Raw genomic sequence first — 72,089 nt, forward strand, 5'->3', positions numbered from 1 at the left:
TTAGCAGAGCCTCAGTGACACAGTTAGGCACTACACAGGCATGCACATTTAGGCCACAAACTCTGAGCACTGGGGTACTGGCTAGCAGGATCCCAGTGAGACACGCAAAAACATTCTGACATACATGTAAAATTGGTGGTAACATGCCAAGAAAATTGTACTTTCCTACAGCTAGCTTGAATCCAGTGGCATAGTGAGCCCGGGACCCACGTCTGGTCATACCCGGCACACTTATGGTGACTAAAGCAAACAAACACAAGTGATAGACGGAGTGAAGAAGCAATCAAACATTCATCCCCAGTCACAGATCTGGGTTTAATCCATCAATTCTTTTGCTCACCATGCCACCCCAGTTTGGACCCAGCCATATGCAAATCAGTTTTGACCTTGCTCACCTTAAGAACAGTTCAGCCCGAAATGCCAGGCCAGGTCCTCCCTGGGCTGGAAACAAGCATCCTGAGATTGGTTTCAGAGTATCACCTTTCATCAGCCAGGTTAGCTTGAATCCAGTGGCACAGTGAGCCCGAGACCCATGTCTGGGCATACCCAGCGCACTTATGACGACAAAAGCAAACAAACACAAATGATAGACAGCTGTATAACCAATCAAACATTTACCCCCAGTCACAGATCTGGGTTTAATCCATCAATTGTTTGCTCATCATGGCACCCCAGTTTGTACCCAACCATATGCAGGTCAGTCTTGAGCATGCTCCCCATGGGAACAGTCCAGCCCGAACTGCCAGACCAGGTCCTCCCTAGACCAGCAACAAGCATCCTGGGACTGGCTTCAGGGTATCACCCTTCATCAGCCAGGCTAGCTTGATTCCAGTGGCACAGTGAGCCCGTGACCCACGTCTGGGCATATCCGGTGCACTTATGGCAACAAAAGCAAACAAACACAAATAATGGATGGAATGCAGAACCAATCAAACATTCACCCCCAGTCACAGATCTGGGTTTAATCCATCAATTCTTTTGCTCAACGTGCCACCCCAGTTGGACCCAGCCATATGCAAATCAGTCTTGACCCTGCACCCCATGGGAACAGTCCAGCCCAAACTGCCAGACCAGGTCCTCCCTTGACCGGAATCAAGCAACCTGGGGCCGGTTTCAGGTATCACCCTTCATCAACCAGGCTCTTGTTTTTGCACAAGGACTGCACCAGCTGCACACACTGAGCTTCACCACATAAAGGACTTTGCCTTGCTTCTAAATAGCTGGGAGGTGGACTCCCTGTAAGCAACAGGTACAAAGGAGCTACCAAGAGTCCCTTGCATCTTGCCTGCATTTGAGGATTCTGACCAGGTGCATTCTGGGAATTATAGTACCAACTCCCAAGAAGCAACTTAGGGGCATATTTATACTCTGTTTGCGCCGGAATTGCGTAGTTTTTTTTTACGCAAAACTAACTCCATATTTATACTTTGGCGTTAGAACCGTCTAGTGCCAATGATCTTGGAGTCTGGGTCATTTTTTAGCGTGGACACCTACCTTGCGTTAATGATATGCAAGGTAGGCGTTCCCGTCTAAAAAATGATTCCGAGGCATGTGCGCCGTATTTACACTCCCGGGCAAAAATGACACCCGGGAGTGGGCGGGTCAAAAAAAATGACGTCCAGCCGTTTTTGCGTCATTTTTTAACGCCTGGTCAGGGCAGGCGTTAAGGGACCTGTGGGCTCAGAAGGAGCCCAGAGGTGCCCTCCCATGCCCCCAGGGACACCCCCTGCCAACCTTGCCCACCCCAGGAGGACACCCAAGGATGGAGGGACCCATCCCAGGGAACTTAAGGTAAGTTCAGGTAAGTATTTTTTTTATTTTTTTTTTGTGGCATAGGGGGGCCTGATTTGTGCCCCCCTACATGCCACTATGCCCAATGACCATGCCCATGGGACATAAGTCCCCTGGGCATGGCCATTGGGCAAGGGGGCATGACTCCTGTCTTTGCTAAGACAGGAGTCATTTCAATGGGGGTTGGAAGTAAAAAACAATGGCGCAGATCGGGTTGAGGCGAAAATTTTGCCTCAGCCTGACTTGCCCCATTTTTGGGTGCCCAAGCTCCATTTTCCCCTACGCCGGCGCTGCCTGGTGTAAGTCATTTTTTTTTACGCACACCAGGCAGCTCCGCCGGCTAACGTCATTCCATAAATAAGGCGCCCGCATGGCGCTTTGGAATGGCGTTAGCCGGCGTTAAATTTTTTGACGCACAACTGCGTTGGCGCAGTTGTGCGCCAAAAAGTATAAATACGGCCCTTAGAGTGCTGGAACCTTTGAGCAAGTTTGTGGTCACTGCAAGACCCCTATACATACTTCTGGAAGACCCCGAAGTTTGGAGATGTTTCGAGCAACTTTGTGAAAACGCTCCATAAAGTGAACGACCTGTCGACGAAAGTCAAGCCGGCGATGTTGAACTGTGACCCAGCCTGAATTTCAGGTTAATCCAGCTGAAGCTCTGGAGCTTTTCCCCATTGACAAGACTTCCAGGGGTTGACTGAGACCTCGTGCTGATCCAAGCCGATGATGTTGCATCACAAGCTGGCCTGGAGAGGAGCCTCTGAAAAGACTAAGGCCCTTATTATAAACTTGACGGTAATCAGCACCGACCGAGGTGCTGACGGTCAACAGAAGACTGCCAATGGTGGTGCACTGCACACCGTTGAATAATGATGCCAAAATGAAAAATATCCAAAAATCCTGCAACCTCTAACCACCGCCAGGGCCAACGATGGCAGAAAGGGAGTACACCCCACTCCGCCACCACCATGCAGACAATTCCTCTGCCCACCAAATAATGATGCACAAATCAGCATGGCAAACAGTAGATGCCGAATGACCATTGGTGCCACGGCCAGCAATGGGATCCACAAACAACAAATGCACACATTGGCAAGTTTGAAACCCACACATCTGACACACATCCACAATACCATAAAACACTCACATACACACCCCACAACCCTTTGCAATGCCAACAGCATGACAGATATTGACAACACAACACCCATACACTAAACTCAATATCACACAAGTCACACACACAACCACACAACAGCACCCTCACCAATACACCTATAACACACCACCCACAACACACACCATGGCACCACCTACAGACCCCCCGGACCACGAGCACCATTCAGCGAATCCCTCGCCAATCTCACCAGCACCCACACACTCACCTCAACGGATTACATCCTCCTCAGGGACCTAAATTTCCACCTGGAGAACAACAACGACACCAACTCCACTCCTCTGATCGACAACCTCACCAACCACGGCCTCAGACAACTCGTCAACACACCAACCCACATCGCCGGCAACACGCTTGATCCCATCTTCTCCTCAAGCCCACCTTACCAAAACCCTCGCCCAGAACCCACCCCCGACTCCACCGACCCAGACACCGCCGCCCACAACCTCACCCTGTGGATCAACGACTGCGCCAACACCCTCGTGCCACTCAAGAAATCCACCGACAACCAAGCCAGAAGAAGAGCCACCTGGTTCACCAATGAGCTCCTAAACTCTAAACGCGACTGCCGGAAGCTAAAAAAAGGAATGCCTCCTCAAACGCACACCTGGCAGCCTCACAGCCCACTAGGACGCCACCCGCAAGCACCACCAACTCATCAGACAAGCCAAACGATCCCAATTCAAAGCCCGCCTGGACAACAACGCACATGACAGCAAAGAGCTCTTCAGCATCGTGAAGGAACTCTCCAACCCCAGCGCCAACGTCAACGACATCCCTCCATCCCAAGAACTCTGCAACGCACTGTCCACCTTCTTCCACCGGAAGATCACCGACATCCATGACAGCTTCGACGCCACTCCCACGCCAGACCCCACCCCCGAACACTCCATCTGTGCAAACCGCCTGACCTCCTGGACCAAAGTAAACGACACAGAGACACGCAAGATCATGAACTCTATCCACTCAGGATCTCCGTCAGACCCCTGCCCCCACCACGTATACAACAAAGCCGAATCCACCATCGCCCCCCAACTACAGAAGGTTATCAACATCTCCTTCGAAACAGCAACATTCCCTGAAAAATGGAAACAAGCCAAAATCCGCGCCCTCCTCAAGAAGCCCAAAGCAGACCCCAACGACCTCAAGAACTTCCGACCCATCTCCCTACTCCCTTTTCCAGCAAAGGTGATTAAAAAAATCATCAATACACAACTAACCAGCCACCTCGAAGACAACAACATCCTAGACCCCTCCCAGTCCGGCTTCAGACGAAACCACAGCACCAAAACCGCCCTTCTCGCCGCCACAGACGACATCAGACGCCAAATGGACAACGGCGAAACATCAGCCCTCATCCTCCTAGACCTATCTGCCGCCTTCGACACAGTCTGCCACTGAACCCTGAAATCACGCCTCCATAAAACCGGAATTCAAGGAAAAGCCCTCGACTGGATCATCTCATTCCTCTCCGGCAAAACCCAGAGAGTCCGCCTCCCCCCCTCCCACTCCGAAGCCACCGACATCATCTGCGGAATCCCCCAAGGCTCATCCCTCAGCCCGACGCTGTTCAACATCTACATGGCCACCCTCGCACAAGTGGCCCAACAACACAACCTCAACATTCTCACCTATGCCGACGACACCCAGCTCATCCTCTCACTCACCAAAGACCCGCACACCGCCAAAACCAACCTCCATGAGGGAATGAAATCCATTGCCGAATGGATGAGAAACAGCCGTCTGAAACTGAACTCGGACAAGACGGAGATCCTCATCCTTGGACCCACCCCCTCTGTCTGGGACGACTCCTGGTGGCCCACCACACTAGGAACCCCACCGACACCGTCCAACCATGCTCGCAACCTGGGCTTCATCCTCGACTCCTCCCTCACCTTGTCTAAACAGGTCAACGCAGTTTCCTCCTCCTGCTACAACACACTCTGCATGCTGCGCAGAATCTGCAAGTTGATCCCGACAGAAACAAGAAGAACGGTGATACAGGCCCTCGTCAGCAGCAGGCTAGACTATGGCAACGCACTCTACACAGGCATCCCAGCAAAAGACCTACTACGCCTCCAACGCATCCAAAACGCCTCCGCCCGGCTGATCTTCGACGTACCCCACCACAGCCACATCTCCCACACCTGAGAAACCTTCACTGGCTCCCCGTGGACAAAAGGATCACTTTCAAGCTTCTTACCCACGCTCACAAAGTGCTCCACGACACCGGACCTGTCTACCTAAACAACAGACTCAGCTTCTACACCACCACCCGTCAGCTCCGCTCCACTAACCTCGCCCTCGCCGTTGTCCCCCTCATCCGAAGAAAGACCTCCCGCGGCAGATCCTTCTCATACCTCGCCGCCAAAACCTGGAACACCCTCCCCACCAACCTGCGACAGACCCAAGACCTACTCACCTTCAGAAGACTCCTCAGACCTGGATCTTCGGCCAGTAACAACAGCACCCCCCCCCCCAGCACCTTGAAACCCCCACGGGTACGTAGTGTGCTTTATAAATCCAATGATTGATTGATTGATTGACCACCTAAGCACCCCTGCTTCACAGACAGGGAGTTAAAGACCATGGTGGATAAAATACTTAGGGTCGAGCCACAACTATTCAGGGCACAGGTGCACTATAAACCCGTGGCCAGGAAGATGGAGCTATGGCAGCAGATAGTCAACAAGGTCAACATAATGGATAACCATCCATGCACAAGGGACGACATCCGGAAGAGATGGAACGACCTGCGCGGGAAGGTACGGTCAATGGCATTCAGGCACAACATGGCCATACAGAAGACTTGTGGTGGTCCCCCGCCTACTCACCCTGAATACACTGACTGGGAGGAGAAGGTCCTGGCTATCCTGCACCCTGAGGGGCTCACCGGACTCACCAGAGGACTGGACTACAATTTCTTCAAATCCACCACACCTGAAATGCATGTACCATCCGTCCCCTCACTAGCACCAGAACCCCATCCGCCACCCAGTGCACAACATCCACATCCACATCCACACCCACAATCCCACAAACAGATCTCTATCCAGCCCCCTGTGCACAGTCACCTACCCCTGCATGGAATCCCAGTGGCACTACAGCCTCCACAATGCACCTCGACCCCCCACATAGAATGCAACAAAATGAACACGAAGGGACCTTGCATGCAACAACAGGGGAATATAAGCATCAAATAGTGCAGAGCAGTGCAGCTATTGCCAAAAAGATACCTGACACCCGCCTGTCTATTCCCCCACACACAGGCACCACCACCCATGCCACCCAGATGGAGATGTCAAGGAGTGCCAGCCCCCCACCTGAAGACCAGAGGCCCCACTCAGGAGAGTACAGAGGAATGTCTGGAAATAGAGGAACTCCCTGGCCCATCACACAGTCCTGGACTGTCACCCTCAAGAAGCCCCACCCAGGATACCACTGACCCACCTACCACTCAGCCACCATCATCAGCTCTGCCCAAACAACACCTCACCAGTGTCTCCGGGCCACGGACTGGTGGCCCACATGTACAGAGGCCAGAGTCTCTGCCCCCAACAGACAGGATGATGAAGGGCCAACTGCAAGTGGGACTGCCAGACCTGTGCAGGGGACACAGGGACAGGGGGCTAGGGCCAGTGGGAGGGCATCAGTTGAACAAGGGGGTGGCCAAAGGATGGATGCAGCAGCCCAGGAGATTATATCTGAGGTCCTAGGAACATAACACCATACCCAGGACAGGATGGGCCAGATCCTGGCCACCCTGGAGCAGAATCAGAGGCTGCAGATAACACACCACCAGGAGGCCACGTAGCAATGGAAACAACTCAATGCCACACTGACCTCCATTGCAGGGGTGCTGCAGCCCCAGCACCACAGCCAGTCTGAGTCCTCCACTCACCTGCAAGCCCCTAAGACAAGCCAAGACACTGCCCTGCCATCTACATCTGCAGTATCCTCTGGACTGCTGGCACTGCCAGAGGACACACAGGAAACCAGCACCCCTACCCCTGCAGCCCAGAGGCACCTTTGTCAATGACCCAGGTATGCCACTGAAACATCAGCCAAGACCAAGCCCAGCACCAAAAAGTGACTCTGCCCTGAACTGTCTCCCTTGTGTGCCACTGAGTTACCATGTTGACATGTCACTGCCATCACACCATCTTCCAATTGCCACATGGACCAAAACCCAGTGCTACCAACAGCTAAGCATATATACCTGAGCACGTTTTTTCACCATGTGCCCACTCCCTTTCACTGTCCCAACACTCATGTATATATTTCCATGTAATAAATACACCTATGCATTCAAATCGTATGTCCCTCATCAATATGAGATATGATTTGTGATTGTGTATCCACTAGCCAGTTACTAACATAATCACACTTTTATTGCAGGAGGGGATCCAACCCACTATAGTGTCTGAAGTATGTCACACTGCACCTTACATAGGGTTCCCTGGCACATGCCACTTCAGTCATCAGTGAGCATTACATGAGTCAGACTGTAGCTATGCAGTGAAGACATCAGCATAATTCAAAAGTACCTTAGAGTCACTGGAAGTATAGCTAGATTAGCTGGGTCCTGGAGTTGAGATCTTCCCCCTCTTCTTCCTCATCATCCCTCTCATCCCCTCTCTGAGGTTGCAGGGCTGGTTGAACAGCACCCTCCTCTTCCAGAAGTGGGATAGCTTTCCTCGCAGCCATGTTGTGCAGCATGCAGCAGGTCACCACTATCTTACACATCTTGACATGGACATATCACAGGGATCCCCCAAAGAGATGGAGGCAACAAAATCTAGTCTTCCTGAGACCTATAGTGCACTCAATCACCCTCTGAGTATGTCCATGGGCATCCTTATAATTCTTCTCTGCATCTGTCCTGGTATTCCTCACAGGTTTCAGGAGCCATTGCAAGTTGGGGTAGCCAGAATCATCTGCCAAAGTGGGCAAAAGAGTACTTGAACAAACTGCCTTTACTTGCAGACAGCCTGCCTGTCAGCAATGTACTGGTCCAGTGCAATACACACTCACCTATGAGCCAATCTCGGTCCCTTGTAGTTGTTCCATCATGTGTGGCACACTGCTGTTTCTCAGGACAAAATAATCATGGACTGATCCAGGGAACCTGGCATTGACATGTGATATGTACTGATCAGCATTACACACCAATTGTACATTCATGGAGTGATAGTTCTTCCGATTCCTATACACCTGTTCATTCACCCTTGGAGTTATGAGAGCTATGTGGGTTCCATCAATGGCACCTATCACATGGGGGATATTAGCAAAGGCATAGAATCCAGATTTGATGGCGGGGAGGTCAGCCCTTTCGGGAAACTAGACATCAGTTTGCAAGTGTTGAACGTAGGCATCCAGGAATTTGGACAGCATGTGGCTGAACATTGGTTGTGAGACCCCTGCAGCCATGCCCACTGTCACCTGAAATGATCCCGCAGCCAAGAAATGGAGCACAGATAGCACTTCCACAGTTGTAGGGATGGCATGGCGATTTCGATTTGCCGGTTTCAGAACAGGATCCATCAATGCACAGAGGTCATGGATTGTAGCTCTATTGAGTCAGTATGTGATAATGATGTGACATTCCTACATTGTGTCCAGATCTACCAAGGGTCTGTATACAGATAGGGCCCTCCCTCGCCACATGTGTCTGTACCTATAGGGGAGGAAAGAATACATTGTGAGTGTCAACATACACTTGCATCCCATGTAGTCACTGTACATTTCAAAATGCGTCACGTAGGTAACACACACAAACGGAAAGAATGAGGTACACAGTCAGGCAAATGTGTGCTGGGGTTACTCTGTCATAATGGCATCACAGTGTGGACACACTTACAAAGATGGATACATGTGAGGATTGTATAAACATATCAGCAAGCGATGAAGGGGAGAGAGATTGGGGCCCTGGATGATGCCCCTGGCCAGGCTTTGGAGACGTGGTGGTAGCAAAATGGCAACTTCCTGCCATCCAGGTAAGATAGAGTGGAAGTAACTTTATTCCGCTGGCGTTAGTCATCACAGCGGAAGGTAGGGTTTACCGCCGTGCACCTGATCATTGGATTACATGGTTGTCAATAGGGAGCCTTGGCCAATCATGATCGCCACCGGCAGTGAGGGAGCACACCACCGCGGTACCTATGCCATTTTCACAAACCATTGACACTTGACTCATGATTCACATGAAGGGTAGCACTCCATTTCTTGTGCGGCTGTGCCCTGACTCTGGCCCCCGAGATGACGCATGTCACAGGGGAACGGGCCCTGGCCTTCACCACAGAGGAGCTGGAGAAGCTGGTGGACGGGGTCCTACCTCTGCATGCAAAGTTATATGGGCGACCAGAGGAGCAGGTGAGTTGCCATCTGTCATTCCAAGATGTGTGTGATTGTGCCCGATGCCTGTATGCATGTGTGACCGACGTGTGACTGCCCAGCCATTGTTTGTCTGGCATGTTCTGCCTATAAGTTGAACAAATGCATGTCAACAATGGCCATTCCATATGGAGTGACATGGCATTTATAGACGGTGCACCCTTACTTACATCTGTTTCTTTGCTCTGTGTGTCCCATGCAGGTCAACGCCCATCAAAAGAAAGGCCTGTGCCAAGCCATCACCAAGGAAGTGGTCTACAACCAGCGGAGCATCCACTGCAGGAAGCGGTGGGAGGACCTGAGGCGCTGGGCCAGGAAGACTGGAGAGGCCCAGATGGGGAAGACCTCCCAATGAGGAAGGGGTGCCTGTTGGAGCCTGACCACCTAATGGCCCCCATACTGGTGGTGGCCTATCCAGATCTGGATGGGCGCTTGAAGGCAGCACAGCAGCCACAAGGGGGTGAGTAGCAACACTGCTGTGATACCACTGTGATGGATGAATTTGGGTGCTGTGGGATGTATGCATTGTAGTGCCAGGCACTTAGACAGGTGTGTCCCTGCAGTTTTGCCCCCTCCAAGTCATTGGGATGGTGTACCGTAGACCCCAAGGGTCCCCCAAGGGTCCGCACGTCCTTGGCGAGGGCACGCCATATACCCTTTTTCTGATGGGCGCTGACCTGCAGAAAAATGAAAATAGATAAATGGATCAGTCATACCGTCAGGCCTGTTATACCCATGGCTCACCATATCCCTCCCGTCCTCATATGCACATACATTGCCCACCATACATGCAGCATGCTGCCCAGGACCCCTCAACCACCCCCCCTTACATGACGCCTTCACACACAGCACTCCATGCATTCATTCCCCAAGCATCGTGCACACAGTGTACTCACCTGTTGGTCTGGAGGCCCATAAAGCAATCAGTACTGGGGTAGGACCCCATCCACCAGTCTCTCCAACTCCGCAACGATGAAGGCAGGCGCCCTTTCCCCAGTGACACGAGCCATGGTAGGTACCAGACACAGGTCACAGCAGCACTTGCAGTGTAGGTCCTCTCCTGTTGAAGGTCAGGTAGCAAGTGAGAGAACAGCTAGAAAATGGCAGTCACGTCCGCGGTGGTGCGTACTGTCACCACCTTCGTACATCACCATTGGCTACTGTAACCCATAGGGCCCAATAATGACCAATGAGGAGTTGCACAGCGGTCCTCGACCGCCTCCCGCAACGGCGCACAACGTCAGCGGCATTACCTCATTTCCACCTGTCCCTCCACACAGGACATGCATCCACCATTTCAGGGGGGGCAGGCCATGGTACCTAACTGCATCACAGCAGACATAAGCACATTTGGGATTAAACATCAACATTCTGTTTCTGTCACAACATGCAATGTATTGTACTATGAGGAAATGTTGAAAACTGACCAGATGATCATAATTTTGCCCCCTAGATTACAACCACATATCCCCGCGTACAGGCCCCTGGAGGACTTGGCAACAATGAAGGACAGGCACATTATCCTCACCTACAGACTTGATAGGGCCACAATCCAAGAGCTGTGTGTCCAATTGGAGCCGGACCTGATCTCAGTTATCCATCAGCCCACTGGGATCCCCCCTCTTGTGCAAATCCTATCTATGCTCCATTTCCTGGCAAGTGGCTCCTTCCATGTGACAGTAGCCATGGCAGCAGGAATGTCCCAGTCTATGTTCTCAATAGTGCTGACAAGAGTGTTGTCTGCCCTGATGAAACACATGCGCAGCTACATCGTATTCCCCCAGGTGGAGGATTTGGCCACAGTGAAAGCTGACTTCTATGCAATGGGACAGATCCCCAACATTGTTGGGGCAATTGGTGGTAGACATATTGCCTTTGTCCCCCCAGGAGAAATGAACAGGTGTTCAGAAATCGAAAGAGCTTTCACTCGATGAATGTTCAGATAGTGTGCCTGGCAGACCAGTACATCTCCTATGTGAATGCAAAGTATCCTGGGTCTGTGCATGATGCCTATATCCTCAGGAATAGCAGCATCCCATGTGTGATGGCTCAACTCCAGAGGCACAGGCTGTGGCTAATAGGTGAGCCTATGGTCCCCACTCAGTGTATGTTGGAATATGGGTGTGAAGTTGACCCTAAGGGTGAGTGTCTGGCTAACAGGTATCCCTCGATATTTACAGGTGACTCTGGTTACCCCAACCTCTCATGGCTACTGAGCCCAGTGAGGAATGCCAGGACAAGGGCAGAGGAATGTTACAATGAGGCACATGGGCGAACAAGACGAATTATAGAGTGAACCTTTGGCCTCCTGAAGGGCAGGTTTCGGTGCCTCCATCTAAAAGGTGGTTCCCTGTGCTACTCACCCAAGAAGGTGTGCCAGATCATCGTGGCATGTTGCATGTTGCACAACCTTCCCCTACGTCGCCAGGTGCCTTTTCTGAAGGAGGATGAGGCTGGAGATGGGCGTGTTACAGGTTTGGAGCCTGTGGACAGTGACGAAGAGGAGGCAGAGGATGAGGATGTGGACAACAGAACATCTATCATTCAACAGTACTTCCAGTGACACAATGGTAAGACACTGTAACCTCAACTTCCATTGCATTTTTGTGTAGTAAATTTTCACTGGCAGGCTGGTGTTCCCACTACTATGGCCACTTACTGTACCCTTTGACAAGTCTATTCACAGATATTTGTGGCCTACTCTGGCTCCTGGTGTACTGACTGCAGCCAACTACAGGTCATTCCTATGTATACATTACTATACAGTTATATTGCACTGTTTAAAGCTTGTTAAACGAATACATGGTTAAATGATTTGACAGACTCTATATTTGTATTTATTCAAATGGTGTTTATTTAACTGCAAATGATTAGAGGGGGATGGGCTGGGGTGATGATGGAGGAATGTCCAGGATAGAGTCCAGTCTATTTGTGTCACAGGTGCATTGTCCAATGGGGCATAGGAAGTGGAGCAATGGCAGTTCAAGGTGGACAGGGTGTCAGAGTGGGACACAAGGGTGACATTCAGGAGAGTCTTATTTCCTGGCAGGGGTCTTGCCAATAGTCTCTGGCTTCTGCCTGGATCGCAGGGACCGTTTATGGGGTGGTTCGCCTTCTGCAGGGGGTGGGGTGCTGGTGGCCTGTTGTTCCTGTGGCAGGGCCTCCTGTCCACTAGCGTCAGCAGAGGTGGAGGGTTGTTCATCAGTGTGGTTAGTGTCAGGGGCCCAGTGGTGTGCCACTGCCTCCCTCATGGTGTTGGCCATGTCTGCCAGCACCCCTGCAGTGGTGACTAGGGTGGTGTGGATGTCCCTCAGGTCCTCCCTGATCCCCAGGTACTGTCCCTCCTGCAGCCGCTAGGTCTCCTTCAACTTGGCCAGTATCTGGCCCATCGTCTCCTGGGAATGGTGGTATGCTCCCAGGATGTTGGTGAGTGCTTCATGAACAGTCGGTTCCCTGGGCCTGTCCTCCCCCTGTCACACAGCAGTCCTCCCAGCTTCCCTGTTGTCCTGTGCCTCTGTCCCCTGAACCGTGTGCCCACTGCCACTGACCCCAGGTCCCTGATCGTCCTGTGTTTGTGGTGGACACACTGCTGATTGACGTGTCCTGGGGACAGAGGTATGGGCCCGCTGGGTGGGTGCTGTGCTTGTGTTTCCTGAGGGGTTAGGCTCTGTGGTGGTATGGGACTGTGGCTGCGTAACCGACTGTCCGGAGGTCCCTGATGGGCCAGGTTGGTCATCCTGATCCAGACGAGCAGAGCTGCTGTCATGACTGTGGACATCTTCTGGGGGGGGGGACTGGTTGTTGCTGGCACCTCCTCTTCGATGACGTTGAGTGTGGGACCTGTAAGGATGTAAATGCAGTGTTAATGTTTCTGCATGTGACATCTTGTGCATGGGTGCATTTTCCTGTATGGTTGTGAGTGACCTGTCAGCTTTGCCTTGTGTGACTAGTTATTTTGTGGGCTAGGTGACTATCTCTAGTGTGCATGCTGTGGCGATGGGTGTCCATGCAGGGCTGTGAGTGATGTCCATGGTGCATGCAGTGCTGGGTACTGGGATGGGGGTTGTGATGGTGGGGTGTATGTGAGGTGGTGGGGTGATGGGGTGAGGGTAAGGGTGGGGGTATGTGATGGCATGCAGGTAGTGGGGGTGAAAGTAGTAAAGAGTTGACTTCCTCCTGCTATTCCTGGCCCTCAGGATGCAGTATTGCCAACATTTGCTCCTCCCATGTTGTTAGTTCTGGGAGAGGAGGTGGGGGTCCACCGCCAGTCCTCTGTACAGATATCTGGTGTCTTGCAACCATGGAACACACCTTCCCCTGTAGGTCGTTCTAGCTCTTCCTGATGTCATCCCTTGTTCTGGGGTGCTCTCCCACGGTGTTGAGCCTGTCCATGATTCTCCGCCATAGAGTCATCTTCCTTGCAATGGATGTCTGCTGCACCTGTGATCCGAATAGCGGTGGCTCTACCTGGATGATTTCCTCCACCATGACCCTTAGCTCCTCCTCTGAGAACCTGGGGTGTCTTTGTGGTGTAATGGGTGTAATGTGTGTGGTGTGTGTGAGCGTGTGTGGTGTGATGTGTTGGGGTGTGTGCTGTGAGGTGCGTGATGTGCGGGTGATGGTGTTCTGTGGCTCTGGATCTGTGGGTGCTCTTGGTGTGTTTCTCTCTCAGTTGTCAATTTCTTTGAGTCGTAAAGGGTTGTGGGGAGATTGGCTGTGTGTTTTATTGTGGTGTCGGTATAAGAGTGTGGTGTGTGTATGAGTGTCAGATGTGTGTAGTTTGAATTGTCCAATGGGGTGTTGTTTTGTATGTGTATGTGTATTTTGAGCGTGGTGGTATGTACCGCCAATGGTTTACTGCTGTTGAATGTCCGCTGTGGTGATTCGTGGGTCATGATGCTGTTGGCGTAGTTCTGTTGGCGTAACGGTGTGGGTTTTGCTGCTGCCAGTTTATCACTGACCTTTGAACTGGCAGACTTGTGTTTTTGTCTGTATAGTGACGGATTGCTATGTGTGTGTCATAATATCACGGTATGTTGGCGGCAGTCGGCATGGCGGTAAACGGGACTTACCGCCAATGTCATAATGAGGGCCATTGTCTATTCTGCAATAGACATAGTACAGAGTAACATGTCATTTTTACACCATGGACAGAGTCAACTAAGGTCCGTTATGCAGTTAGGTTGCACACTGCAAACATTGAAAACAGGTCATGTTCCACGGCAATGAGGTAGCGCAAGGGACACATTTTCAACATTTAATGTAACTCAATAGCAACAAATAATGGCTATGAAGGAAGCAACTTATGTCATGCTAAACAGTGAAAATTAGAAAAGTTTACTTTTACTGTGGCTGAAATACCATCTGCCGAATGGTTAATAGACTGGGTTACTAATCTGCCTATTTCAACACTTCAATTCACATCCTGCATGAGACACATTCTAGTAGGCAGATATGAAAGGCTGTGGAAGCTTCCCTTTTCGCATGGCATGAAGGAGGTCATTCTTAGCAGCAATGAATGTGAGCCATTCAATGGTTTGTAAGCAGCTGTCCTTGCACGGGGTGTGTAATGCCACGACAGCGAACTTGGCCTGTTATCTGAAGGGAGTTTCAGCCCCCTTGATCAGACCTGCATTCCAGGTTCTCTCAAATGGAAGCTATGTGCTCCTTCACAGTGAGGGTTGTTGTGGAAAGCGACCCGGAATAGCGTATTTCGTTTTGCTCTCTCAAATTGTCACCTGTTGCGGGAATGTCTTTTTTTCCTCTACACACCAAAAGGAAGTAGCAGAGATTTGGCCTCATATTGCTACTTTAGATGTGAATTTTAACAAGCTGAGCAAACTCAAAGCTTTATTGTTTCAAAAACATGTGGCTCTTACATCTGCGTGCAAGACCTTTTAAGTACAAACTTTCGAAGACACTTTGGTGAACTTGTGGGACGAATATTTAACGTGTCTAGTACTACTGGAATATTGTATTTCTTTAAGGCTGTTGGTTCTGGTTTCATTCACACCTTTTCCTCTATATTTGTCTTAATACCTTTAGCCATACACTCATTATTTTTGAGGATTTTCTGGGGATTTCTGATTACTTTGGCTATAATAAGTGGCATTCTGCTGTTGCTGTTTTTTCTGTACACTGGATGTCCCTTCACAACAATGAGGACTGAAAGCGCTTCCACCAGAGCAATTGTGTCATGAACTCATGAAGCAGTATTTTGGAGCACCACTCCTGGAAAAACTGGAGTGCGACTGGTGTCTGTCATTTAGACTGGCTTTGGATTGTGAACAGCCCATATTTCGATGCCTTTGGTGCTTTTTCGAAGGTGCACTGAAAGTTTGTCTTTCTATGCAGCGCTTGCTTACATTGGACGCTCATCTGTTGATGTTCTCACTGAGGGCTCTTTACCAGACATGCGCATTGAGCGTGCATTTGCTACGGGAAGCTGTTTATGAGTTGGCCTTCATGGATACTACAGCTCTGAACTCAACATTGGGCACAACACAGAACTCTGCTGCCTCAGCTGAGGCTCATGGCTTTGGGATAAGAGTGCTCTATGGTTTTCCTTGAAAATTATTTGGATATTTTACCACCTTGCTTCAATTGTCCCTGATATAATTGGAGATTTAAAAAAAATGACATTGACTTTTGGATTCGGTTTTATTGGTGCCACTGTTGATGTTTTAAATTGCCCCTTTTACACCATGCTCAAGTGTCTTTTAACTTGCCATTATTGACATTCATATTTATATGCTTTTATGAATAGATTTTAGTAGCTTTCTATTTAATTTTAAGCTTCAAACCACTTTTGAACTGGCAAGGGGAGGGTGTTGTATTGCTATTTTATCCATGTTTTGGACAAGTTATTTTAGCAAACTAGGCCTGCTGTTGTGCATTTTAGCCCAGTTTCTTTTATTCAGCATTGCTTTATTTTTCTAGTATTACCGACATTTGTGGTGTTGTTTTATATTCTTTATCTGTTTTTTTTTCACCTAGGAAAGCATTACGTTCTTAGCACTGCATTAATTTCACTTTGTGCTTTCCTCAAGGCTGCAGTCAGATAGGGTTGCCGGCAAAAGTGGTACACTGTGTCTCCCGCATTCACAGAAACATACAGATTCTTACGTGTGGACCCTTTCTTAGAATCAACTGTTTTATTATACAAACACTTCTCTGTTCCATACTTGTTAGAGGGAGATTCCAGCCAGATGACCACGACTGCATGCTGATTGCTGAACGTATTCGCTACAGCTGCTTGCTTAGTCTGTCGAATCCCTGGCCTATAAGGGACAGTGTCTTTCTAGACAACAGGCTTCCTTGCTCAGGTATGGGGGATGATGTCTTTCCATGGGGGAAACCTGGAGGGGGGATTAGGGCTTATCACTCTGTGCTCTAACATAGCTTAGGTAGGAAATATATATATAATTCCTAGTGACAGTATGGTCGGACTGCTTTTGTGTTTCACTCTCCTTGTCACAATTTTGCTTCTACTATGTTTTATGATCCTAGTTATTGCAGTACATGCCATTTTATCTAAGATGCAGTTACCTCAATAAACTTTATTGAACTATACTCTGCTTCTGTTTTTCTTTGCATGTGTGAGACTAATGTAACTGAGAGAAAGGGATGAGATCTGATCTACCACGATTCCCCTCAGGAGTCCTCTCTGTCATGCGCTTGGTTGCCACAATCATCCTCGCTCTCGGTGGAGATGAGGCACTGCTGGTTGGCCAGAAAAATCAGGATTAGGCCGACAGGCGTCACATGGTGTGGGATTGTACTCAATACCCCACAATTCAGGTGGTTCTGCTGCCCAAATCCAGTAGTCTCATTAGGATAATAAGAACCTACGCGACAACATGATGATAATAAGGAAATGTCTATTGAGCAGCAAAGAAGGAAGAAACATATTTAAAGACTAAGAACAGTTATTTTATTGAGCTACTAAAAATGAATGTGTTTTGGAAGTAGATGTAGGTAATTGATTACAGTAAATAAATGTTGGAAAGTGGATAGGCCAGGTAGGTATCTACAATTAGTAATAGGTAAAATCTCACTTAAGGCCTAGCCAAGGACTCCATAAATTAATCCTTGCTCAACCTTTGGTAGCTTGGCTCACGAGCAATTAGGCCTAACTTAAGTGACAAGTGTGTAAAGCATTTGAAATCAACAAAACTGTTAATAAGTAAAATACTTCACTCAATAAAAATCCTACACTAATTTTGAAAAATAGGAAATATTTGTATCTTTAAATTGACACCAAAATGACAAACATCCAATGAAGGAACTGTGGATATGAAATGTTAAAGATGAAATTGAAAAGTGTGCTTTCTAGTGTCTAAAAGCAAAAAACACCAACCACAGACATCTAGTTGCGCTTGACTGGGGCAGGGTCAAAGTTTGAGGGCAACCTGAAGAAGCCCAAGTCAGATACACTGAGTGGTAGGCCTCAATAAAATTTTTACAATAGGACTTAGGGCCTGAGATGGGCAGATAGGTTACTCTGTGACGGATATCCTGCCTGCCGTATTATGATCTCCATAGGCTATATCGGAATCATGATACGGCAGAAAGTATGTCTGTCATGTTTGTTATGGAGTAAACCCACCCACCAAACTCTAAATCAGAGTCTTACGTGGTCGTTATGAACATGGCTGTAGACACAAAAAATAAGTAGCGGTCCATCCACACACTGCCATCTTTGTAGTCTCGACGAGGATGGAGGAGGCCGCCGATAGACTGGCAGAAAGGAGCTACCCGCCCACCAGATAATGAAACACCAGACCGCCAGCAGTTCCAGGGTGGGAACCACCGCCAGGCAAGCGTGGTGGAAACAAACAATATAAAAGGAAACACTCACCGGAGGCACACAGAACACGCCGACGCAGACATGGAGTGAGAGTTGGAAATAATGGCAGTGCTACTCCTTGCCATATACATCCATGACCGTGACCACTGCCGAAGACGAAAACAGTAAGTACTACAGCCTAGCACACATGGGAAGAAAGGGCACAGTTACACATACACCCCACCCACCCTGCAACGCACTCCCTCCCTTTCCCACATCCCAAGTCATACATACCAAAACAAGATGTACCTACCAGACACAAGGCAGCAAAGACCTGCACCAAAGTGCACACCACACCTCCACAGTGAAACACTGAACAACGTCACAATACTGTGCCAATAGCACCACTGGGAACTTACATTTTATTCGAACGACAAACAGTATTATCCAATTAGGGCCATTGGCCAGTCCATGTGAAAGTCCCTGAAGGGCCAATGTAGGCCGAACTTGACTCCCACGTGTGCAAAGGGTACTCCACTGGAAAGGGGCATCAATGGGTCAGCCAGGCATCTCAGGGAACAGGGGCAGGGGGAGGTGGGTATGGGGACTTAGGTCTGGAAGGGGTGTTCTTGGGCTTACTTTTTGAAGGTGGAGGGGGTTTGGGCTTGCCCTTGGAAGGAGGGGGAGTGGGCTTGTGCTGGGGGTTAGCAGAGGGACCTAGGGCAACACGGGCCTCTTCTTCCCTGGGCAAGGGGCACAGGACTGGGAACGGTGGACTGGGGTGACTTGGACGAGGAAGGAGTGGACTGGGCAAGGACATCGACACGTTTATGGACAAGATGGGTGGGCTAGTAGGTTCAAACAGGTCAACACAGGATAGGAAAAGCTTCTTAGGTGCAGTTGGAGGGGATTTGGAGGCAGGTCTGGAAGTGGAGGTTGAGGGAGTGCTTGTTTCAAGTGTAGGTGTGCCGTACGTGGATGCAGGTGCCTGTATAGTATGCTTATGTGTGGTGGATGTGTGTGGTGTGGTGTGGATGTCTGCAAATGTCTGAGTGTTTTGGGAGGAGGGGGGTGGACACAGTGGGATAAGACAGGTTGCCAGTGTAGTTGGATGTTGTCTGGGTGTCTGCAGGTCTGGTGAGTGTGCTGCAAGTGTCTGTATATGTAGTCGTGGTGAGTGCAGGTGTGGTGTCAGGGGTGCATGTCTGGATGTCAGATGTTGTGGTGACTGAAAGAACGGGGGAAGCAGCAGTGACTAAGGGTGCAGTGCATGTGAGTGTGCATGGTAAGGTGACAGACAGGGTGGTGGGGGAGGGTGACACACTGGGGGAAGTGGATGTTGTTGTCTGTGCATGCCTGTGGTGAGAAGTGTGGTGCTTGTGTTTTTCAGTGTGCTTCTTGTGTGTTGATCTGTGTGCATGGCTGTCTGTATGTGTGCTTGGGATGGGTGAAGGGATTGGGGTGCTGGAAGGGGTAGAGGTGGTGGGAGGTAGGACAGAACGTTCAGGGACACTGGCTGCCATCAAAGAGGAGGCTAGATCCTGAAAAGATCTCTGTAGGCCAGACATGGCACCATGAATGCCTTCCAGGTATGCATTGCATTTCTGTATCTGGGATGCTAGACCCCGGATGGCATTCACAATGGTTGTCTGCCCCACAGAGATGGTTCTCAGGAGGTCAATAGCATCCTCCGTGAGGGCAGCAGGGCTGACGGGGGTAGGGGATGAGGTGCCTTGGGCGAAGGAGAGGCCCACCCTCCTGGGTGAGCGGGAACAGAACTCGATGGGGAGCAACTGGGTGGGCGGTGATGGTATGGGAGTGGCAGAAGATGGCAAAGAATGAGTGGGTCCAGTAGGGTCCACCACCACCATGGAGCTGCCATTGGAGGAGGTGTCAGAGTCACTATCTCCAGTGGTAGTTGCTTCCCCCTTAGTACTCCTCTTGCCCTCCAACCAACTGGTCCCCTTGGCGTCGGTTGACTCTGCCTCTCTTGAACCATGGGCTGCTGCATCCCCACTTGCCTCAGCTCCCTTGCCAGATGATTCTAATGTACACAGGGACACAAGAGCACAGGAGTGGGGAAACAAAACAAGGGAGAACTATGTCAAATCCAGAATATGTGTAACTTTTGGCTCACATACACTCCCACCCAGGTCACACACGTACCCTCAGCACAAACCACATACGTAATGAATGTGCCCCTGACTAGTGGGCATGACCCCAGTATACACCAAATAACCCTAATGAAACACAAACTTGATACACTGTGTGAAGTACACCCATGAGAGACCATGCCCAGTCAATGTACCATAATGAATACCAGATGATAGAAAGGGGACCCCTCATAGGCCTATAGAGCCTGCCAAAACTGCTATTGGGGTTAGGTATTACTGTCCATGGCCTGGTGACTAGCATTGTGACTGGTAGTGCAACGCCTGGTGCGTAGGGCTGTCCCTTGTGTGTTGTGTACGCCAACGGTGGTGTTGTTGCTGGCATTGACCAAGTGTATCCTCTGTCTCTTCCCCCCTTTTTGTTTTGCCACCCTGTCCTTATGTGCATTAGCATCATCTGTTGGAGGAGCAGAGGCACCGGCGACGGATGGAGCTGCATCCCACATGGCCCTAGAGGCCGAATCTACCGACCGTGAGGGCACCAGTGGGAAGGAGGGCAAGGGGAGCACCACAGCGGAGTCTGGAGGGGACAGTTCAGACAGTGATACCTCCTCTGATGGAAGCTCCATGCTGGTGGAGGACACCTCTGTGGCCACCCAAACTATAGGTACAGCCGCCACCCCCGTACCAGCACTGCCCTCCCAGCAGCCCCTCAGTGATTTTCCTGTGCCTGCCCACCCAGCAGGGTGGGCATCCCCTTTGCCCCAGGCACCTCAGGCCCTGCCCCAGTTAGCCCTGCTTTCCAAAGTGAGAAGTCTATTGACTTCCTGCGATCCATCTCTGTTGGGCAGTCAACCATAGTGAATGCCATCTAGGGGCTGGCAGGGCATTTGCAACATACAAATGCATTCCTGGAGGGCATTCACTCTGGCTTGGCGGCCCAACAGAGATCATTCCAGGCTCTGGCCTCCTCCCTGATGGCAGCCATTGTCCCTGTCTCTAGCCTCCCCACTCCAACTTCCTCTACCCAGTCCCATTCCCCTGAACCCAAACCTATCCCAAGCACACAATCAGACCAGCATGCACCCAAGACAACACACAGGAGTGGCTCAGGCAAACACAAGCACCACACATCATCACACAGGCACTCAAACAGACACCATACATAAGCAGATATACCAACATCCACTGCCTCCACTGTTTCCCCCTCCTCCTCCTCGTCCACCTCCCTCCAAGTAGCAGCTACACTCACACCTGCATGCACTACCTCCTCATCCTCTACCTCCCTCACCATTTCTCCTAACAACACACGCCCTTCACTGGCAGTCACCACCCCCAGATCAATGCACACATCCCCGCTCTGTCCTCACCCACTGTGTCTGTGCCCCCTCCTCCCAAAGTACACAAACGCAAGCACTCAGACACCCATCAGCCATCCACCTCACAACAGCATCTAGCCCATGAACCTGCACCCAAGCATAGCAGACAGACACCTCCTACAACCACACCCTCTTCCTCCACTCCCAAACCTTCACCCTCTCCCCATCCCTGTGTCCCTAAGAAGCTTTTCCTCTCCACTCTTGACCTCTTTCCTTCACTTCGGGCCAGGGTGGGCAGAATCCAGGCCAGCACCTCAGCCCGCCAGTCCATGGCCACTGTAGTTTCGGCAGCTACTGCAGGTGTAAGAGGCTCCAAGGAGACACCCATCAGTACTGGCAGTGTGCCTGCACCAGTTGACAAGGGCAAGGAACAACCACCAGCTGCCAAGGGCAAGAAGGGACCACCAGCTGCCAAGGGCAAGGAGGCACCACCAGCTGCCAATGGTAAGAAGGCACCACCAGCTGCCAGGGGCAAGGGTGCACCACCAGCTGCCAAGGGCAAGGATGCACCACCAGCTGCCAAGGGCAAGGAGGCACCACCAGCTGCCAAGGGGAGGGCAAAGGGCTTGACCCTGCAGGCAGTAGGGACAGGAGGCCTGGTGCTCTGACAGAATCTGAGCCCCCACCACCAACCATGGCGCTTCAGCCGCCCGAGGCTGCACGGGAAGGACTGGAGCCTGCCCCCACCACTGGCAGCACCAGCACTGCCACAAGCACTGCCACAAGCACCGCCACCAGCACCGCTGGCAGCAGCAGCCCCAGTGGGCAGCCATCTGAGGCTGCAGGGGAAGGGCTGGAGCCTCTCCCCACCACTGGCAGCACCGCCATCAGCACCGCCACAAGCACCGCCACCTGCACCACTGGCAGCAACCCCAGTGGGCAGCCGTCCGAAGCTGCAGGGTAATGGCTAGAGCCTCCCCCCACCACTGGCAGCACCGCCACCAGTACTGCCACAAGCACCGCCACCAGCACCACTGGCAGCAGCAGCCCTAGTGGGCAGCCATCTGAGGCTGCAGAGGAAGAGCTGGAGCCTCCCCCCACCACTGCCAGCACCGCCACTTGCACCGCCATCAGCACCGCCACAAGCACCGCCACCTGCACCACTGGCAGAAGCAGCAACCCCAGTGGGCAGCCATCTGAGACTGCAGGGTAAGGGTTCGCGCCTCTCCCCACCACTGGCAGCACCAACACCAGCACTGCCACCAGCACCACCACAAGCACCGCCACCAGCAGCCCCAGTGGGCAGCCACCTGAGGCTGCAGGGGAAGGGCTGGAGCCTCCCCCCACCACTGGCAGCACCGCCACTTTCACTGCCATCAGCACCGCCACAAGCACCGGCAGCAGCCCCACTGGCAGTAGCAGCAGCCCCAGTGGACAGCCATTCAATGCTTCAGGGGAAGGGCTTGAGCATCCCCCCATGACTGGCAGCACTGCTACCAGCACCAGCACCACCACCAGTACTGCCACAAGCACTGCCACCAGCACCACTGGCAGCAGCAGCAGCCCCAGTGGGCAGCCGTCTGAGGCTGCAGAAAAAGGGCTGGTGCCCCCCCCCAGCACTGGCAGCACCCCCACCAGCACCGCCACAAGCACTGCCACCAGAAGCACTGGCAGCAGCAGCAGCCCCAGTGGGCAGACGTCCAAGGCTGTAGGGGAAGGGCTGGAGCCTCCCCCCACCGCTGGCAGCACCGCCACGAGCACCACTGGCAGCAGCAGCAGCCCCAGTGGGCAGCCATCAGAGGCTGCAGGGGAAGGGCTGGAGCCTCCCCCCACCATTGGCAGCACCAACACCAGCACCAGCACTGCCACCACTCTGCAGCCGTCGCCGCCGGTGGATGGACTTTAGTCCTCCCTCCATGGAGTGTCATGCATCCTGCCCACTGCAAATCTCGTCTGGGTATGACACCCAGGTGAGAGACTGTGACTGTGCACTCACAAAGACCTGCAACACAGGCCACAAAGCCCCCTCCAGAACCAGTGGAAGAAGGCATCCACTCACCCCCTCCTTGCCAGGATGAGGCACACTGGGCACAAGGCCCCCTCCAGAACCAGTGGAAGAAGGCATCCACTCACCCACTCCTTGCCAGGATTAAGCACACTGGGCACAAGGCTCCCTACAGAACCAGTGGAAGAAGGAATCCACTAGATAGACTGTGGCCTTGTATTCCCCAGGACCAAGCAGTGAGCAAACCACCCACTTGAGAGACTGTGGCCTTGCACTCCCCAGGACCAAGCAGTGAGCAAACCATCCACTTCAGAGACTGTGGCCTTGCACACTCAGGACCAAGCAGTGGTCAAACCACACACTAGAGAGACTGTGGCCTTGCACTCCCCAGGACAAAGCAGTGGGCAAACCATCCACTTCAGAGACTGTGGCCTTGCACACTCAGGACCAAGCAGTGGTCAAACCACACACTAGAGAGACTGTGGCTTTGCACTCCCCAGGACATTGCAGAGGGCATGTAGCCCCCTCCAGGAGCAGTGGATTTGTATCATCTTCCGGCTGAGATGCCCCTCCTTCCCCTTCCCCCTGAGGTGCCTGTGTATTTTCAACCTGACACCCCATCAGCATTCTCTCCGTATTGAGGCAGGAGTCAAGTGGGGCCTTGGCCTATGTGATACAGCCCTGTGGCCCACGGACATTATGGACTGGGCAGTGTCCCTACAGTTGTATATCTGTAAATACTGTTTAGATTTTTGAGGACATATTTCTAGTATTTTATCTTATTACACTCACTTTCTTCAAATCATTTTGTCCTTGCATTATTCCTGAGGGGTACGGGGTGAATATTTAATGTTACTGCATCTGTTTGTGTGTCTGGTGTTTGGGTGGGGGTGTTGCGTGTGTGTGTCACTCTCTTTTTCCTTCCCCCTCCCCTGTGTGCTAGGCGGCAGTATTCACCGTGGTCGTCATCGCCGGCCTTGGTATTCCTAGTTTTGGAGGAGGAAGACCAGCATGGGGAACACCTGCAGTTCGGGTTCCATGGCGTCGTGGTTGTTCCTTGAGTCTCAGGAGGTGAGTCCTTTGCCTTCTGTGTACTGTTCCGCTGTGCTTTTGATGTCGTTGGTACCACCCTGGAAATGGTGCGGGATAGGCCAGTTGTAATATTGTGGGTGGTACATTGTCTTCCGTCTGGCTGTTGGCGGTTACCATTGCGATGCTTGTTGCTACCGCCTTGGTGGTCGATGTGTTAAAGTGGCTGTCTGTGTTGGTGGTTTCCACCATGGTCAAACTTCAATTTTTTTTTACAGCCGGCCTGTTGGCAGTATTACCACTGCTTTATCACCGACCACCAGGGTTGTAATGAGGGCCAATGTTGTTTAAGTGTATATCTGGTTGGAAAAGGTGTTAATCCCATTATCTACAATGGCTAATGCTTTCTGTAAATGTTTCTGATATATTTGCCTTAATCGGGCAGCCGCATCTTGTTGGGAAAGTTTCCAAATTTCATTATACTACACATCCTTTCAATGTTGTCTTCTGGGGCCTAACAGGAAATTATGTAAACCTGTATCATTTGAAAGGAGTCTGAGGTGTTCTTTGACAGCATTAAGGGGGTCATTCTGACCTCGGCGGTAAAAGGCGCTTACCGCCGGTCAGAAGACCGCCATAACACCGCCGCGGCCGTGGTAAACCGCCACGGTCATTCTGACCCGCAACTGCCAAACCGCCGTAAACCCGACATCCTCAATAATCCGCCACACCAAAGGTCAGCGAAAAAATGGCGCTGACCAAACCTCCACAGTCACGCCAACAGAAATACGCCCATACCATTCCGACCCACAAATCCACGCGGCGGTCTTTCAAACGCAGTATTCCATTGGCGTTACACACCACCGCGTTCAAAATACACACACACATAGAAAACTCAGCCACATTGGTCAGTTCGAAATACACACACCTGATACACATACTAACACCACTCCCACACACCCAACACAATATAAAACACACACCCACATCACCCACAAGCCCCTACGACCCGAAATCATTGACGAAGGCTAGAGACAGAGCATAGAATAGAGAATCCCACAACACAGAGGCACACAACACCATCACCCACACAGAATCCACGCACCAAACACCACACACCACCACACGCACCACACTCATCACCACAAACGACACCAAACACCTCAACCACACCACCCCATGGCACCCCAAAGACACCCCAGGTTCAGTGACGCCGAACTCAGGGTCATGGTGGAGGAAATAGTCCGTGTAGAGCCCCAGCTCTTCGGGGCACAGGTGCAGCACACCACAATTGCCAGGAAGATAGAGCTATGGCAAAGGATAGTGGACAGGGTCAACGTGGTGGGACAGCATCCACGCAATCGGGAGGACATTAGGAAGAGAGGGAACGACCTACGGGGGAAGGTGCGTTCCATGGTATCAAGGCACAACATAGCGGTGCAGAGGACTGGCGGCGGACCCCCACCTACTCCCCCAGAATTTACCGCGTGGGAGGAGGAAGTCTTGCACATCCTGCATCCTGATGGCCTTGCTGGAGTAGGCGGAGGAATGGACTCTGGTAAGGCAAATCTTCACTACCCACCCCCACCCCACCTGAATGCCAAATCATACCCCCACCCTCACCCCCTCCCCCATCACACCAACCCCTAGCAAAAGCCTCACCATCACAACCCACCCATCCCAACACCAAGCCCTGCATGCGACCCCAAAGCATGGACACCCATCACCAAAGCATGCCCACTGCACACACACATCACCCCCACAAGCCACCCTCACAAAAGCCCCCACAAGGAAATGCCTGCACATGGGTACACGGACACCCACCCATCACACGAAATCCCACACACAGAAGCAATAACCATACCTTTATACCCCTGCAGGACCCGAACGCCACCACACCGCCCAGGAGGGTCCAGAGATGTCCATCCCACCCCCAGAAGAGGCCCCCAGCGATGAAAGCAGCTCTGTCTCCCTGGAGCCAGACGACCAGCCCGGCCCATCGGGGACCTCTGGACAGTCGGTTCCCCACAGACAGCCACAGGCTACACCAGACCCAACCCCCTCTGGGAACACCAGCACAGCTCCCACCCAGCGGGCTCATGCCTCTGTCTCCAGGGCACGTAAATCAGCGGTGTGTCCACCACTACAGAGGCCCAGGAACACAGGGGAACTGGGAGGGTGCTGTGCGACAGGGGGGGGACAGGCCCGGGGAACCGACTCTCCAAGAGTCCCTCTCCTCCATCATGGGAGAATACCACCGCTCCCAGGAGACGATGGCGACGGTACTGGCCCGGTTCCAGGAGATCCAGGAACTGCAGGAGGAACGGTACATGGGGTTCAGGGAGGAACTGAGGAACATCGGTTCCGCAATGGGGACCATCGTCCTGGCCCTCACCCAGATAGTCACCACATTGCGGGACCATGTGGCACCCCAAAGGGCCCCTGTCACTAGCCCAGGCCAGGAACAGCCTACCACCTCCGCCGACGCCAGTGGACAGGAGGCCCCCACACAACGACAGGCCACCAGAACCCCACTTCCTGCAGAAGAAGAACCACCCCGCAAGCGGAACCTGAGATCTCACAAGAAGACAGAGTAGGATTGCAAGACCCCCGCTAGCCTAAGATACCCCCTGATGTCATCCCACTGTCCCACATTGTCACCCTGTCCAACCTTGAACTGCCCCTGCTCCATTCTTCCACAGGCATATGGACAATGCACCTGTGCGACTGGGAACTGGACTCTGCCATGGACATTACTCCACCCCCACCCATCCCCGTTTCCCAATCATTTACCTATATCTAGCACTTTAAATAAATCACTTATTCCACTTAAATAAACAGGAGTCTGCTTGTATTCTTAACAAATGTATTACACATAACGGTTCAATAATGTCCAGTTACTTTCTGATGACAACATACCAATTTCAATAAGCTTTAGTCCATGGGCAAACAAAGCTGAAGTCAGGCAGTGGGTCATACAGCTCTGAAAAGGGAAGGGAAAGTCACAAATCAGTTAACAGGAACTGGGGGGAAACACAGACAGTGGAGACGCATGAGGCCTTAAGTAAATGTAAATTGGGGTGGCTGTTTCTTACCTGTGTGCTACTGAAAGTATTGTTATATGACTGTATCCCTGTTGTCCGTGTCGTCCCCGTCGTCTTCCTCCTCTTCACTCTCCACAGGCTCCACAGCTGCAACAACACCACCATCTGGACCATCCTCCTGCAGAAAAGGCACCTGGCGTCGCAATGCAAGATTGTGAAGCATACAGCAGGCCACAATGATCTGGCACACCTTCTTTGGTGAGTACATGAGGGATCCCCCTGTCATATGCAGGCACCTAAACCTGGCCTTCAGGACCCCGAAGGTCCTTTCTATGATCCTCCTAGTTCGCCCATGGGCCTCATTGTAGCGTTCCTCTGCCCTTGTCCTGGGATTCCTCACTGGGGTCAGTAGCCACGACAGGTTGGGGTAACCAGAGTCACCAATTAGCCACACACGGTGTCTCTGTAGCTGTTCCATCACATAAGGGATGCTGCTATTTCGCATGACATACGCGTCATGCACTGACCCAGGGAACTTGCCATTTACATGGGAGATGTACTAGTCAGCCAAACAGACCACCTGGACATTCATCGAATGATAACTTTTTCTGTTTCGGTACACCTGCTCACTGTCTTTGGGGGGAACCAAAGCCACATGGGTCCCATCAATGGCCCCAATGATGTTGGGAATATGTCCAAGGGCATAGAAATCACCCTTCACTGTAGCCAATTCGCCCACCTCTGGGAAAATAATGTAGCTCCGCATGTATTTCATCAGGGCAGACAACACTCTGGACAAAACCTTAGAAAACATAGGCTGAGACATCCCAGATGATATGGCCACTGTTGTCTGAAACGACCCACTTGCCAAAAAATGGAGTACTGACAGAACCTGCACCAGAGGGGGAATCCCTGTGGGTTGGCGGATGGGGGACATCAGGTCTGGCTCCAGCTGGTCACATTGTTTATGTATGGTTGCTCTGTCAAGCCGGTATGTAAGTATGATATGTCGTTCTTCCATTGTCGACAGGTCCACCAGCGGTCGGTACACGGGAGGATTCATCCTTCTCCTCGCAAGTCCCAGAGGACGGTGCCTAGGAAGGACAACATGGAGCACAGAGTCAAGCAACCCACAGGTTCGTTCACACAGCTTGCACAGTACACGAATCGCTATGCATGGAACGGCTTGTATGAGTGGCAATGCAAGGCCTAGGCCTGTGTGACGCAGTAGAAATCATGCCATGTGGGCCCTTGAAATGGCGGCTGCCTGACCTGTGAAGTGTGACAGTGGGATGTGAGGTCACTGCACTGGCATGGCACACCGTGGCGGTAGGCGGTCGAAGACCGCGGCGCAAAGCAGCATTGGTTAACATTGAACCCTATGGGTCTCAGGAGCCAATGACGATGTGCGCTGGCGGTCGCGGTACGCACCGCCGCGGTACGCACCACCGCGGGCGTGACCTCCATTTTCTATCTGATTAATCACTCGAGACCTGATCATCCACAGGAGAGGACCTATACTGCAAGTGCTGCTGTGACCTCGGTCTGGGAGATACAATGGCTGCTGCGACTGGGGAAAGGGCCCCTGCCTTCACTTCCGAAGAATTGGAGAAACTTGTTGATGGGGTCCTCCCCCAGTATGCGCTACTCTACGGTCCTCCAGACCAACAGGTTAGTACACAGGGTGCACGCTGAATGGGCTATGCCTGTATTGAGTGGGGTGTATGTAAGATGGTGGGGAGGGGAGCGAATGAGGAGTGCAACGCACGACAGATGGGAACATGTGCCACATGGCAAGGTTGGGGAGGGGGAGCCACTCACATCTACCATGCAGAAAAGTGATGATATTTCCTTTCCCACCCTGTACATGTCAAATAGGTCAGCGCCCATCAGAAGATCGACATTTGGCGTGCCATCGCCAAGGACGTCTGGGCCCTGGGGGTCCACAACAGACGGGGCACCCACTGCCGAAAGAGGTGGGAGGACATCCGCCGCGGGACCAGAAAGACCGCTGAGTCTCTGCTGGGGATGGCCTCCCAACGTAGGAGGGGTGCCAGCCGCCAATTGATCCCCCTGAAGTCCCGGATCCTGGCGGTGGCCTACCCCGATTTGGATGGGCGCGTGAGGACATCACAGCAGACACAAGGGGGTGAGTATCAGCACATTCAGCTATCTTTGCGCGCAGTGGAGGTGTCTGGGTTGGGGAGGAGGGCTGTGGGTAACTCAAGGCCAGGGCGCTTTCTGTAGGCTAGTCCCCTCCGTTAGCCATGGCCCTGTGCCCCCGCCCCCCACCTCTGTAGGGTGCCAAGTACAGCTATCCATGGTCCTGCATCACCCATGTGTGCATTTGTCGTCCATAGACCTGTAGGCCTAGTCACAAGAACTGAGTAGTGTACCCCGATTGCGCAGCGTAGTGCAGGGGGCTTCTGTGTCTGTCCTCTCCGCCAACAGTGTTGCCAATGCATACACTCAACCTGTCTTCATTTCTCCCCCCCACCCATTTTCTTTTTCTTCCTGTGCATGTGTGCATTAGCATCATCAGACGGAGGAGAAGTGGCATCGGCGCACGAGGGAGCTGCATCTCACATGGCCCCGGAGGGCCATGCAACCGACTCCGAGTTCAGCAGTGAGACGGAGGGCGAGGGGAGCTCCACAACGGTGACCCATGGAGACGTCAGCGACACCGACACGTCCTCGGAAGGGAGCTCCCTTGCGGTGGCGGCAACATCCGTGCCCACCGCAACTACAGGTACAGCCGCCACCCAGCGCACCAGCTCCGCCCTCCAAGCAGCCCCTCAGCGTTCGCCCCGTGCCCGCTTGCACACCAAGACGGGCATCTCCTTCGCCCCAGGCACCTCAGGCCCTGCCCCAGTTACCCCTGCTGCCCTCAGTGAGGAGGTCATTGACCTCCTCCGGACATTCATTGTTGGGCAGTCTACCCTTTTGAATGCCATCCAGGGGGTGGAAAGGGAGGTGCATCGGAGCAATGCATACCTGGAGGGCATTCATTCGGGTCAGGCTGCCCATCAGCGATCGTTCAACGCTCTGGCCTCAGCACTGACGGCAGCCATTGTCCCTGTCTCCAGCCTCCCTCTTCTGACTCCCTCCACCCAGTCCCAGTCTCCTGTTCCTCAGCCTTTCCCATCCACACCATCAGACCAGCCTGCACACACCTCAACACCCAAGGGCAGCTCATCTAGACATAAGTACCACAGATCACACAAGCATTCACACAAACAACATCCAGATGCATACATGCCAACAGTCACTACCACCTCTGTGTCCCCCTCCTCCTCATCTCCCTCCTCCCTCCCTGTGACGTCTCCACTCACACCTGCATGCACACCACCATCAGCCAGTACTTCCATCACCAGCACACCCTCCATTACAGTCAGCACACGTGCAGTCACCACCCCCACTGCCATTTGCACGTCCCCTGTGTCCTCTCCCACTGTGTCTGTCACCCCCTCTTCCAAACCACACAAACACAGGCAGCCACCCACCACACAGCCATCCACCTCACGACAGCCTCCAGCCCAAGCACCTGCACCCAAAGACAGAACACTTGACTCTCCTACAACCACATCCTCTTCCTCCACTCCCATACCCACTGCACCTACCCTTCCCATTGCTCCTAAAAAACTTTTCCTCTCCAAAATGAACCTCTTTGCATCACCTGACCCACCCCCTCCATCTGGTAAGAGTCCAAAGAGCACCTCAGCGACCACCAGCCCTGCATCTAGTATCACCATAGTGCAGGGCTATTGGAGTCCACCAGCTCCTAGGGAAGGAACATCGGCCAGCAGCAAGGGGACAGCCAGCCCACCCCCTGGGAAGAGGACAAGAAAAATTAAGGGCCGGCGCGAAAAGCCTGAGACGGCTGACACCAAGGAGAGTGGCCTTGCCACGTCACCTGCCACATCATCTAAGGGAGGCAAGGGCCAGAGAGCTGCAGCGAAGGAGGGCAAGGGCAGCAGGGCGGAGAAGACATGCAGCAGCCGAGCGCACCAGGAGGGCCCCACCAGCCCCATACCGGGTGAAAGGGACGACACCCACGGGCACAAGACTCCATCACAGGAGGGCCCTGCTACTGCAAGGTCGGAGGGCGACTAAGCGGGGAGTCTTGGCCAGGTCTGGCTCCCTTGAAAGACAGGACAAGCACCGCTGAAGAGGGCCCTGCCGTGAAGAGCACCGCTGAAGAGGGCCCCGCCAAGACAGGCACCGCTGAACAGGGCCCCGCCGTGAGGAGCACCGCTGAAGCGGCCCCGCCAAGACAGGCACCGCTGAACAGGGCCCGCCAAGACAGGCACCGCTGAACAGGGCCCCGCCGTGAAGAGCACCGCTGAAGAGGGCCCCGCCAAGACAGGCACCGCTGAACAGGGCCCCGCCGTGAGGAGCACCGCTGAAGAGGGCCCCGCCAAGACAGGCACCGCTGAACAGGGCCCCGCCGTGAGGAGCACCGCTGAAGAGGGCCCCACCAAGACAGGCACTGCTGAACAGGGCCCCGCCAAGACAGGCACCGCTGAACAGGGCCCCGCCGTGAAGAGCACCGCTGAAGAGGGCCCCGCCAAGACAGGCACCGCTGAACAGGGCCCCGCCGTGAGGAGCACCGCTGAAGAGGGCCCCGCCAAGACAGGCACCGATGAACAGGGCCACGCCGTGAAGAGCACCGCTGAAGAGGGCCCCGCCAAGACAGGCACCACTGAACAGGGCCCCGCCAAGACAGGCACCGCTGAACAGGGCCCCGCCAAGACAGGCACTGCTGAACAGGGCCCCGCCAAGACAGGCACCGCTGAACAGGGCCCCGCCGTGAAGAGCACTGCTGAAGAGGGCCCTGCCAAGACAGGCACCGCTGAACAGGGCCCCGCCATGAAGAGCACCGCTGAAGAGGGCCCCGCCGTCTCAAGCACCGCTCCGCTGGGCCCTTCATCTCAAGCACCGCTCCGCTGGGCCCTTCATCTCAAGCACCGCTCCGCTGGGCCCTTCATCTCAAGCACCGCTCCGCTGGGCACCGCCGTCTCAAGCACCGCTCCGCTGGGCCCTTCATCTCAAGCACCGCTCTGCTGGGCCCTTCATCTCAAGCACCGCTCCGCTGGGGCCTTCCTGTCAAGCACCGCTCCGCTGGGCCCTTCATCTCAAGCACCGCTCCGCTGGGCACCGCCGTCTCAAGCACCGCTCCGCTGGGCCCTTCATCTCAAGCACCGCTCCGCTGGGCCCTGCCAAGACAGACACCGCTGAACAGGGCCCCGCCGTGAAGAGCACCCCTGAACAGGGCCCCGCCGTCTCAAGCACCGCTCCGCTGGTCCCTTCATCTCAAGCACCGCTCCGCTGGGCCCTTCATCTCAAGCACCGCTCCGCTGGGCACCGCCGTCTCAAGCACCGCTCCGCTGGGCACCGCCGTCTCAAGCACCGCTCCACTGGGCCCTTCATCTCAAGCACCGCTCTGCTGGGCCCTTCATCTCAAGCACCGCTCCGCTGGGGCCTTCCTGTCAAGCACCGCTACGCTGGGCCCTTCATCTCAAGCACCGCTCCGCTGGGCACCGCCGCCTCAAGCACCGCTCCGCTGGGCCCTTCATCTCAAGCACCGCTCCGCTGGGCCCTTCCTGTCAAGCACCACTCCGCTGGGGCCTTCCTGTCAAGCACCGCTCCGCTGGGCCCTTCATCTCAAGCACCGCTCCGCTGGACCCTTCATCTCAAGCACCGCTCCGCTGGGCCCTTCATCTCAAGCACCGCTCCGCTGGGGCCTTCCTCTCAAGCACTGCTCCGCTGGGCCCTTCATCTCAAGCACCGCTCTGCTGGGCCCTTCATCTCAAGCACCGCTCCGCTGGGCCCTTCATCTCAAGCACCGCTCCGCTGGGCACCGCCGTCTCAAGCACCGCTCCGCTGGGCACCGCCGTCTCAAGCACCACTGGTCCATTGACAGTGCCGGTTCTGTGTCGAGCAGGTGTTCACGAAGCACTCTGGGCACCATGCCTCCTCCAATACCAGTGGAGTCGGTTATCCATCTGATGGACTGTGGCTTTGCAATCCCCAGGATGGTACAGTGGTCATGGAGGCCCCTCGTGGATCTGGCGTCGTGGACTCATGTGGCTGAGGTGCCCCCCTTTCCCTTCCCCCTGAGGTGCCTGTTGTTTTATCATCTGATGCCCCTGCAGTGTTCTCTCCAATGGTCTCCGGTCTCCTGTGTGGGCTTTGCCCATGTGTTTGTACACATTGGCCCACGGACTATGGATATTGAACGGACTGTGCAGGACTTATTGACTATGTTTACACTTTGCACTATGTTCATTATTTCTTTTGTATATTTCATATGGCATATTTACCATGACTTCAATGAACCTATTTTATACATAAATTTTAAACTTCATTTGAATTATGTCTTTGCATTCTTCCGGGGGGTTTGAGGGGTGTCACTCTGACTTGTTGCTCTGCATTGGTGTGTAGGTATTGGGGGGGTGGGTTGGGGGGGGGTGGGTGTATCGCGTATGTGTGTGCACGTAACCTTTCCTCCTCCCCCCTCCCCTGTGTCGTAGGTGCAGTACTCACCGTTGTCGTCTGCGCCGGCGTTCGTACTCCTGGTAGATGAGCAGGTAGACAATAGCCGGTAGGATGTGTAATTCGGGCTCCATGCTGTCCTCCTTCCTCGTGGAGTGTGTATAGGTGAGCGTTTTCCCGTTCGTAGTCTGTTTCCGCCGTGTTTTTATCGGCGGGGTTCCCGCCCCGGAAAAGGTGGCGGATTGGTGAGTTGTGATAGGGTGGGAGGTACATTGTCTGCCGCCTGCCTGTTGCCGGTGACCGCCGCGCTGTTTGTCGGTCCCGCCGTGGCGGTCGGAGTGTTAATGTGGCGGGCTGTGTTGGCGGTTCCCGCCAGGGTCAGAATTCCATCATTTGGACCGCCTGCCTGTTGGCGGGTTGGCCGCCGCTTTATCACCGACCGCCAGGGTTAGAATGACCCCCTAAGTGAGGAACTTTTCAACCACTGCAGGCATAATTTCCTTACACTTTACGTTGTCACGATACCTGAGTGTTCCGATGACACATAGCGAGGGTCTGGCCTAATTGTTTTAAAACCCCTGTGGAGTTTACTAAATGTGTGTGGCACCCATTGGTGTCTACTGGCCACAATACCCACCCACCAGGATGTGAAAGTGATGTGTTAAATGTTCCATTCTGGACTAGCTCATCAAGCTGATCTTCGGTTGCATTTATATACTTTTGCCATTTATAAAACTTTGCAGGGGCTGGAATGCTAGGCACATTCAATTCCTTAATTTTTGCTAAGCCTAAGCAACTTGTCTGTTGTATAGTTTCATTAAAAAATATCATTTGAACAGGTATCAGGCATGATCTAAATTAAGTTTCCTTTCCCTTATTTGCCAATTTTTTGTTCCCCACATACTTTTTAAGTCTATCGACTTCAACCACTATTCATAGCCTTCTATAGCTAACCGTGAAAGAAAGGAATCAGAGTAAATCAATTCTGTATCAGTCAATAAAACGTGTTGACTTTCCATTACTGGCAATTTAAAGTAATATGACTCAGTATTTTTAACATTGTCCCTAGAGAAATATGCAAACTTTTCAACATGTGTTTTGACTGGCGGAGTCGGACCGTGTTCTCACTGCGTATAATTAAAAATAGTCTTTGGTGTACTTGTTCTGTGAATGAAATGATGTCCATAATACATATTACAGAACATATCTCCCTAATTTTCTTTGGATTGATAAACATTCACATTTTCTAATAAAGTGAAATATTGCAAATCAGACATCATAGAATCAACTGTTTTTACATCCCAATCATCAGAAACTACTCTGGGTGTTACAGCATTGTTCAGGAAAAGTTTAAATACATTTGGAATTTGGATTACGTCTGTCAGGCCATATATATCAAGTGATACCTTATCCCAAACAGTACAATCAGGAATTGGTAGAGCTGAAATGTTCACTAGGGACAATTCTCTGCGGACTTTGTGAGAGGAAAAATGTGCTTTTAGGATCTCATCCACCAGTTCACCTGTAGAGCGTTCAGGGCGGTAATGACCATTTATCAGTAAAAAGAAAACAATGACAAATCCAATCCAAAGAAGGAAGGCAAGTACAGTTAATAAGAGCCATATATAGTTCCATGGAAGAATAAAATAGTTAGTTTTGAGCCAAATCATCAGCTTACATGCTCTTGACAGTTCTTTGGCAGTAGAGGCAGATGAGTCCGTGAAAGTGTCATTGATGTCACCAAAATATCCAGAAACAGTTTGTGAAAAAACGTGAGCCATGATTGGAAGAGGAGAGCTAGCAGAAGTCTCTTGAGGTGGTTAATTGTAGTCTATACCATCCATTTATGTAGAATATGAGTAGAAGTGCTCAATGGTGATGGCATTACTTGTCGCAGAAGAAGTTAGTGGAACTAATGAAAGATTTGGATACTACCCAGGAGTTCTCTAGGTCTGCTGTGCAGGATCAGCCATATAGTGTAGCTTAACATTGTTGATGGAGACAAAGTGATTTTCTTTAGAACCAGGCGCGGTAGTAGAATTCCAGTTCTGTTACCATGTATTCCCAGGACTGGAACTGGTGCACAATAGGAAGGACCAATCTCCTTTTTCTCAGCAATATTTTCACGCACTATAGCCCCAACTATTGGAATCCAGCAGGTAGATGTAATTAATGCATCCCTTATTTCCAAGAAGGCGGCACAGGCAGATGCGCTGTCATCACGGAACTGTGGTGAGCCCTGCAAGACAGTGACATGCTCATTTATGTCAAAAGGTTTGTCTTCCACCTCCGCGCCAGGACAATCAAGATCTGGAACATACATTTGTTGATTGAACAGGCATTTGTACGAGGTACGCCCCCCTGGGACCTTCTGGACTTATTAATAACTGCTCTCTGGATTCCATGCAGGTGAGTAAGCCAACTACGACCCATGCCTAATTCTCTGGCTGTTAAGGATTGTTTTAAATCCTGGTTTCTTCTCTCCACAACACTATTTCCCTTGGGAGGAAATGAAGAGGAATAATGCAGTTGGACCCATAACGAAGCCGTGGCATCCCTGGAGGCCCTTGAGGGAAAAGCAGTGCCCTGGATATGTACTAATAAAGACTTGAAAATCTTTAATAACAGTTCGAGCATCAGCTGAGCATTGTGGCCAAACCCATAGAAATCTGGAGCATGAGTCAACAGCGACTAAAACATTTTTGTATGTACTGTCAGGTGTCAGTACACACATTGTAACGGTTTGTTAGAAATTAGGAGGGGTGCTTGGGGTGAGCATTTGACAGTGGACCCTTTTACTTGCTGACGGATGTCATAACAAAGGACATACTGCTTGGTCTATTTATAAGGACCTGGCAACCAATAGCATGCTTGTCACAATGATATTGTAGTGCCACACCAGCATGGGTAGAAGCAACTCCCTCATGCACTGCTTTGATCAATTCTGGTCTTTGATCCTGATTGGGAATCACATGATTACCCACCCCTGGTAATACTACTAGGGCTGTATTAATGCATGATATTTGGTAGGAATAGTTAGCAGGATATCCCTTTGGCAAGAGCATGCCATCAGCCAAAGCTTTCAGGGCAGCCAGTGTTTTATCATCCAATTTCATTCTAGAATGAGTTACTGCAGCAAGAGAAGCCGTAGTTACTGCTGATTTGGCTGCTTCATCAGCCAAGGTATTGCCAGCAACTTGTGCTCCAACACGCTTGTGTTCTAGTGTATGTACAATAAGGACATTATGTAGCATTTCCTGTTGATCTGCTAATTTCCCCCACAAAAGTCTGTGTTTAATGGTGTTTCCTTTTGAATCTCTGAACCCATTCTGGTGTCAGTAATGCAGATATTCATTGAAGGACTGGACACCATAGTACGAATCACAGACAATCATAAATCAGTTCAGGATCCGTGTGATCCAGTGCCATTGTCAGAGCTATAAGCTCTGCCAATTGTGAAGTGCAGTCCCCTAAGGTCTGCGTATAAGTATGCTGTGAATGGAACTCACCATCCTTCATGTAGCCACTCATGACTGCTGAAGCAGTGGAGTATTGATTATTTGTGCCTATAGCTGGTTGGGCTGAACCATCAATGTGCATAATTGTTTGGTATTGTTCAATAGGCAATGTGTTGCTGGAACTGGGTATTCAGGTTTATATTGCAAAAATTCTTGAGTTTGTAATTTTGAGTAAAAAATATAGTCATCATCAGTGGCCATCAGAGATGTTGCCCATCGAATCCAAGGTGGATGCAGTGCTTTAGCATTGGGAACGCTAGCTTTAGTGACAGTCTCAAGGGCCAGGATGGCCGATACAACAATGATATGTTTCCCCGGGGCCAGAGGTCTCTCTTTGATAACAGCCATCTGAACAGCAATGAGAATTTTCTCAGTGGGAGCAAAGCGTTGTTCTTCTGAAGAGTATAAATGTGATTTGAATGCAGTCGGGACGGTTTCACCCTCATTGAACATTACATAGGTGAAACCAATCACACCACCAATCACTCTGATGACCAAGTGTACTTTTTTGTCTCTTGTGTGTAGGTGTTTAGCTGCAAGCATGTCTTGTTGTAATGCTCTGAGAACGCGTGTGTGTTCGACTGTCCAGTATTTGCTGGAAAAGTCAGGGCGTATCAAATCATATCAAGTTTTAACAGGTTGTGCATAATCTGGAATGTAAGTTCTGCCAAAATTTAAAAAGCCCAATAAAGACTGGAGCTTTTTGATGGTGTTTGGAAGTTGTAGTTGTGCTCATTTTTCTAAAAATTGGGGAACTAGGCTCCTGCTTTCATCTGATGATTTGTATCCCAAAAACAGGACAGGCTATTTTTTTTAATTGAATTTGTATTTTATTTCGGCAAATGCCACAACAATGCAGACTATCCGTCTTATTTGTTGCATGAGGTCGTCATCCGTAAGGTAGATATCATCCATGTAGGACAACGCCTCAGGGTCAATGTCATGTAAAATAGATGTGACATGAGCTGAAAACAGTCCTGGAATAGTCTAGTACCCATGTGGGAGTTGGCAAAAAAGTTTCGGAGTGCCTAAAGCGCTGAAGTTTGTGAAGTCCCTATTTTCAGATGCTTTATTTTGGCTTAAAATCCGTTGTTTTATATTTTTTGCACTCTATATTGTTCATAGGTGCTGTGCTGTGTGCATTTTGTATAGCAAATGTGCATGTGTGACTATTTAAATGTCTGTAGTCGAAGACTATTCTATATGAATGGTCTACTTTAGCTATGGGGAACGTTGGATTATTCATTGGTGAGACACAGGGTTCAATTACGCCCTGGGACTCTAAGTGTGTTAGGATTTTCCTCACGGTTGCTTTAGCTTCATGCTTTATTGGATATTGTGGTTGAGGTTGGAATTTAATGGGTATTACATGATAGAGGGAATCTTTATCCCACTCTACGTGGTTTGGATATAACGTGGGTGCCTGCACCACTACCAAATCAATGCCATTTATGTATGCAAGTTTTATGGGAGTAAGGGGCTATAAAGACTTTTCAATTATTTCTTCCCCATAAGGGAGATTACGGACAAACTCTGGTGGCCAATCCTTCTCAGAGAGCAAAATATCATAAATGGTAATAACGCAATCCCAAAAGATGGTGGCGATTGTGCGTTTAATGTCTCCTAACTGTATAGTTACTTTATGCACCCTGTCAGCCGTGGAGACACACATGTCCGCAGTCTCAACTTGTAAGAAGTCCTCTATTGCTTTTACCTCCAGATGCTCTTGAAGATCTCGGCGAACTATTGTGAGCTCTGCTGCACTGTCTACCAGTGTGAGTGCCCACTTCCCGCTCTTCTCTTCAGTAAAGCCCTCTTCCTGAGTGGCATGTAGTATTGCAACTGCTGCCACTTTTTTTCCTTTTTGAATTGGGGTTTTTGTTGGAAAGGTTTTGTTTCTTTCTTAACAGAAACTTCAAACAAGCGTTGTGCATCCTTTCTTGTTTTCATGTACTCTGTTCGCTGCTCTGACCGCCTACCTCTCTCACTGGATTTTTCCTGTGAGTCCTAAAAGGAACGAGATTGGCGTGTATCAGTATATTGATGTATGTTAGGTGTTTTTATACTATCTCTATTTCTAAGATTATAGTGGTTTTGAGGGGCCTCCGAATGCAGAGATTCTCTCCTTTCTTTTTCAGGTGTTTGTTGGTTTTTATCCCAGCATTTTTTTAATCTTCAGGTGCTTGCTTGGTAGAATCTTTATTAGATCTACCATGTAACAGTTTCATGTGTCTGACCCCCCCAGACTATCTTGACCAATACTAGAGTAGGTCTCAGCGATAATATTTGCCAGCTCACGTTCTTTATCCTGTGCAGGAATGTCCCGGAGCTGCATACGCACTGCTGGTGCAACCGCCTCCCCTTTGAGATTACTCAATATTATTGAGGCCACTGTAGCAAAATTGCCCATCAATTGCATCCCTCTTAGACCTGACAGCCTTAGGGTGGACACCCCTAATTTTTTGCCTGCCTCCCTCTACTTTTTTACACTGTTTTTGCTGGTTTTAGGACTATGCACACTTTACCACTGCTAACCAGTGCTAAAATACATGTGCTCTCTCCCTTAAAACAGGGTGACATTGGCTCATACCCAATTGGCTTATTTAATTTACTTATAAATCCTTAGTAAAGTACACTACATGTGCCCAGGGCCTGTAGATTACATGCTACTAGTGGGCCTGCAGCCCTGATTGTGCCCCCCCACATAAGTAGCCCCTTAACCATGTCTCAGGCCTGCCATTGCAAGGCCTGTGTGTGCAGCTTCACTGCCAATTCGACTTGGCATTTAAAAGTACTTGCCAAGCCTTAAACTCCCCTTTTTCTACCAATAAGTCTCCCCCAGGGTAGGCCATAGGTAACCCATAGGGCAGGGTGCTCTGTAGAGAAAAGGTAGGACGTGTACCTGTGTAATTTACATGTCCTGGTAGTGTAAAACTCTTAAATTTGTTTTACACTCCTGTGAGGCCTGCTCCTTTAATAGGCTAACATTAGGGCTACACTCATATACTGTTTGAGTGGTAGATTATGATCTGAAAGGAGTAACAAGGTCATATTTTTATGGCCAGAATGGTAATACAAAATCCTGCTGACTGGTGAAGTTGGATTTAATATTACTAGTTTAGAAATGTCACTTTTAGAAAGTGACCATTTCTCTGCACTTAAATCCTTCTGTGCCTTACAATCCATGTCTGGCTGGGTTAGTTGACAGCTCCCTTGTGCATTTCACTCAGACAATCCCAAACACAGGGTGCTCAGTCACACCTACACACATCTGCATACTGAAAGGGTCTTCCTGGGATGGGTGGGTGAAGGGCCTGACACTTACATGTCAAAGGACAGTGGCCTGCCCTCACACAATGGACTGCCAAACCCCCTACTGAGACCATGGCAGACAGGATGGAACAGAAAGGGGACCTAATCCACTTTTTGAAGTATCCACCACTTCAAAGGCACATTTGGGTGTTTAAGCCAGGTCTCTGACCCTACGAACTCTAACACTTCTTGACAAGATACCTCCTGGGAAAGAAACACAGAGCCAGAACCTGCAACCTGCTAAGAGAAGCTGCCTGGCTGCCCAAAGGACTCACCTGACTGCTTTGCTGTAACAGACTGCTGCCTTGCCGTTGCCCTGCTGCCTTGCTGCCCTCTGGCTCTGCTGAGAAGTGCTCGCCAAAGTCTTGGATTGAGCTTGCCTCATGTTTCCTGAAGTCTCAGGGCCAAAAAGTCTTCATCTCTTCAAAGAACTCCTTGTGCTGCGAAATTCGACGTACAGCCTGCCGGAATAAATGCACAGCCTGCCCTGCAGTGAGAAAATCACTGGATCGCCGAACCGGCTCCCCGAGTAGAGATCAAAACAGCACCAGCGTTGCGACTGGAACTTTGATGCATGACCCACCGGATCAGCGAATTGCCGAACCGGAACGACATAGGCAACTTCCTGCGAGAGGAATCAAAGCAGCACCTGCCATGCGACAAAAATTTCCCTTCATCGCCCACCAGATCGACACAGCTCCTGTGACTTCATCTTGTACATCCTGGATTTCTCCACATCGTGTCTGGGGTGTCCAAATACCCTGCAACTCAAAGAGGATCCAAGCCTGCACGCCAGAAATCGACACAAAGCCTTGCTGCGTGGAAAAGCATTGACACATCTTCTGTGTGTGCCCGGAGAAATCGACGCACACCTCCCCGTTTTCCATGCATCTCCTCCTCTGCGGTCCCATGAGGATAATTTAGATGCAAACCATGTACTTTGCTCTCACAAGAAACCATTGTTATTTTTAAGAACAAAAGCGATATTTCAACTTGTATTTATCAACATTTTGATTGTTTTGACCTTAACCTATTTAGATCAATATTCTATATTTTCTAAACCTGTGTGGTGTATTTTTGTTGTGTTTGCACTGTTTTATTGCATGATTTATTGCACAAATACTTTACATGTTGCCTTCTACGTTAAGCCTGACTGCTTAGTGCCAAGCTACCAGAGGGTTGGCACAGGATAATTTAGATTATGTGTTACTTACCCTGACTAGAGTGAGGGTCCTTGCTTGGACGGGGGTAATCTGACTACCAACCAAAGACCCCATTTCTACCAATCCCCAAATCAAGGGCCGAGGCAGCCCCATAGTTATCTTGAATTTGGTTAAACACCGCCAAAAGATTGCCAAGTGTTGGTGTACCGTGAGAAGTAGTATAGAGCGTGGCAAATACCATGCCCCAAATGTTGCAGTTGTGTACTGTGGAAACCATCCCAAATGGCAAGCACATAGTGAATATTCTATGTTTCTCCTAAGGAATCATATGGGGAACACTGCTTCCAGAGCATTCATTTTTTGAGCTAAACAGATCAGAATTTCTTCCCACTTCGCAGGTACTTTTCCCATGATCGAATGTACAGTCACAGGATTAAAAGCCTGGTGTAACTGCATGTGGTTGCACTGGAGCAGCACGTGCTGGGTTAGTATTTAATGTTTGCATTACAAACTGTACTAACAGTCTGTGTATTACCATGAGCTCTGTATATAAGTGGTGAACCTCAGCTACCGCCAAGGTTGCTGCATCAGCGTGCGGTGTATATGTGGGCAATAAAGGCCAGGTTGGGCCATCATTGCTCAGATTACCTAACCCAACATGTAATATTGTATGTGGTAGGACACCATCAAGCCAATTGTTATGGTCTTGATAAGATAGAGGTATCTCTAAATATGAACAAGCTCTGTGTGGTGCAGGTATGTTAGCAGGTATATAGTGATGAAATGCATTTGTGTTCCAATCAACTGCTGGAAAAGTGAGACAGGAATACAATGCTTCTGTTCTGTAGGCCAGATGAGTCTCAACAACAAATGTAAATTGATTGACCCCCCCTGAGCTGTGAGGCCATTTGCCCTTAAATGTGCAGTGAGGGGTGGTCACATGTTTGCTGCAATTACTACCCTTTGTGGGTTCGCCATGGTAAAGGTAAAGATATTTGTTTACAGATAAGGACACCAAATAGGGATTGATCCTTTTAAAGTTCAAGCTTGAACAACCTACAGCGTTAGTTAGGTACTACCTACTTACCTGAGGAGGAAATCCTCAATACCACAGACATCTCTGTATATAGTATTGAGGTGCCTTTAGCACATAGTGAGACAGCGATATTTAGGAGGATCTGAAAATTAGTGCCTGACCAAACGTTGGCGGCACCATGTCACATAGGTTCTCATTATCCTAATGAGACTACTGGATTTGGGTGGCAGAATCACCTGAATTGTGAGGTACTGAGTACAATCCCACACCATGTGACGCCTGTTGGCCTAATCTGGATTTTTCCAGCGAACTAACAGTGCTTCATCTCCAACAAAGAGTGGAGTTGATTGTTGCAACCGGGTGTTTGACAGGGAAGACTACTGAGGGGAATCGTAGTCAATCAGATCTCATCCCTTTCTCTCAGTTACATTAGTCTCACACATGCAAAGACAAACAGAAGCAGAGTATATTTCAATAAAGTTTATTGGAGTAACTGCATCTTAGATAAAATGGCATGTATTACAATAACTAGGATGATAAAACACACTAGAAGCAAAATTGTGATAAGGGGAGTGAAACACAACAATAGTCCCACTGTCACTTTGAATTACATATATATTTCGTACCTAAACACGGCATGAGAAGCCCTAATCTGCCCTTTAGGATCCCCCCGGGAAGATATCATCCCGCATAACTGAACAAGGAATCCTTTTGTCTAGAAAGACACTGGGCCTGATTCTAACTTTGGAGGACGGTGTTAAACCGTCCCAAAAGTGGCGGATATACCACCTACCGTATTACGAGTCCATTATATCCTATGGAACTCGTAATACGGTAGGTGGTATATCCGCCACTTTTGGGACGGTTTAACACCGTCCTCCAAAGTTAGAATCAGGCCCACTGTCTCTTATAGGCCAGGTATTTGGCAGTCTAAACAAGCAGCTGTAGTTAAGACGTTCAGCAATCAGCATGCAGTCGTGGTCATCTGACTGGAATCTCCCTCTAATGTGTGTGGAACAGATAAGTGTTTTTATAATAAAACAGTTTATGTTCTAAGAAAGGGTCCCCATTGAAGAATATGTATGTTTCTGTGAATGTCGGAGACACAGCGTACCACTTTTGCTGGCAAGCCTATCTGACTGCAGCCTTGAGGAAAGCACAAAGTGAAATGAATGCAGTGCTAAGAATGTAATGCTTTCCTATGCGAAAGAACACACAGATAGAGAAAATAGAACAACATCGCAAATGGGGGTAATGCTAGAAAAATAAATCAATTCTGAGTAAAATATAACTGGGGTAAAGTGCACAGCGGCGGGCCTAGTTTGCTAAAATAACGTGTCTAAAACATGGCTTAAATAGCTATACAACAATGTACCCTCCCTTTTATATTCCCTTTCACTCTTGTATAAATCATGCACACTTCCTTCCACCTTATATACACACATATCTTTTCAAATGCATTTTCTTTGCAAAAGTGTACCCTAACTCACATACCTGCGACATCTCTTTGCTGTTCTCCATATTTTATTTCAGTGTCAGTTAGAATGGCTTCCCACTTAAAATGTGAAGTAACAAGTACAGGAATGGTGTACCTCTCTTAGTACAAAGTAACCATTAAGGACATCCTTTTCAATTCTGTTTTCAGTGATACTCATGTGGAAAACAAATCACAATCTTCATTTCAGCTTGACTTTTGGTATACCACTTCTAAATGGTCAATCTTTTTTAACTGTTTTTAAGACTCCTGTTCAAAACCCCAATTTGGTAGGAGTTTTGATTGGATGGTCAGATCTGCCGTGGTGCTCAGCATGTCCCCCCATGTAAATTTGCAGTGGATCCACAAATCCAAATCAGAGCCCATAAAACCATTTACTAATCTGATCATAAAGCATGGCATTTAAGACCTACTTTCTGTCAATTACAAAATTTCTACCCAGACACTCCTCAATCAGCAATATTTTTCATACCACTGTCCTTTCACATTAGCAGTCTAGTCTTTTTAAAAAAATGTTTTAGTGGTTAGGGAGGAGAAACAGTCTTGTCAGAGTGGAGGACAACAGCCGTCAAAACATGGTCATAAGGCACAGTAGTCATTGTGGATGGAGGAAATACAGTACTGTACACCAAGTAAAATGATGGTTTAAGGCATAACCAAGAGTATGGATTCTGTGGTGAGGGTCCTGGCAAGGTTACTCAATGATTATTGGATGGGCTCTTCAGGCCATGTCGAGATGTGTGGTGGGCTACTAACAGTAATAGGATATGCAGTCATTTGACTGTTTCAGGAGTACACTAAAGTCATCACAAGGGGAAAGAGGACAGGGGAAAGAGAGGAGAAAGGGAGAAAGGTAAAGGGGAGAAGGGACAAGGTGACAAAGCGATAAAATGATGAAGTAACAAAGCTACAAAGTGATAGAATGACAGAGTGAAAAAGTGAAAAGGTGACAAAGGGATAAAGCAGCAATGCGACAAAGTGACAAAATGACCAAGGGTGGGGGGATCTGTGGGGGATGCAGGAGGCAAGGAGTTTAGGGTTGGTATACATCTGCCTGGATGAAAGGTGCCCAAGTGTGAAGAAAGGCCTCTGCCCTATCGTGTAGGATATAGATAATGCGTTTGTGTGAGGCTGTCTGATACACTGCCATGAGGCATTTGTCGTGAAAGGGAGGTGTGGGGGCTCGCCAATGCCAGAGTATGCAGAGCTTGGTCGTGGCAAGCACTGTGTACTAGATGGGACAGCAGACAAGTTAGGTCCAGGGATCCCTCAGCATCATGTAAAAAGATCAGGGGGCGGGGAAGGGGTTTGGGAGTGGCAAGGTCGCTAGCAACTTGTTACGCGCTGCAGCCCAGTCGGATGGCATGGAGGGGCAGTCACATACAATATGTAGGAGATTGCATTGGGCATGGGGACAACACCAGCAGTTTGCGTAGAGCAGCAGGCCAACTGCCTCCAATTTCAGATGTATCCAGTACCAGTCATTGAGCATTTTGAAAAGGCAGAACTTCATTACCGGCTTCCCTCCTGCTGTGGACATGGGCCTCCAGTAGATCTGCCCAGTCTTCCATTTCATATGCAACCTCTAGCTTCATCTGCCACATGGTACAAAGAGGTAGGGCAACAAGCTGATAGATCAGGAGAATGTTAAGGCCAGATATCACTCTGCAGAAGTTGACTCTGGTCCTCAGGTAGGACACCACAGGAGAGGACTGCAGGGTCCAAGGGCATGTTCCCATGATGTGAGTAGGACAGTGTTGCAGATGTAAGTGCCTTCAAGCCAGTAGTGGGGGGAGTCTGAACTCATCAAAGAGTGTTACAAAAGGTTTGAGAGAACCGTTGGCCAGGATCTGGTCCAGGTGAGTGATCCGAGCTGACTGCCAATATTCCCAGTCCAGCATCTTACCGCCAATCTGCAGCCTGATATTGCCCTAAAGCGGTGCATGCTCATGGAGGTGGAGGTCCATCCCAAACAGCTGATCAGCTTGATGCCAAGATTTCACCATTGCCTGCATGATCGGGTCAGCAGGGCGTAGCAAGGAGCCTCTTTCCTCATAAAGTGAGCTCAGCCCCTGAGGGCACTTCAGTAGCGGGGGATCTTGTGTCTCGGGGGCCATGTAGTTCGCCTGGGAAAGGTGTAGGGACAGTGCAGTGTTCTACGGGGGGCAGGCCCAGGCTGCCTCAAGAGCAATGGGCCATCAGTTTGGTGTAAGCTATACGGGGATGAGACGACCCTCAGACGAAGGAGAGGATACCCTTATTAACAGAGCATGACACAGAGAGGGTGGGCCAACATGGGTAACACGCCAAGGACATACATGTATTGTGGGAATGTCACCATGCCTACTGCCTGTACTCTTCCCTAGAGAGAGGCCCAGGTGTGACCATTTCTCAAAGTCTTGATTCATGCAGATGAGCAAGGGGTCAAGATTGTCTGCAAGCATGCGATCCAGGCTTCTATTGATGTAAATCCCTAGGTGTTTGTGGCACAATGGCATCCAACGTATGAGGAAATATGCTTATGCCATGCACATGGTCTTATGGGAAAGCAGTAATGCCTTGCTCTTGTCCCGGTTCACTTTATAGCCCAGCAGCTCTGAAGTCAGCTAGGATGTAGCTTAATGTTGGGAGTCACCGTAGAAGGTCCCTGAGGGTAAGGAGTACATTGTCTGCATAAAGATAAATTGTCCACTCAGCACCTGGTATGAGCGAGGTGTGTTGAATAGAGCGTGCCAGTGGCTCCATAGCTAGAAGGAACAGCAGTGGGGACAGCAGGCAGGCCTGGTGAGTCCCATACCTAATGGGGACCATTTTGGGTAAGAAGCCTCCGAAGTTCACCTGTGCCGTGGGAAGTCATAAAGTCAGAGGAACTTGGCTATGAAATCTTCGCCCATGCCGAAACACTGCAGAAACCCAAAGAGATACCACCATTCAATCCTGTCAAACACCTTTTCAGTGTCCAGGAAGAGAGCAAGGACTTCATCCTGTAAGTCTCTACCTGACCACAGGATGTGCACCAGGGTACAAAAATGGTTGTTAGATGAGCAACCAGGCACAAATCCCACCTGTGTGTGGTGTATGAGGGTCAGGATACATAATCTTGATGCCGCCATTTAGTAGTAAGAAGGGCCTATAACTCCCACAGAGCAGAGGATTTTTTCCCTGCTTGGGGAGGATTGCTATTGTTGCCTTTTCAAAGATGAAGCCTAAGGAGCCTATGCTTGCTGTCTCCTGAAAGGCCTGGTACAAGGAGTCAACCACCTCATTACCTGTCCATATACAGAATGCAACCGGGAATCCATCTTCCCCTGTTGCCTTGTGATAGGAAGCCTGGAGATGGCTTGGTGATCTCCACTTTCCTAATTTCACCCTCTAAAAGGCTCATGCTTTCATTTTTGAGTTTGTTTATGGATATGGCAACAAGGAACAGGGGGAGTCGGGCGGGATTCTCCACCGGCTCCAGTGTGTCCAGGAAAAGTCTGCAAATTTGCAGACTATGGGGGTCATTACAACCCTGGCGGACGGTGTTAAAGCAGCGGAAATACCGCAAACAGGCCGGCGGACAAAAAAAGGGAATTATGACCCTGGCGGAAACCGCCAACAAAGACAGCCACTTTAACACTTCGCCCGCCACGGCGGTACAGACAAGCAGCGCGGCGGTCACAGCCAACAGACAGGCAGGAGACAATGTACCGCCCACACTAATACAACCTGATAATCCGCCACATTTTCTGGGGCGGATTCACCGTGGATAAAAACACGGCGGAAACAGCTTTTGCTATGGGAAAACGCTCACCTGAACATATCCCACGAGGAACGAGGAATCCATGGAGCCGGAACTCCAAATAGTCCCTGCCCTTGTGTTTCCGCTCCTCTATGACCAACAGCTACGTAGGCGCCGAAGACAACAGTGAGTACTGCACCTACGACATGGGGGAGGCAAAAGTTAGGGGGACACCCACCAAACACCCCCACCCCCACCCTCGCATATTACAACATACACACCAATGCATTCACAAAAAATCACAGTAACAACCCACAATCCCCCCGGAAGAATGAAAACACAAAGCGAAAATCGGTCAAACAATGTAATGTGCCAATATACATGTCATACAAAAATATACAGATATATATTTGAAAATCAGTCATAATTATATACAAGACGAGAAGTAGTGCAGATATGTACATAACAATGTCCGTGCACCATCAGTCCAAAAATGCATGGGCGAGGCCCACAAACAATACCTGACCACAATCGGAGAGAACACTGCCGGGCATCAGATAGAAATACTACAGGCACCTCAGGGGGAAGGGAAGGGGGGGCACCTCAGCCGGAGGAGTGCAAAGCCAGATCCACAACGGGGCTCCATGCCCATTTATGCCATCCTGGGGAGTGCAAAGCCACAGTCTCACAAGTCTCTACAGTGGGTGGGTTGCCCACTCTACCATCCTGGGGAGTGCAAAGCCACAGTCTCTCAAGTCTCTACAGTGGGTGGGTTGCCCACTCTACCATCCTGGGGAGTGCAAAGCCACAGTCTCTCAAGTTGATGCAGGTCTCTACTGGTACTGGGGGGGACTGGTGCCCAGACTGGATGAGTCTCCCCGTCAAAGGTCGTGTCCTGTCACTGTCCCAGCTGCACATGGGATAAGGATGCATGATGTGGCGGTCCATTCATTCCTACCCGGTGCTTGCCCTGTGCAGCGGTGCCTTGCCATGGCGGTCTTTGCCCTGTTCAGCGGTGCTTTGCCATGGCGGTTCAGGACTGTTCAGCGGTGCCTTGCCATGGTGGTCTTTGCCCTGTTCAGCGGTGCTTTGCCATGGCGGTTCAGGACTGTTCAGCGGTGCTTTGCCATGGCGGTCTTTGCCCTGTTCAGCGGTGCCTTGACATGGCGGTCTTTGCCCTGTTCAGCGGTGCCTTGACATGTCGGTCTTTGCCCTGTTCAGCGGTGCTTTGCCATGGCGGTTCAGGACTGTTCAGCGGTGCCTTGACATGGCGGTCTTTGCCCTGTTCAGCGGTGCTTTGCCATGGCGGTTCAGGACTGTTCAGCGGTGCTTTGCCATGGCGGTTCTGATAAGGACATTGGTGTGTCGCATTACGTTCTCTACACTGGACATTGGTGTGTGGCATTACGTTCTCTACACTGGACATTGGTGTGTGGCATTCCATTCTCTACACTGGACATTGGTGTGTGGCATGACGTTTCATCATTGCCCAGCGGGGCTGTGGCAGCCGGGGCCCTCCAGGGCACTGACTCCGGCGGTGGTCTCCTGACCAGTGACGATACTTGGGCCCTCCTGGGCAGTGACTCTGGCGGTGGTCTCTGGACCAGTGACGATACTTGGGCCCTCCTGGGCTGTGACTCCGGCGGTGGCGGTGGTCTCCTGACCAGTGACGATACTTGGGCCCTCCTGGGCTGTGACTCTGGCGGTGGTCTCTGGACCAGTGACGATACTTGGGCCCTCATGGGATGTGACTCTGGCGGTGGTCTCCTGACCAGTGACGATACTTGGGCCATCCTGGGCTGTGACTCCTGCGGTGGCGGTGGTCTCCTGACCAGTGACGATACTTGGGCCCTCCTGGGCTGTGACTCTGGCGGTGGTCTCTGGACCAGTGACGATACTTGGGCCCTCCTGGGCTGTGACTCTGGCGGTGGTCTCCTGACCCATGACGATACTTGGGCCCTCCTGGGCTGTGACTCCGGCAGTGGCGGTGGTCTCTGGACCAGTGACGATACTTGGGCCCTCCTGGGCTGTGACTCTGGCGGTGGTCTCTGGACCAGTGACGATACTTGGGCCCTCCTGGGCTGTGACTCTGGCGGTGGTCTCTGGACCAGTGACGATACGTGGGCCCTCCTGGGCTGTGACTCTGGCGGTGGTCTCCTGACCAGTGACGATACTTGGGCCCTCCTGGGAAATGACTCTGGCGGTGGTCTCCTGACCAGTGACGATACTTGGGCCCTCCTGGGCAATGACTCTGGCGGTGGTCTCTGGACCAGTGACGATACTTGGGCCCTCCTGGGCTGTGACTTTGGCGGTGGTCTCCTGACCAGTGACGATACTTGGGCCCTCCTGGGCTGTGACTCCGGCGGTGGCGGTGGTCTCTGGACCAGTGATGATACTTGGGCCCTCCTGGGCTGTGACTCTGGCGGTGGGCTCTTGACCATTGACGATACTTGGGCCCTCCTGGGCTGTGACTCTGGCGGTGGTCTCCTAACCAGTGACGATACGTGGGCCCTCCTGGGCTGTGACTCTGGCGATGGTCTCCTGACCAGTGACAATACTTGGGCCCTCCTGGCCAATGACTCTGGCGGTGGCGGTGGTCTCTGGACCAGTGACGATACTTGGGCCCTCCTGGGCTGTGACTCTGGCGGTGGTCTCCTGACCAGAGACGATACGTGGGCCCTCCTGGGCTGTTACTCTGGCGGTGGTCTCCTGACCAGTGACGATACTTGGGCCCTCCTGGGCTGTGACTCCGACTGTGGCGGTGGTCTCCTGACCAGTGACGATACTTGGGCCCTCCTGGGCTGTGACTCTGGCGGTGGTCTCTGGACCAGTGACGATACTTGGGCCCTCCTGGGCTGTGACTCTGGCAGTGGTCTCTGGACTAGTGACGATACGTGGGCCCTCCTGGGCTGTGACTCTAGCGGTGGTCTCCTGACCAGTGACGATACTTGGGCCCTCCTGGGAAATGACTCTGGCGGTGGTCTCCTGACCAGTGACGATACGTGGACCCTCCTGGGCTGTGACTCTGGCGGTGGTCTCCTGACCAGTGACGATACTTGGGCCCTCCTGGGCAGTGACTCTGGCGGTGGTCTCTGGACCAGTGACGATACTTGGGCCCTCCTGGGCTGTGACTCTGGCGGTGGTCTCTGGACCAGTGACAATACTTGGGCCCTCCTGGGCTGTGACTCTGGCGGTGGTCTCCTGACCAGTGACGATACTTGGGCCCTCCTGGGCTGTGACTCCGGCGGTGGGGGTGGTCTCTGGACCAGTGACGATACTTGGGCCCTCCTGGGCTGTGACTCTGGCGGTGGTCTCTTGACCAGTGACGATACTTGGGCCCTCCTGTGCTGTGACTCTGGCGGTGGTCTCCTGACCAGTGACGATACGTGGGCCCTCCTGGGCTGTGACTCTGGCGGTGGTCTCCTGACCAGTGACGATACTTGGGCCCTCCTGGCCAATGACTCTGGCGGTGGCGGTGGTCTCTGGACCAGTGACGATACTTGGGCCCTCCTGGGCTGTGACTCTGGCGGTGGTCTCCTGACCAGTGACGATACTTGGGCCCTCCTGGGCTGTGACTCTGGCGGTGGTCTCCTGACCAGTGACGATACGTGGGACCTCCTGGGCTGTGACTCTGGCGGTGGTCTCCTGACCAGTGACGATACTTGGGCCCTCCTGGGCTGTGACTCCGGCGGTGGCCGTGGTCTCTGCACCAGTGACGATACTTGGGCCCTCCTGGGCTGTGACTCTGGCGGTGGTCTCTGGACCAATGACGATACTTGGGCCCTCCTGGGCTGTGACTCTGGCGGTGGTCTCTGGACCAGTGACGATACGTGGGCCCTCCTGGGCTGTGACTCTGGCGGTGGTCTCCTGACCAGTGACGATACTTGGGCCCTCCTGGGCAATGACTCTGGCGGTGGTCTCCTGACCAGTGACGATACGTGGGCCCTCCTGGGCTGTGACTCTGGCGGTGGTCTCCTGACCAGTGACGATACTTGGGCCCTCCTGTGCAATGACTCTGGCGGTGGCGGTGGTCTCTGGACCAGTGACGATACTTGGGCCCTCCTGGGCTGTGACTCTGGCGGTGGTCTCCTGACCAGTGACGATACTTGGGCCCTCCTGGGCTGTGACTCTGGCGGTGGTCTCCTGACCAGTGACGATACTTGGGCCCTCCTGGGCTGTGACTCTGGCGGTGGTCTCCTTTCCAGTGACGATACTTGGGCCCTCCTGGGAAATGACTCTGGCGGTGGTCTCCTGACCAGTGACGATACGTGGGCCCTCCTGGGCGGTGACTCTGGCGGTGGTCTTCTGACCAGTGACGATACTTGGGCCCTCCTGGGAAATGACTCTGGCGGTGGTCTCCTGACCAGTGACGATACGTGGACCCTCCTGGGCTGTGACTCTGGCGGTGGTCTCCTGACCAGTGATGATTCTTGGGCCCTCCTGGGCAATGACTCTGGCGGTGGTCTCTGGACCAGTGACGATACTTGGGCCCTCCTGGGCTGTGACTTTGGCGGTGGTCTCTGGACCAGTGACAATACTTGGGCCCTCCTGGGCTGTGACTCTGGCGGTGGTCTCCTGACCAGTGACGATACTTGGGCCCTCCTGGGCTGTGACTCCGGCGGTGGCGGTGGTCTCTGGACCAGTGATGATACTTGGGCCCTCCTGGGCTGTGACTCTGGCGGTGGGCTCTTGACCATTGACGATACTTGGGCCCTCCTGGGCTGTGACTCTGGCGGTGGTCTCCTAACCAGTGACGATATGTGGGCCCTCCTGGGCTGTGACTCTGGCGATGGTCTCCTGACCAGTGACAATACTTGGGCCCTCCTGGCCAATGACTCTGGCGGTGGCGGTGGTCTCTGGACCAGTGACGATACTTGGGCCCTCCTGGGCTGTGACTCTGGCGGTGGTCTCCTGACCAGTGACGATACGTGGGCCCTCCTGGGCTGTTACTCTGGCGGTGGTCTCCTGACCAGTGACGATACTTGGGCCCTCCTGGGCTGTGACTCCGGCTGTGGCGGTGGTCTCCTGACCAGTGACGATACTTGGGCCCTCCTGGGCTGTGACTCTGGCGGTGGTCTCTGGACCAGTGACGATACTTGGGCCCTCCTGGGCTGTGACTCTGGCAGTGGTCTCTGGACTAGTGACGATACGTGGGCCCTCCTGGGCTGTGACTCTGGCGGTGGTCTCCTGACCAGTGACGATACTTGGGCCCTCCTGGGCAATGACTCTGGCGGTGGTCTCCTGACCAGTGACGATACGTGGGCCCTCAAGGGCTGTGACTCTGGCGGTGGTCTCCTGACCAGTGACGATACGTGGGCCCTCCTGGGCTGTTACTCTGGCGGTGGTCTCCTGACCAGTGACGATACTTGGGCCCTCCTGGGCTGTGACTCCGGCTGTGGCGGTGGTCTCCTGACCAGTGACGATACTTGGGCCCTCCTGGGCTGTGACTCTGGCGGTGGTCTCTGGACCAGTGACGATACTTGGGCACTCCTGGGCTGTGACTCTGGCAGTGGTCTCTGGACTAGTGACGATACGTGGGCCCTCCTGGGCTGTGACTCTGGCGGTGGTCTCCTGACCAGTGACGATACTTGGGCCCTCCTGGGAAATGACTCTGGCGGTGGTCTCCTGACCAGTGACGATACGTGGACCCTCCTGGGCTGTGACTCTGGCGGTGGTCTCCTGACCAGTGACGATACTTGGGCCCTCCTGGGCAGTGACTCTGGCGGTGGTCTCTGGACCAGTGACGATACTTGGGCCCTCCTGGGCTGTGACTCTGGCGGTGGTCTCTGGACCAGTGACAATACTTGGGCCCTCCTGGGCTGTGACTCTGGCGGTGGTCTCCTGACCAGTGACGATACTTGGGCCCTCCTGGGCTGTGACTCCGGCGGTGGGGGTGGTCTCTGGACCAGTGACGATACTTGGGCCCTCCTGGGCTGTGACTCTGGCGGTGGTCTCTTGACCAGTGACGATACTTGGGCCCTCCTGTGCTGTGACTCTGGCGGTGGTCTCCTGACCAGTGACGATACGTGGGCCCTCCTGGGCTGTGACTCTGGCGGTGGTGTCCTGACCAGTGACGATACTTGGGCCCTCCTGGCCAATGACTCTGGCGGTGGCGGTGGTCTCTGGACCAGTGACGATACTTGGGCCCTCCTGGGCTGTGACTCTGGCGGTGGTCTCCTGACCAGTGACGATACTTGGGCCCTCCTGGGCTGTGACTCTGGCGGTGGTCTCCTGACCAGTGACGATACGTGGGACCTCCTGGGCTGTGACTCTGGCGGTGGTCTCCTGACCAGTGACGATACTTGGGCCCTCCTGGGCTGTGACTCCGGCGGTGGCCGTGGTCTCTGCACCAGTGACGATACTTGGGCCCTCCTGGGCTGTGACTCTGGCGGTGGTCTCTGGACCAATGACGATACTTGGGCCCTCCTGGGCTGTGACTCTGGCGGTGGTCTCTGGACCAGTGACGATACGTGGGCCCTCCTGGGCTGTGACTCTGGCGGTGGTCTCCTGACCAGTGACGATACTTGGGCCCTCCTGGGCAATGACTCTGGCGGTGGTCTCCTGACCAGTGACGATACGTGGGCCCTCCTGGGCTGTGACTCTGGCGGTGGTCTCCTGACCAGTGACGATACTTGGGCCCTCCTGTGCAATGACTCTGGCGATGGCGGTGGTCTCTGGACCAGTGACGATACTTGGGCCCTCCTGGGCTGTGACTCTGGCGGTGGTCTCCTGACCAGTGACGATACTTGGGCCCTCCTGCGCTGTGACTCTGGCGGTGGTCTCCTGACCAGTGACGATACTTGGGCCCTCCTGGGCTGTGACTCTGGCGGTGGTCTCCTTTCCAGTGACGATACTTGGGCCCTCCTGGGAAATGACTCTGGCGGTGGTCTCCTGACCAGTGACGATACGTGGGCCCTCCTGGGCGGTGACTCTGGCGGTGGTCTTCTGACCAGTGACGATACTTGGGCCCTCCTGGGAAATGACTCTGGCGGTGGTCTCCTGACCAGTGACGATACGTGGACCCTCCTGGGCTGTGACTCTGGCGGTGGTCTCCTGACCAGTGATGATACTTGGGCCCTCCTGGGCAATGACTCTGGCGGTGGTCTCTGGACCAGTGACGATACGTGGGCCCTCCTGGGCTGTGACTCTGGCGGTGGTCTCCTGACCAGTGACGATACTTGGGCCCTCCTGGGCAATGACTCTGGCGGTGGTCTCCTGACCAGTGACGATACGTGGGCCCTCCTGGGCTGTGACTCTGGCGGTGGTCTCCTGACCAGTGACGATACTTGGGCCCTCCTGTGCAATGACTCTGGCGGTGGCGGTGGTCTCTGGACCAGTGACGATACTTGGGCCCTCCTGGGCTGTGACTCTGGCGGTGGTCTCCTGACCAGTGACGATACTTGGGCCCTCCTGCGCTGTGACTCTGGCGGTGGTCTCCTGACCAGTGACGATACTTGGGCCCTCCTGGGCTGTGACTCTGGCGGTGGTCTCCTTTCCAGTGACGATACTTGGGCCCTCCTGGGAAATGACTCTGGCGGTGGTCTCCTGACCAGTGACGATACGTGGGCCCTCCTGGGCGGTGACTCTGGCGGTGGTCTTCTGACCAGTGACGATACTTGGGCCCTCCTGGGAAATGACTCTGGCGGTGGTCTCCTGACCAGTGACGATACGTGGACCCTCCTGGGCTGTGACTCTGGCGGTGGTCTCCTGACCAGTGATGATACTTGGGCCCTCCTGGGCAATGACTCTGGCGGTGGTCTCTGGACCAGTGACGATACTTGGGCCCTCCTGGGCTGTGACTTTGGCGGTGGTCTCTGGACCAGTGACAATACTTGGGCCCTCCTGGGCTGTGACTCTGGCGGTGGTCTCCTGACCAGTGACGATACTTGGGCCCTCCTGGGCTGTGACTCCGGCGGTGGCGGTGGTCTCTGGACCAGTGATGATACTTGGGCCCTCCTGGGCTGTGACTCTGGCGGTGGGCTCTTGACCATTGACGATACTTGGGCCCTCCTGGGCTGTGACTCTGGCGGTGGTCTCCTAACCAGTGACGATATGTGGGCCCTCCTGGGCTGTGACTCTGGCGATGGTCTCCTGACCAGTGACAATACTTGGGCCCTCCTGGCCAATGACTCTGGCGGTGGCGGTGGTCTCTGGACCAGTGACGATACTTGGGCCCTCCTGGGCTGTGACTCTGGCGGTGGTCTCCTGACCAGTGACGATACGTGGGCCCTCCTGGGCTGTTACTCTGGCGGTGGTCTCCTGACCAGTGACGATACTTGGGCCCTCCTGGGCTGTGACTCCGGCTGTGGCGGTGGTCTCCTGACCAGTGACGATACTTGGGCCCTCCTGGGCTGTGACTCTGGCGGTGGTCTCTGGACCAGTGACGATACTTGGGCCCTCCTGGGCTGTGACTCTGGCAGTGGTCTCTGGACTAGTGACGATACGTGGGCCCTCCTGGGCTGTGACTCTGGCGGTGGTCTCCTGACCAGTGACGATACTTGGGCCCTCCTGGGCAATGACTCTGGCGGTGGTCTCCTGACCAGTGACGATACGTGGGCCCTCATGGGCTGTGACTCTGGTGGTGGTCTCCTGACCAGTGACGATACGTGGGCCCTCCTGGGCTGTTACTCTGGCGGTGGTCTCCTGACCAGTGACGATACTTGGGCCCTCCTGGGCTGTGACTCCGGCTGTGGCGGTGGTCTCCTGACCAGTGACGATACTTGGGCCCTCCTGGGCTGTGACTCTGGCGGTGGTCTCTGGACCAGTGACGATACTTGGGCAATCCTGGGCTGTGACTCTGGCAGTGGTCTCTGGACTAGTGACGATACGTGGGCCCTCCTGGGCTGTGACTCTAGCGGTGGTCTCCTGACCAGTGACGATACTTGGGCCCTCCTGGGCAATGACTCTGGCGGTGGTCTCCTGACCAGTGACGATACGTGGGCCCTCATGGGCTGTGACTCTGGCGGTGGTCTCCTGACCAGTGACGATACTTGGGCCCTCCTGGGCAATGACTCTGGCGGTGGCGGTGGTCTCTGGACCAGTGACGATACTTGGGCCCTCCTGGGCTGTGACTCTGGCAGTGGTCTCCTGACCAGTGACGATACTTGGGCCCTCCTGGGCTGTGACTCTGGCTGTGGTCTCCTGACCAGTGACGATACTTGGGCCCTCCTGGGCTGTGACTCTGGCGGTGGTCTCCTGACCAGTGACGATACTTGGGCCCTCCTGGGCAATGACTCTGGCGGTGGTCTCTGGACCAGTGACGATACTTGAGCCCTCCTGGGCTGTGACTTTGGCGGTGGTCTCTGGACCAGTGACAATACTTGGGCCCTCCTGGGCTGTGACTCTGGCGGTGGTCTCCTGACCAGTGATGATACTTGGGCCCTCCTGGGCTGTGACTCCAGCGGTGGCGGTGGTCTCTGGACCAGTGACGATACTTGGGCCCTCCTGGGCTGTGACTCTGGCGGTGGTCTCTTGACCATTGACGATACTTGGGCCCTCCTGGGCTCTGACTCTGGCGGTGGTCTCCTGACCAGTGACGATACGTGGGCCCTTCTGGGCTGTGACTCTGGCGGTGGTCTCCTGACCAGTGATGATACTTGGGCCCTCCTGGCCAATGACTCTGGCGGTGGCGGTGGTCTCTGGACCAATGAAGATACTTGGGCCCTCCTGGGCTGTGACTCTGGCGGTGGTCTCCTGACCAGTGACGATACGTGGGCCCTCCTGGGCTGTGACTCTGGCGGTGGTCTCCTGACCAGTGACGATACTTGGGCCCTCCTGGGCTGTGACTCCGGCTGTGGCGTTGGTCTCCTGACCAGTGATGATACTTGGGCCCTCCTGGGCTGTGACTCTGGCGGTGGTCTCTGGACCAGTGACGATACTTGGGCCCTCCTGGGCTGTGACTCTGGCAGTGGTCTCTGGACCAGTGACGATACGTGGGCCCTCCTGGGCTGTGACTCTGGCGGTGGTCTCCTGACCAGTAACGATACTTGGGCCCTCCTGGGCAATGACTCTGGCGGTGGTCTCCTGACCAGTGACGATACGTGGGCCCTCTTGGGCTGTGACTCTGGCGGTGGTCTCCTGACCAGTGACGATACTTGGGCCCTCCTGGGCAATGACTCTGGCGGTGGCAGTGGTCTCTGGACCAGTGACGATATTTGGGCCCTCCTGGGCTGTGACTCTGGCAGTGGTCTCCTGACCAGTGACGATACTTGGGCCCTCCTGGGCAATGACTCTGGCGGTGGCGGTGGTCTCTGGACCAGTGACGATACTTGGGCCCTCCTGGGCTGTGACTCTGGCGGTGGTCTCCTGACCAGTGACGATACTTGGGCCCTCCTGGGCTGTGACTCTGGCGGTGGTCTCCTGACCAGTGACGATACTTGGGCCCTCCTGGGAAATGACTCTGGCGGTGGTCTCCTGACCAGTGACGATACGTGGACCCTCCTGGGCTGTGACTCTGGCGGTGGTCTCCTGACCAGTGACGATACTTGGGCCCTCCTGGGCAATGACTCTGGCGGTGGTCCCTGGACCAGTGACGATACTTGGGCCCTCCTGGGCTGTGACTTTGGCGGTGGTCTCTGGACCAGTGACAATACTTGGGCCCTCCTGGGCTGTGACTCTGGCGGTGGTCTCCTCACCAGTGACGATACTTGGGCCCTCCTGGGCTGTGACTCCGGCGGTGGCAGTGGTCTCTGGACCAGTGACGATACTTTTGCCCTCCTGGGCTGTGACTCTGGCGGTGGTCTCTTGACCATTGACGATACTTGGGCCCTCCTGGGCTGTGACTCTGGCGGTGGTCTCTTGACCAGTGACGATACTTGGCCCTCCTGGGCTGTGACTCTGGCGGTGGTCTCCTGACCAGTGACGATACTTGGGCCCTCCTGGCCAATGACTCTGGCGGTGGCGGTGGTCTCTGGACCAGTGACGATACTTGGGCCCTCCTGGGCTGTGACTCTGGTGGTGGTCTCCTGACCAGTGACGATACGTGGGCCCTCCTGGGCTGTGACTCTGGCGGTGGTCTCCTGACCAGTGACGATACTTGGGCCCTCCTGGGCTGTGACTCCGGCTGTGGCGGTTGTCTCCTGACCAGTGACGATACTTGGGCCCTCCTGGGCTTTGACTCTGGCGGTGGTCTCTGGACCAGTGATGATACTTGGGCCCTCCTGGGCTGTGACTCTGGCAGTGGTCTCTGGACCAGTGACGATACGTGGGCCCTCCTGGGCTGTGACTCTGGCGGTGGTCTCCTGACCAGTGACGATACTTGGGCCCTCCTGGGCAATGACTCTGGCGGTGGTCTCCTGACCAGTGACGATACGTGGGCCCTCCTGGGCTGTGACTCTGGCGGTGGTCTCCTGACCAGTGACGATACTTGGGCCCTCCTGGGCAATGACTCTGGCGGTGGCGGTGGTCTCTGGACCAGTGACGATACTTGGGCCCTCCTGGGCTGTGACTCTGGCAGTGGTCTCCTGACCAGTGACGATACTTGGGCCCTCCTGGGCTGTGACTCTGGCGGTGGTCTCCTGACCAGTGACGTTACTTGGGCCCTCCTGGGCAATGACTCTGGCGGTGGTCTCCTGACCAGTGACGATACGTGGGCCCTCCTGGGCTGTGACTCTGGCGGTGGTCCTCTGACCAGTGACGATACTTGGGCCCTCCTGGGCAATGACTCTGGCGGTGGCGGTGGTCTCTGGACCAGTGATGATACTTGGGCCCTCCTGGGCTGTGACTCTGGCGGTGGTCTCTGGACCAGTGACGATACTTGGGCCCTCCTGGGCTGTGACTCTGGCAGTGGTGTCCTGACCAGTGACGATACTTGTGCCCTCCTGGGCTGTGACTCCGGCGGTGGCGGTGGTCTCTGGACCAGTGACAATACTTGGGCCGTCCTGGGCTGTGACTCTGGTGGTGGTCTCTGGACCAGTGACAATACTTGGGCCCTCCTGGGCTGTGACTCTGGCGGTGGTCTCCTGACCAGTGACGATACGTGGGCCCTCCTTTGCTGTGACTCTGGCGGTGGTCTCCTGACCAGTGACGATACTTGGGCCCTCCTGGGCAATGACTCTGGCGGTGGCGGTGGTCTCTGGACCAGTGACGATACTTGGGCCCACCTGGGCTGTGACTCTGGCGGTGGTCGTCTGACCAGTGACGATACTTGGGCCCTCCTGGGCTGTGACTCTGGCGGTGGTCTCCTGACCAGTGACGATACGTGGGCCCGTCTGGGCTGTGACTTTGGCGGTGGTCTCTGGACCAGTGACGACGGTGCTGGCGGTTGTGTCTCGACCGACGGAAATGATGGTGCACTTCTCTGCCGTGACACTCACAACAGGCTGGGGAGACTTCCTCTGGCCCTTCCCCACCTTTGGTGGAGTCACAGCTGACTCTCCAATCCCCTTGGAACCCATGTCAGTTGTTTTACCACCAGGAGTCTTAACACGGTCCCGTCGTCCACTCTCCAATTTTAGAGCCTTTACAGGGGGTGGGCTGCCAGTGCCTCGGCTCCGGGTCCTACTGCCCTGGTGGCCGGTGCACTCCACAAACCTTGAACAGGCACCACTGGTATTGGAGGCTTTTTGGCTGAGTCGCTACGATGGGACTGATGAATTGGAGGGGGGGGTGGGGGCAAAAAGGTCAACTTTACAGAGGGACAGTTTCTGATGAACACTGGGATGGGTAGCTGGAGGGGGTCTGGGAGTGGAGGAAGAGGAGGTGGTTGTAGGAGATGTCACTTTAGCTGTTTTGGGTGCAAGTGCAGGAACTGGAGGCTGTCGTGAGGTGGATGGATGTTGGGTGAGTGATTGCCGGCGTTTGTGTACTTTGGGAGGGGGCGTCACAGACACACTGGGAGAGGACACAGGGGATGTGTAAATGGCAGTGGAGGTGGTGAGTGCAGGTGAGCGGCTTGTGGTGCTGGGTGTCCTGGTGCGATTCATGGTGCCTGTAGATGTGGTGCATGCAGGTGTGTGTGTAGACGAGACTGGGAGGGAGGAGGGAGAAGAGGAAGAGGGGGACACAGTGGAGGCAGTGGATGTTGCTGTGTCTGTATGTGGGTGAGGCTTGCATGAGTGCCTGTGGTGTGTGTGGTGCCTATGTTTGCTTGAGCTACTTGGGTGTGTTGACTTGTGTGCATGCTGGTCTGTAGGTGTGCTTGGGATGGGCTGGGGTACAGGAGATTGGGTCTGGGTGGAGGAAGTTGGAGGGGGGAGGCTAGACACAGGGACAATGGCTGCCATCAGTGCTGAGGCCAGAGATTGCAGGGTTCGCTGAAGGACAGCCTGACCAGAATGAATGCCCTCCAGGAATGCATTACCGTGTTGCAACTCTCGTTCTACACCCTGGATGGCATTCACAATGGTAGACTGCCCAACAGTGAGTGACCTGAGGAGGTCAATGGCTTCCTCACTGAGGGCAGCTGGGGTGACTAGGGCAGGGCCTGAGATGCCTGGGGCGAAGGTGATGCCCACCCTCCTGGGTGAGCGGGCACGGGGCGAACGCTGAGGGGCTGCTGGGAGGGCGGCGCTGGTAGTGGAGGTGGCGGCTGTACCTGTAGAGGTGGGGGGCACAGATGGTGCCGCCACCACAAGGGAGCCCACATCGTCGAACGAGTCTGTGTCGCTGCTTGGTGATCCGGTGGCCGACGTGAAGCTCCCCTCGCCCTCCGTCCCACTGGTGCATTCAGAGTCCGTGGTGTGGCCCTCCACGGCCATGTGGGATGCAGCTCCCTCGTGCTCCGGTGCCACTGTACCTCCGCCTGATGATGCTGATATACAAAAGGACAGGGAAAGCAGAAAAAGGGGGGAAGACAGAAGAATGAGAGTTTTAGTGCATGGCATACCGCTACCGTTGGCGGACAAGACAAACGCAGCTGCCCCCTGCATTACGCCATGCTCCTGCCCTCAGCACATGCAATTTCTGGGATATGGCGTATATGGCAATGGTGGACATCTGCGCACATGGATGTCACAGGGGCAACTATACCTCGATTTGGCACTCTGCTGAGGTGGGGTAGAGTGCCACATGGCCTACATTACGGAGGGGCCTTGCCTACTGAACTCGCCCTGGCCTAGGGACACCCACAGCCCACCTCCCCCACCCAGACACCTCCACTGCACGCAATGAGAGTGTACTCACCCCTTTGTGTCTGCTGTGATGCCCTCAAGCGCCCATCCAACTCCGGGTAGGCCACCGCCAGGATCCGGAACATCAGGGGGGTCATGGTGCGACGGGCACCCCTCCCACGTTGGGAGGCCATCCCCAGCTGAGCCTCCGCCGTCTTCTTGCTGCAGCGGCGAATGTCCTCCCATCTCTTACGGCAGTGGGTGCCCCATCTCTGGTGGGCCCCCAGGGTCCGGACCTCCTTGGCGATGGCACGCCAGATGTCCCTCTTCTGGTGGGCGCTGACCTACATGACATGCACAAGGGAAGAGGAACAGTCATTACCAACTGCACCGTCGTTGTGAGTGGCCCCCTCCATACTCTGGCCATTTGGCCCATTCATTCCCATGCATTAATGTTCTATGAACTCTGCCCCCTTCCCTCTTCCGACCAGCCCTCTCCACCCAGGCCTAGCCCATACAACGTGCTCCCTGTGTACTAACCTGTTGGTCTGGAGGACCGTAGAGTAGAGTGTACTGGGGGAGGACCCCATCCACGAGTTTCTCCAACTCCTGTCCAGTGAAGGCAGGGGCCCTTTCCCCAGACGCAGCAGCCATTGTCGCTTCCAGACCGAGGTCACAGCAGCACTTGCAGTGTAGGTCCTCTCCTGTCGAAGGTCAGGTATCTAGTGATTGAAGAGATAGAAAATGGCGGTGACATCCGCGGCGGTGACATCTGCGGCAGTGCGCATCATCACCGCCGGCGCACCTGTTCATTGGCTCCTGGGACCCATAGGGTCCAATGTTAACCAATGCAGCATTGCGCCGCGGTCTACGACCGCCTACCGCGACGGTGTGCAACGCCAGCGCAGTTACCCCACAATCCCATTGTCCTAGTTTAGAGGTCAGGCAGCCGCCATTTCAGGGGCCCACATGGCTTCATTTACTACTGCGTCACACATAGCTAGGCCTACACTCAACACACATACAGGAAGGGTTTTGTGAGTGGTGTAGTCTTGTGTGTGACTGTGGGTACATACCTGGAGGAGTGATGACTGGTTCTTCGCTGTTGTCCTTCGTAGGCACCGTCTGCTGGGACATATGAGAAGATGGAGGAATCCTCCGGTGTACCGACCGCTGGTGGACCTGTTGACAATGGAAGAGAGACACGTCATCGTAACCTACCGGTTTGACCGTGCCACAATCCATGAACTATGTACCCAGTTGGAGCCAGACCTGATGTCACCAATCCGCCATCCGACTGGAATCCCCCCTGACGTGCAGGTGCTGTCAGTGCTCCATTTCCTTGCAAGTGGGTCTTTTCAGACAACAGTGGCCATGGTATCAGGGATGTCCCAGCCTGTTTTCTAACGTCTTGTCCAGAGTGTTGGCTGCCCTGCTGAAACACGTAAGGAGATACATCATTTTCCCTCAGGTGGAGGATTTGCCTACAGTGAAAGGTGACTTCTATGCCCTGGGACATATCCCCAAAGTCATAGGTGCTATTGATGGGACCCATGTAGCTCTGGTCCCCCCCCCACAGGAGTGAACAGGTGTATAGGAACCGGAAGAGTTATCATTCGATGAATGTACAGATGGTCTGTTTGGCAGACCAGTACATCTCACAGGTAAATGCTATGTTCCCTGGCTCTGTGCATGACGCCTACATCCTGCGGAATAGCAGCATCCCTGATATGATGGGTCAACTTCAGAGGCACCGTGTATGGCTATTGGGGGACTCTGGTTACCCCAACCTGTCCTGGCTATTGACCCCAGTGAGGAATCCCAGGACCAGGGCAGAGGAACGTTACAATGAGGCCCATGGGCGGACTAGGAGGGTGATTGAACGCACCTTCGGCCTCCTGAAGGCCAGGTTCAGGTGCCTCCATATGACAGGTGGATCCCTATTCTACTCACCGAAGAAGGTGTGCGACATCATCATCGCCTGCTCCGTGCTCCATAATTTGGCTTTGCGACGCCAGGTGCCTTTTCTGCAGGAGGATGATCCCGATGACGGTGTTGTAGCAGCTGTGGAGCCTGTGGAGCCTGTGGACAGTGATGAGGATGAAGCTGAGGAAGAAGACAACGACAACAGGGAGTCAGTCATACAGCAATATTTCCAGTGACATACAGGTGAGAACATTTTCATTATTAGCATTACATTAACTTTCACACGTCTACCTCTATCCTGTTTTTCGATTTAAATCACTATTTGGTTACTGAGTTGTACCCTTCCATTACGGTTTCACAGGTGTGGTTACCTACGTGTCAACTGCTTGCATCCTTCAAGGGCTTGTGATGTGTGACATACGTATGTTAGCGTTTAAATGGTACACCCATTATGACACTGTCATTGATAATACATTTTTACTAAATCACAGACTGACTCCAGATTGTTTTGTGTTTCAAGGGTGTTTATTAAAGTGCTCTGAAATGGGAGGGGGTTGTAAAATGAGGATGGGTGATGGCGTATGAATGTCCATGGCAGAGTCCAGTCTATTAGTCTCACAGGTGCACTGCCCATCTGGGCATAGGAAGTGGAGCTGGGGCAGTTTAAGTATGGACAGGGTAACAAAGTGGGACAGTGGGAGGACAATCAGGGTGGTCTCATTTCTTGGCGGGGGTCTTGCCATCTTGCTCTGTCCTGTTCCTGGATCTCAGGGACCGCTTGCGTGGTGGTTGTCCGTCTGCAGGGGGTGGGGTGCTGGTGTGGTGGTCCTGTGGCGGGGCATCCTGTCCACTAGCGCCGGCGGAGGTGGTGGCCAGTTCATCGTCCTGGCTAGTGTCAGGGGCCCCTTGGAGTGCCACGGTGTCCCTCAAGGTCTGCTGTATGTCCTTCAGCACCACTACGATGGTGCCCAGGGCGGAGCTGATGGTCCTGAGCTCCTCCCTGAACCCCAAATACAGTTCGTCCTACAGGCGCAGGGTCTCCTGCAACTTGTCCAGGACCTTCGCCATCGTCTCCTGGGAGTGGTGGTATGCTCCCATGATGGAGGTGAGGGCCTCATGGACAGTCGGTTCCCTTGGCCTGTCCGCCCCCTGTCGCACAGCAGCCCTCCCAATTCCCCTGTGTTCCTGTGCCTCCGTCCCCTGGACCGTGTGCCCACTACCACTGCCCCCAGGTCCCTGTTGTTGTTGGGGTGGTGGGTTACCCTGGGTGCCCTGTAGTGGTGGACACACCGCTGATTGACCTGTCCTGGGTAGGGAGGTTTGGGTCCGCTGGGTGGGTGCTGTGCTGGTGTTACCAGAGGGTGGAAGGTCGGTGTTGGGCTGTGCCTGTGCAAGGGGAACCGACTGTCCCGAGGCCCACGATGGTCCGGGCTGGTCATCAGGATCCAGTAGGGCAGAGCTGCTCTCGTCACTGTGGGCCTCTTCTGGGGGTGGAGTGGTGTTGTCTGGACCCTCTGGTGTGGTGACGGTCCTTCGTGTTCCTGCAGGGGCATAAGAGCTAGATTATTGCATGTGTGTGTGTAATGGTGTGCAATGGGTGGGTGTTTGTGTACCCCAGTGCAGTCATTCCTGTGTGTGGGGTTGTGTGGTGATGGTTGGGGGGGTGTGGGGTATGTGCAGTGGGCATGCTTTAGTGAGGGGTGTCCATGCTTAGTTGTGTCATGCAGGGCTTGGTGTTGGGATGGGTGGTTTGTTTCATGGGTACATTAGTGAGGAGTTGTAGTGATAGGGGAGGGGGTGAGGGTGGGGGTGTGTGATAGCATGCAGGTAGGGTGGGGGATATGAAAGTTAAGAATTGACTTTCCAGTGTCCCATCCTCCACTGACTCCTGCGAGGCCCTCAGGATGCAAGATGGTCAAGACCTGCTCCTCCCATGTTGTTAGTTGTGGGGGAGGAGGTGGGGATCCGCCGCCAGTCCGCTGCACCGCAATGTTGTGCCTGGAGACCGTTGAACGCACCTTCCCCCGTAGGTCGTACCACCTCTTCCTGATGTCCTCCCTATTTCTTGGGTGCTGTCCCACGGCGTTGACCCTGTCGACGATTCTGCGCCATAACTCCATCTTCCTGGCTATTGATGTGTGCTGTACCTGTGAGCCAAATAGCTGTGGCTTTACCCGGACGATTTCCTCCACCATGACCCTGAGCTCCTCCTCGGAGAAGCGGGGATGTCTTTGGCGTGACATGGGGTGGTGTGGGTAATGTGTGGGGTGGTGTATGTGGTGATGGTTGTGGTGAGTGTAGTGGTGTGTGGTGTTTTGTGCGTGGATGTTGTGTGGGTGATGGTGTTGTGTGCCTCTGTGTAGTGGGGTTGTCTATTGCTGTGCTCTCTCTCTGTCGCCTTCTTCTCTAATTTTTGTTCGTAGGGGTTTGTGGGTGATGTGGGTGTGTGTTTTATATTGTATTGGGTGTGTGGGAGTGGTGTTTGTATGTGTATCAGGTGTGTGTATTTGTAATTGTCCAATGTGGTGGTGTTTTGGAGATGTGTGTGTATTTTGAGCGCGGTGGTGTGTACCGCCAATGGAATACCGCGGTTGAAAGACCGCTGCGTGGATTCGTGGGTCGTAATAGCATGGCCGTGTTTCTGTCGGCGTGGAGGTGGAGGATTTGTTTCCGCCAGTTTATCACTGACCTTTGGTGTGGCGGTGTTGTGTGGGTGTCTGAATTTCGGCGGAATCCAAGATGTGTGTCATAATAGCTGTGGCGGAATGCCGCCGCCGTGGCGGTGTATTGGCGGTCTTCTGCACGGCGGTAAGCGCCTTTTACCTCCAATGTTGTAATGACCCCCTATGTCTTGGGGTTAGGTGAGGATAGTGCTCTCTGAGGCTTTGATAGCTGACATGGCCACCGCCACGTCCTGTTATCGCAGTTGTGCTGCCAAGAGGCAGCTGTTTTTTCTCCCTGCTGATAATGGCATCCCTTCATCCGTTGAAGAGCGTATTCTGCCTTAGAAGTTTAAAGGGCTTTGAGATCCATTTTGACCCGTTCTAGACAACAGAAGATGAGGGGTGAGGGGTCCGCAGTGTAATGGCAGGTGAGAGTAATAACCTCACCCTCTAGATCCTTCTGTTGGGAATACCGCCTGGCATTAGCAAGGGCTGCATTCATCATGAACTGCCCGAGTATTGTTGTCTTCGCAGTGGCTGTGTGAAAGGAGCAAACCCTTGTTGTTTTCTAAGTAGATAGAAATGTGGGAGCATCATTAAACTTTGCCTTGGTGCATGTGCTGCCGTAAGATGCTGTGGTACCATGGCTTGTGACCCCGTAAGGTGAGTCCTAGGTCCAGAGTAAGAAGGATGGGGCAGTGGTCCGAGAGCACAGCCTCCATGATCTGGGATTCCCTAACAAGGGCTACCTTCCTCTGGGAAGTCAGAAAATAGTCTAGCCTGGTTGCTATGAACAAAGGACAAGAAGGCATATTCCCTGTTTACGGGGTGGGAGAGACGCAAATGGTCTACCAGTCCATGATCCATTATAACATCATCAAGGTGGGCCCTGTCGACATTGTTGCAATGATCTAGTGGGCTGGTGTGGTCAAGCACTGTGTCACGGGCCAGTTTCCATTCCCCTCCCTGGAGGAAATGGGTGGCTCCAATCTCAGTCAGGAGGCGAGTGATTAGAAGGAAGAAAGATTTGTTTGTCATGTTTTACTTTGGCAAGGATATAATGGCCATCCAGATCCAAACAACTCTTGTGGGTGGTGAGGGGTAGAGATCTGCAGAGAAGGATAGCAACACTGTATTTTCTGAATAGTCCGGTGTTAGATGGTGAGTTCGTCGGGCAGCTGTTGTGTAGTGCCTGTCCACCCAGTCATGGCACAGTTTCTCAGAGTCTAGGTTGGAGAGGTGGTTCTCCTGCAGTAGGGTGACATCCATGCACTTAGATTGCAAGCAGGACAATACTTTTTTCTGTTTGATGTAATGCGGCAGGCCACTAACATTCCAGGAGATGGCACGCAGTAGAAAGGTGGCCTTGGGCCCTGGGTGGGACTTCCGGTCTGTGGATGGAGCTGTTCCCAAAGGGGGTGAAACGTGGAATAGGGGGCATGATGGGAAGGGAGATGTCCACTGTGGGTGACATGGACAAAAGTGAGGAGAATAAGAGGGAGTAAGGGATGAGATAGAAAGAGAGAAGTGAGGAAGGAGGAAAGAGGGGTAGGGAACAGAGAACAATGAGATGGACCTAAGCCAAGGAGTAGGTCTTAGCAGAGGCCGGGAACTATAGACTGCAGTTCTAAACTTGTGCGACACGCACGCTAGTGACCGCAAGAAGAGGGACAGGAAGTGGGAGGTGGGCAATGCAGGGCTATGTCTGCAATAGAGCTTTTGGGGGGGAGGGTGGGAGAAAAAGAGGAAGGGCCTCAGGAATTGAACAGGGCCCCATGTTCCACAAACCAAGTGTGCACGAGTGTGCCATGACTTGGAGGAAGGTCACTCAATGGTCCTTCTGTATGTTGGAGGGTGTCAAACACCTGTTCGTGCCATAGGAAGCAGACCATTATAGGGCGCACTCTCCCGGATGCATCCTTGCATGGGGGACCCATCCTGTGCTCCCATTGGAGCTCTAGAGGGGAGTAAATGAGAGTCTGGTGAGAGTGGGAAGGATGTCCTTTGCCCATTCCAAGAGTCTGAAAAAACTGAAATTGTCTCTACGGCTTCTGTCTTTAAGGTCTGTCAGGTTGTTCTGGAGGTGCAACCATTCCTAATCCCTGTCTGGCGCAGCATTGAGCCTGTCCTCCACTGCCATGAGGTGGTGCTCCATCCCTGTCACCCTATCCTGGAATCCACCAATGTCAGTTCGGATGGATCAGGATTCCACAGTATTTTGAAATCCATGCCCTCCAATCGCCTGCCAGCAGTTGTTATTTCCTGCAGAATATGCCCCATAGTGATGTCTTGTCACTGGCCTGTAGAGGGATCTGGGCCTGAGGTTGGGAGTGCCTGTTGAGAGGGCATGGAGCATTGTTGAGAGAGGGCCTCAGAGAAAGTTAGCTGGTAGGCAGGTTTTCCAGCTGGCCTGCCTGTGGGCATCATTGATCCAGGTTACCATGTCTGGCAGGGGTGTATCCCTTATAGGGGGGTGGTGAGGGCTGTGCAGAGGACAGTGTGCCACATGGTAGTAGTTAGCAGTAGGAGCATTCCAATCAGGTACAGAGAAGCACCCCAATGGCATTGGCCAGACAGTGGCATGCAGGCCTGGTATGAGGGAAGGTTACTCACTAGATATGTGATCTTGATGTGTAACCACAAGGCTGGCCTCTCAGTCTGAGGGGTGGTACATGCAAAAAGAAGGCAGTGAAGCCAGGCAGGGTGCTGTTGGCCCTATACAGAACTCCTGGGCTCTGCAACATTGAAGCAGGCAGAGGATGGTCGACCCCTGTGTGATTATATGTGGTGGGGGCCATACGCCAAGGGTTGGCCGAGCCACTTGCATTGCAGAAGAGCCCACCTCAGGATCCGTTGGGAGTTGTGGTGGCCATAGAGCATTCAAAGAGCATCCCCCAAAGAAGAGTAGAGAAACGCAAGTCCTACCTCCTCAGCAGTGTCCAGTCTGCTATGGGTGGGTGCAGGGGATATTGCTGGTCAGCAGGCGAACCCCACAGGTCCAGTTGCCTAGGAGCGGCAGGAAGGCATGTGCCAGATATGAATCCAGCATGCTGGTATAGTGTGTGTGAGTGGGGCAAGGCAGGCTGAGGATCAATCTGGCAGCAGGGCTTTTGATTTTGGTTGTGGGGGGCCCTTGTAGTCAAAATGTAGGTGTAGGACCCCTGTCAGGGCCAGCAGCAGTCCACAGTTCACCCCAGCGCATAGTCCATGTAGGCTGCAGCGGGGGCCTTTCCCCATATGGCCCGACGTCATGTGCAGAGGGTTGGATAGACGTGGTGTGTCTCCAGTGCCTCCCCAGCATCCGTTGCAGGCAAACAGTAGGTATTGCGTGCCAGTACATAAATAAAGGCCACAGCTTTCCTCACCACTGCAGGCCTAAGTTTGAAGTGCTGGCTTGGACACTTGTGGCAGGTGTCACAGAGCCGCAGAGGGCTGGATTTATCAGTTGTAGCCCTGCTGCTGCTTCAGGGGTCATGGGTGGGATAGGTAGGGGTTCTTTAAAATTTTAGGAGCTGCCCTCCATTTTAACTGCCTTTCATTTTGAAAACTGGCTCATTCACCTGCAGCTTTTCCCTGTGTGCTACTCCTGGTGTGGGTCTTAGTTTTGTGTGTTGGGCCACAGAGACTGCTAGCATTGTGAGAGATTTGGGTTTCCCTAAAGTAAGCATTACTAGGATTGGCCAGAGATAGTTAAAGTGGCATCAATTGCTGCATTTGGTTGAACGAATTGTGGATTGCCAACATTCAGATCTCATGATTGTGTACTGTGGTGGCAATGACCTAGGCACAGTTACTGGGGTAGGACTGCAAATCCTAATGAAGGATATATTTTCTAACATATTAGTTACTTTTCCCACACCCTGCTTTAGTGTGCTCAAATATTTGCCAAAGGCAGAATTGGAAGTCGTCATCTGAATTCTGTCCACAGATAGACAAATCCAGGAAACATGTCAATAAAATGTTTCTACATTCCTCAGAGATCATAACATGGGCTCTATATACCACAATAAACCATGCTTTGATATGAAGGAAATACATAAAAAAGATGGAGTTCATTTCACAGGGAAAGGCAACAGGGTTTTCCTCACAACTTGAAAGACTACGGCCCTCATTATGACCCTGGCAGACGGTGTTAATATGGAGGAAAGTACTGCCCAAAGGCTGGTGGTGCATTTCTCCATATTAAGACATTGGTGGTTTGTGTACCACACCGACCACCACGGCGATAATGACCACCGGGCTGGGGGCTTCATTCTCCAGCCCGGCGGCCATCACTAGCCCGCCTGCGGGATTAGGACCCCAACTACCACCATGGTTTTCGTGGCAACATTACCACCACAAAAACAATGACGGTAGGCACTATCAGTGATAGGGAATCCCTTCCCTGTCACTGATAGGGGTATTCACCACCCCCTCTCCCTCCCCAGAATCTCCCCCCACTCCCCCCTCCTCTCCAGACCCCACTTCCTAAAAGCCCCTTCCTTCATACACGCACACACGCATATACACACCCATTCCCACATTCATCCACACATGCATACAGCCATTCACACACTTACATACATACAAGGAGACACGTATTCACACAACACAACATACATGCACTCACACATCCATACATGCAGAAACATTCACCCCCAACACACACAACACCCCTTCCCTTGTCGGAGCACCCACTTACCTGTGTTTAGGGGGTCCTCCGGCAGGAGACGGGATGGGGTGCTGCTGCCAGTAGCAGCGTCCGCCAGCAGAACACCACCAGGCCGTATCATGTGTCATGATACAGTCTGCAGAGGTCTACTGGCGTGGCGCTGCTGCTGGCAGCAGCACCACCTTACTGCCATCTGCCGGCATGGCCACAGCCGGATTTCCACCATCCTTCTGGTGCTAATCCGGCTGTGGTCATAATCCGGCAGATGGCTGGTAGCTGCGGCGACGGTCTTTTGGCGGCCGTCAAAATGACCCCCAACATCCTGCTTTATGTGTAGGTTACTCATCATATACACAACTCTCTTTTCAGGGACAAACCTCATTTCAAGGATAGGATTT

The sequence above is a fragment of the Pleurodeles waltl genome, chromosome 3_1 (assembly GCF_031143425.1).
Source record: "Pleurodeles waltl isolate 20211129_DDA chromosome 3_1, aPleWal1.hap1.20221129, whole genome shotgun sequence".
Classification (NCBI taxonomy): domain Eukaryota; kingdom Metazoa; phylum Chordata; class Amphibia; order Caudata; family Salamandridae; genus Pleurodeles; species Pleurodeles waltl.